The 60,948-nt window shown below is 42.2% G+C and overlaps 3 protein-coding genes across 4 annotated transcripts in view; all 3 read left to right on the top strand.

The window, feature by feature from the left end:
• LOC112255518 overlaps positions 1-2,750 on the top strand; it is a 6,713-nt gene extending 3,963 nt beyond the window's left edge. Inside the window, exons 3-6 of one of the 2 annotated variants that reach the window (XM_024428501.2) lie at positions 1,473-1,577; positions 1,806-1,892; positions 2,019-2,052; positions 2,363-2,506. In XM_024428501.2, the coding sequence (XP_024284269.1) occupies positions 1,473-1,577; positions 1,806-1,892; positions 2,019-2,052; positions 2,363-2,381 (245 nt within the window). In that variant the 3' untranslated portion in view covers positions 2,382-2,506. Of the gene's footprint in view, positions 1-1,472; positions 1,578-1,805; positions 1,893-2,018; positions 2,053-2,362 lie in introns of both variants that reach the window. The other variant, XM_024428500.2, reaches the window with a different exon arrangement.
• A 7,146-nt stretch (positions 2,751-9,896) lies between these two features.
• cd8a (CD8a molecule) lies at positions 9,897-13,203 on the top strand. The gene is made up of 7 exons (XM_024428502.2): positions 9,897-10,184; positions 10,522-10,851; positions 11,004-11,090; positions 11,270-11,380; positions 12,182-12,221; positions 12,395-12,462; positions 12,860-13,203. Exons 1-6 carry the CDS (start codon positions 10,130-10,132, stop codon positions 12,450-12,452), a joined length of 681 nt encoding a protein of 226 aa, XP_024284270.1. The 5' UTR covers positions 9,897-10,129; the 3' UTR covers positions 12,453-12,462; positions 12,860-13,203.
• Positions 13,204-47,051: 33,848 nt separating this feature from the next.
• On the top strand, positions 47,052-58,535 carry zgc:64106 (retinol dehydrogenase 12). The gene is made up of 6 exons (XM_024427903.1): positions 47,052-47,330; positions 48,721-48,960; positions 53,827-53,916; positions 55,525-55,713; positions 56,313-56,422; positions 58,084-58,535. The coding sequence occupies exons 1-6, from the start codon at positions 47,168-47,170 to the stop codon at positions 58,261-58,263; spliced, it is 972 nt and encodes a 323-aa protein (XP_024283671.1). The 5' UTR covers positions 47,052-47,167; the 3' UTR covers positions 58,264-58,535.
• The last annotated feature ends 2,413 nt before the right edge of the window (positions 58,536-60,948 follow it).

Genomic DNA, 60,948 nt, shown 5'->3' on the forward strand with positions numbered 1-60,948 from the left:
TAAATTATCTGGCAACAGCTCTGGTGGACATTCGTAACGCAAGTTGTCCGCCGTAACATTTGTTGAAAATCTTACTAAGAAGCTAAGATCCAAGATTGTTTTTTTTTATATCAAAATAAATCATGCTTTAGTATTAAAAATAGGAGAAAGATTGTTCAAACAATGCTTCTCTGTGTATTGGATTTTAGTGATACTGTTAACATACATGCAGAAACCTCTAAATGAAAAGCCTTGGGCACAGTCTACCATTCCGCAATACATTTATACAGACATTGTGGTCTGTAAAAAGAGAGCTGCATTCTCTTTTATTTATTTACAAAGCAATCTGACAGAAACTCCTTCTATATGTAACATCATTCATTAAGATAAGAGTCATAAATGACCAATCCTGTTCACAGGAATGGATAACACCAGAGATCCCTTCAGTCTCCACAGTTTTGGGAAAATCTGCATTTAGTTTTTTTGCCCCTAATTTCTGGAACAAAATGCAGAGTTCACTGCAGCTACATGTACTGGTGCCACTCAGGCAGTTTAAATTATTGATTGAGGACCTTTATGTAGTTAAATGTAATTGCTTTTATTAAATATGTTTATATTTGTTTGTTGTGTGCTGAATTATATTGTTTTATACACATATATCCGTATGTTGTTTTAATTTTCTGTTTTTATTGTAATGTGTACAGGGCTCTCTTGATAGATTTTTAATCTCAATGTGACTCCCTGTTTAAATGAAGATTAAATACAATTCCTGCAGTCAGTATGCCAATTGCATGCTCCCTCAAAACTTGAGACATCTGTGGCATTGAGTTGTGTGACAAAACGGCACATTTTAGAGTGGCCTTTATTGTTCCCAGCACAAGGTGCACCCGGGCAATGATCATGCTGTTTAATCAGCTTCTTTATATGCCACACTTGTCAGGTGCATGGATTATCTTGGCAAAGAAGAAATGCTCACTCACAACTGTCTGCACAAAATTGGAGAGAAATTATTTTTTGTGCGTATGGAACATTTCTGGGATCTTTTATTTCAGCTCATGAAAAATGGGACCAACACTTTACATGTTGAGTTTATATTTTTGTTCAGTATAGTTACACAACAGTAACTATAACTCTCTTACACTATACTCCTGTATTATCTTTTGAATGGCCTGAGAACAGACCAATTTCCTGATTTTCCATGGTCTACACTCTTAGAATAAAGGGTTCTTCGGCTGTCCCATAAGCGAACCCTTATCCCTTCATAGCGCTAGGTTGGGATTAATTTAATTTCTAGTGAAGTCAGGACGATAATGGGGAATTCAGCCTTGTTATAGAAGAGAAAGGCAATAAGTTCATATTATTTTGCGCCGGTTGCAGATCCATTTCCAAGCTTCTTCATCTGTCCAAATCTCTCTCCATTATCTTTTGTGCATTTTGTCTCTCTCACAGTGTTTCTTATATCCATCACATTGTGTATTTTTGTGACCCACCAGAAACTCGGCCAACATTACTCCCCGTCACAAAGCCTCAGCCCCAAGGCATCCCAAACAGCATCCCAAACGGCCGCTGCACCAAAAGCAACTATCAGACCCCAAAAGGTAAGATTCACAAGTTTAACAAGTCTGTCCAATAAGTTGTCTATTGTAACAGGTTGAATGTTTTAAGCTAAATCCACAAATATTATCCCATTAATTAGTGGTCTCACTCTCTCTTTTGGAGAACCAGGGCTATGTCTGTAACCCCAATGTTATGTAACTAGTTACGTTGACACGATATACGTCCCAGCAGTTGAAACATTATTTAACAGGTTTTCTGTTGTGTTTCAGGCTGTGGCTCCAAGGTTCTCTGGCCGTTGGTTGGAGTGCTGCTGGCCCTGGCTGTGGCTTTGATCTCCACACTGTACTACTTCAGCCGTGAGTGTCTTCTCTCCTTCCTTACCTGCCGATAAGTCATGTAGTAATGTAGAAATGTAGTAATGTATTCTTGTTTATTACAGTTACTCTGCTGTTGTTCTGAATTTGTTTTTGTATGTGCTACAGGACTACCCAAAAAGTGTCGACATCAGTTTGCCAAGTAAGTTCTTGTGTAAACTTCACAAATCTGTGACATCTTTCACTTCTCCTCTCCTCCTCTCACCTTTTCTCACGACAGATAGATTTTATGTTCCTGCTGCTGTATCAATCTCGGGGACTTACTCTTTTTCTCAGAAGTAGATCTGAGCCTGTATTCATAAAGTGTCTCAGAATAGGATCCGTTTGGCCTTTTAGATCACAATGAATATGATTACATGTGATTGATCACTTTCTCTATTTGACAGTGTCTTTGTCCCTGTATTCATCTCTGTGTATTTGACTTTCTTTGACTGTTTGTATCTGCCTCACAGGAAAGGACCAATGGAGTAATTCAGAGCACCCAGACTGCAGACTCAGAGACAGTGCTATATTTACTGTATGTGTCCTTACAGGGATCTCCTTCCACTTTATGAATCTGAAGACTGTTTTATTAGCATCTTACTTTTCTATTCTTTGTTCATTACAACGAAGAAACAGACTGAAGTTCCAACTGTCTAAAAGAAAACATTTAGGATTCTGTTCACAATGTTAATGTCTCTGGCTATGGATTTGTAATTAAGTAGATGTTTCAAATATAACAACCTTTATATTGAGCAGGTATTACTCTCGTATGTGCTAGTATTGCACCAATGCTATGCATTCTGCTGCGGTAGCCTAATGTTATGATTATTGGATACGTAGACATGTATTGATGATAAATAAAAGCTGTAAAAAACAAAAAATAGAATTACTTCATGTCTACGTACTGTCATCTTATCACAGGGACCAGAGAAAAGTGTGTGTGTGTGTGTACAGCATAGTGTATGTGTGTGAATGTGTGTCTATAGCATAGTGTGCGTGTGTGTGTGCGTGTGTGTTATCTCCTTGTTTAGCTGTTGAGTAGAAGACTTTTAATCTCACTGTGTGTGTTTAAACACAAACATAATCAAGCCTGCTCTCCACTATTTCACTTCACATTGCGGAGAGCAGGGACATTCTGTAACACTGTGTATAAAAAGCATTTATTGATGTCAACCACAATATTAGTCTACAAGATAAACACACATAGATAACGCTTGTATAAAACAGCATGCACACCTTTATCATTTGAATGGGGTGATAAAAACATCTGTCTTCGCTTCTTCGGGTCTCAAAGAGTGAACAAGACCCTTTCCTGTGTGACAGAGAGAGAGGAGAGAGAGCGCGCTGCGCACATTGAGATGCTATCGCTCTCTCTATCTCATTGTTCTTTTAACTTTGAGTCCCTCATCTTGACGCTGAAACAAAACAACCGCAGCGCAACCACAGACCACGCCACAGGCAGAGAGAGAAAGAGAAAAAGGAGAGAGAGAAAGGAAAATAGAGTGAAAAGGCATGTGTACATTGTCATCAGACATTACAAAACCCTAAACTTTATTTAAACTCCTGACATTGCGTTGAATGTCTGTCACATTGTTTATTTTTTATGTGTCCTAATAAAAGAAGGGAAAAGTTGACTACAGTGGTTGATGGCAGAAGTGAGCATCAGAAAAGTGCACATGGAATTGTAGTTCATAGTTACACTTTATTTTACAGTGTTTATACCTAATCACTTTGTAATAATTACACCTTGGTTTCTTTGGAATTCATTGAAAAAATCATCACTATGTATAGTAGCTGATGAACCATGTTTCTTTGGTATTGCTATCATATAATTTCCTATTAAATAAATAGGAAACACTTTAATTTACACTCTTGGGTAACACTTTATTTTACAGTCCTGGTACAAGTTCACAACAGTCCTAAGACATTGCATCTATCTGGAATGGTAAGTGGTTATCCTGAAGAGAGATGTGCTGAACATTTCATAGAATCTGAGGATACTCTAAGAATACTAATAAATTTACAAGAAATATGAATGCTTGTTGCCGGAGCATAATAAAACTTGACATTGAAAACTATAACTGAAAAGTAATCCTGTCATTTAATCCATGATTTCTGTTTGAGCATAGTACAAATAATGTATATAACTCATAAATATACACTTGAACAAACAATGTAATATCTATCAATGTAATATTAGGATCACATGAAACACAACAGCGCTCCTAAAATTCTTCTTCTCTTTTATTTGATTTGAAAGATATTTGAAAAAATAAGAAAAAAAACAATGATATTGTGATCAGAACAATAGTAGTATATTTAGTTAAACACATATATAATATATAGTTAATCCCGTGTACAAAATGTAATGTAACTATGGTTGAAGATATTATTTTTTATATTTCTGCTATTCTCATAATTTGTAGCATTTGTAATCTCATAACTGTATTTTTTATATTTCCTTCTGTCAATATAATTGTTAACTTGGGCTCATCCATTTCTGTTACTATTGTTACACCAAAAGGCAATCAACAGCAGTGGCAAGAACCACTTTTATTTACATTTGTCATTGTTTCATTTTCCACACACCTAAAATCCATACAAATAGCTTTTTGAAGATAAAAAATGATTAAAAGCCAATCATATACACTACAGTCCCCTGTATCACACATTTGGTAAAATACTATACCAAACATGTTTCATCAACAAATGGTTATGTACTATAAGAAACACTGAAATATAGTTCACCTTACACAAGTAATTAATTAAAAAATGCTAGATGAATCCTTAGGCAAACATTTTTTATGAAGTGCTGCATACAGTTTAGTCCTAAACTGTCTTTGACTCTGTCTTTGTCTGTGTCTGTGTCTGTCTGGTGGTGTTTTGTGTCAGTCTGTGTCTGTCTGTCTGTCCATTATCTCGCTCTAACGATGACAGACATGGCAAGCTTTGTCACAGCTAGTCAGCCATTGCTACTTACTGTATACTGAGATCATCCAACTGTAGCTTCTCTGTCTCTTCCCTTCCCACAATGCATAGAGCCCCTATAAGGGCAGGGGAAATTATCCTAATACTGCTGCTGTTCCATCTTAAATGAGAGGAGACTACTTCTGACTGCATTTGAATGGCGAGTTACTCAAACTCTCTGTGTGTCTAATGTGGTCCTAAATATTCAGGGAACTCTCTCTCTCTCATAGGCATCCCCTGGTCATCCCTCTAGACACAAACACACACACACTGTTTGGGGTCGGGGAGCCCTCATTGTGAGTAAGACAGGGAAGCCCAGGTAGGGGTAGAGAGAAAGCACCATGGAGGGTTAGGTGAGTCAACACAGATACAAAGGGATGGAAAGTGGCTAACTGTCAGAGCCCCTATATCTCTGTCTGACTGGCTCTTCCTGGACACCCACCTTCTAACTACAGAACACACCAACACAATGCACAATCCCCCTGTGGTTATGAGTTATTGCGTCACTTACAGACCTACAGTTTCAGGCACTGACATTCAACATGACATTCAGATTTTAGTTACTTTAGGCTACTATAAAGTAAGTAAAAGGCATATTTCCTTTTCCAAAGTAAAGAAAGGGCATGAGGTGATGCAAGACATGATTGCAACATGAACAAGGTGAGAGGAGCACTTAATTGCATTTCTCAAATGGAAACTTAAATGGAACAGTTGTTATGCCTACAGCTGCCCCAGCTAGCACATTTGGTTCCTTGGAAGTTGTGGGAACATGTGTTTTTGGTTACACATTGGTTGAGGGATCAAAGCCATAGGTTTCCTGAACAGTAATATGTAACTTTTTTTAAGCATCTGTTCTCGGAACGTTTGTTTTTAGGTTGTAGGGAGATTCTAAGAACGTTTTACTCTGGTTTCTTTAAAGTTTTCCTGGGAAGTTTTATTAATGCTCTGAGAACAGAAATTATATTATTTGGAGGTTTTTCAATAACTTCGTTAATACTTTCACTGAATGTTTCAGACTTTTAATAACACTGCTGTCTTATTTTGGGTAAAACTTTTTTTTTACACCAACGCACAGATAGGACACATGGAAATTAATTTCCTTAGGCATTAATCATACAAACAAATGTATTTTTTTATTGTGACACAGCATCAATGAGATACAAATCAGTTCATTTTAGCCTATTTAAACAGAGCCCAGTTCAAAGGAAACAAGCACTCGTTAAGATCAGGTGTGGCCAATTAGTGGGCCAAGAAGGATGAACACACTTAACATAATATAGAGGATAGAGAGAGTTTTGTTGATGCTGAGAAGGGAATAGAGTACCACAGTATGAGTCATAATACCCATAACACCTAGCGGTCAAACAGAGAAATGGTTCCAATAGTTTTCCACCATTCATTTTTTCCATAGGGGATTTTAAAAACACTTAAAAAAGGGATGTGTTTCATGTAGGCTTACACTGGCATGATGTTTTGATAACTGATGATCTGGACTAGACTGCCTAATCGAGGCAAAGGTAGGAATCTCTGGATTAACTATCTAATGTTAGCTAAATGTACTAATGAATACATTAGCAAAATTTCTTTATGGCCAATTCTGTGAACTGTCTTGTGCAAGTTTTAAATTGACACAATACCTTTTAGCAAAGGTGTCATTGAAAGATGACATTTAAGTGTTTCTAAAATCCCCTATGGGAAAAATGAATAGTGGAAAAACAGTGGTATAAAGTACTACACAAGTAGTTTTGAGGTACCTGTGCTTACTCTATTTATATTTTTGACTACTTTTAGTTTTACTTCACTACATTCCTAAAGACTTTTCACTCCATCCATTTTCCCTGACATCCAAAAGTACTCATTACATTTTAATGCTTAGCAGGACAGAAAAATTGTCCAATTCATGCTCTTATCAAGAGCATATCCCTGGTCATCCCTACTGCCTCTGATCTGGCAGACTCACTAAATACATATGCTTCGTTTGTAAATTATGTCTGAGTGTTGGAGTGTGCCACTGGCTTTCCCTAAATAACAAAATATTAATAAAATGGCATCTGGTTTGCTCAATATAATACATTTGAAATTATTTGTACTTTTACTTTTGCTTTTGATACTTAAGTATACTTTAGCAATTAAATTTACTTTCGATACTTGAGTATATTTAAATCCATTTATACTTTTTGTAGTATTTTACTAGGTGATTTTTCACTTTTACTTGACTCATTTTCTATTACGGTATATTTACTTTTACTCAAGTATGACAATTTTCCACCACTGTGAAAAACTATTGGGCCTCCAAGTGGTGCAGTGGTCTAAGGCACTGCATCACAGTGCTAGCTGTGCCACTGGAGATCCTGGTTTGAGTCCAGGCTCTGTCGCAGCCGGCCGTGACCGGGCGGCGCTCAATTAGCCCAGCGTCGTTCGGGTTAGGGGAGGGTTTGGCCGGCAGGGACGTTCTTGTCCCATCGCACTCTAGCAACTCCTGTGGCGAGCTGGGTGCAATGCACGCTGACACAGTTGCCATGTGTATAGTGTTTCCTCTGAAACATTGATGCGGCTGGCTTCTGGGTTAAGCGGGCATTGTGTTTCATAGTACGCATAGGACTCATCTCAACCTTCACCTCTCCTGAGTCCATACGGGAGTTGCAGTGATGAGACAAGACTGTAACTACCAATTGGATACCACGAAATTGTGGAGAATAAGAGGTAAAAAAAATGTCAAAGAAAAAAAGGGAAAAAATGATTGAAACCATTTCCAATGTGGGGCTCTATTTATATATTTAAGCAATAAGGCCCGAGGAGGTGTGGTATGTGGCTAAGGGCTGTTCTTAGGCATGGAGTAACTCAGATTGGCTGTCAGCGCCCGAACCACACAGTTTATAATTTCAAATAACATTCTTAGAATGTTCTCTGAACATTACTAAAGTTTTCTTGTGGATTTATGGAAAGTTTTCTTAACGTTCCTTGAACAATTTGAGAACATGACTTTAAATAGAACCATGAGGAAACCTGTAGGAAACGTTATGCTGAAGTACTGAAATTCCCACAGAAGAACGTTGTTTGTTAACGTTCTTGGAACAATTTGAGAACATTACTTTAAATAAAACCATGAAGAAACCTGTAGGAAACATTATCCTGAAGTACTGAAATTTGCACTGAAAACATTGTTTCTTGATGTTGTCAATGTCAAACCAGTTGGAGAATGTTCCTAGAACAATACCAACATTTTAATTAAATGTAACCTTATTTGAACTTTTAGGAAATGTTCTGTTAAAGTACTTTTTTGTCAAGTTCCTTAAATGTGCTCAGAATGTTCCAAAGTCAAGCAATTATCCTGCACCACTCCCGGAAAGTTGTGGGTATGCAAAATAACTCCAGCACAACCACGCTCTAACCAAGCTGTAAGAAACATGGTTTTCAGAACGTTATTTGCTAGCTGGGGCGGGTCTTGCGAAGAGAGTGTTGCTTAATATTGCTATATATATATGTTGAAGTTAAACTCATGTTGCTACATTGTTACAGGGTGTAGGCCTATACAGCGTTGCCCCACATGTGATGTCTCCAGGCTGATCGTATGAGTTGGTTTCTGCAGCCTACACTCTTCCGTCAGTCTTCTGTATATCCTTTCCATTGAATGTACAGAAGCTTCTTTGTTCATATCTTAGCTGTGTTTCAAACTATTTCTAACTGAAAAGAAACGAACAAGCACTAACCTTTTTATGGGAAAGGATAGCAGCTTTGCTGAAGCAGACGAGTAGGGCATTGTCATGGCTCTGTCCAGCGTGCTGAAACTGTTATGTCCTTTCCTGCGTTTGGAGAGATTGGCCAAACTGCAAATATAATGTGGGAGACACATTCACCTACGCAAACAAATAGGCAAGAGATAGGTGATTATAACTATGGCCTGTATGTCCGCCAGCCTGTAGCGTAATATCCATGTTGATAGGCCTATAGTCACATGCGTGAAAGGGCATTGAAGTGGATACATGAGTCTACATCGAGTCTAGGCTACAGAGTTGCTTTTTGAAAAATGTTAATGTCTCAAAACATTGGGTTCTGCAGGCCTCAAAACCTAGGTCCCCGCTGATTCACCGACAACAGGTGCCGTCATTTTCATTTTCTGGACTGTTGGCTATTTTTGTAAAACGAGATGTTACTTTTGGCGTGAACTATTTCTTGCATTTAGGGGGCGATATACCCGAACATTCATTCGCATCACTCAATATCTTTCACGAATAAGCCTTGTTATTTATGGACATTTATAGTTATAGATGTAAATGTTATCAAAATGAATCCAAAAGTTATCTAAATGTATTTTAATTATATTTTATTTGCCCAAGGGAAGAACCCTAAAGTGTTGTATGAGCAGAGCCTCACTCTTCAAAAGAATCAAAACAATTATTTATTTGAATGTTGTCTCAAATCATGTCATAATATTCAACATTTTATTTATTGACAAGCTGCTTACACATTTATTGAGAATCCTAGACTAATGCAATGCCTACTCACAATTTGTTATGTCTTTAGCAATATTGTATCCTTCCTGGACACTTGCCTCTGTTTTTTCTACTGTGAATTGAAAAAATAAATAGCATAGCTGTGTTTCAAACCAGCCTATCCTAACGTATTTTCAGTCACCCAGGTACCAGTTTATTTCTAATTATATTTCTAAATCTAATCTGCTATAGCCTATCTATGAAACTTTGACATAACACCATAATAGATTAGTAAATCATAATAGATTAGTAAATCAAAGCCTAATGTTGACACGATATAGGCGTAGGCTACTACATTATTAATACATTACGCAACAAAGGTAATAGTAATAACACAAATACAATAAAATAAACACTTATATGACTTTATAGACCTATTGATGATATTATTCTGCTATTCTTGCAATATGATGTTTATCAAAGTGGCAGCACAGAGGCACGTCCTCAAAAGTCTATGTCATGACCTGCTGCTCTTGACTTAAATTCCTCCTTTGAAATGTTGACACATTGTGCTGTGTGTGTGCGCTTCAGAGCGCGTGCGGTTTTTTGCGTAAAGCCAGCATGTAGCGAAGCGCAGCGCGGATTGGTGGGCTCTGCTCGAGCAGGCTTGCAGACCACCTTGGGATACACGAGCTCTGTGCAAGACTCCTGCAATGACCTCTTTTACCAGTGATGAAAGAAGACTTTGGGCGGGTTTAGGGTCGCGTTGAGCTCCTCATCACACCTGTTTCTACATCCCATGAAGAAGAGCTTGAACGTGTTGCTGTGCAAAAAGACATGAAAATGGTCCAAAAGTGGATGCAGACACTTGTTTTACTGTTCTTTTGTCAAGGTAAGTCAGACTTTTTCATAATACTATCCTGTAGTACGTTCATTCCCTTCAGAGTAGGATAGTTTTAAAGTCGTCGATGGATTTCAACGATATTGCCAGAATACTTGCTCTCTCACAGACCTAGTTCATAAAAAGTGTTGCTATATAGGCCAGGCCTGCTCTACATCATTTTATATTGTATTTTAATTTCATTTTGAATGCTATAGCCTAAACATCATATGTGTCACGTTTCAGTAATTGCATTTTGAATTAGCCTAATAAGACATCTTCAGTAATAAATTATTAATGTATTCATTAGTTGAATCTCTAATTTATTTTTAATCACAAACGTTATCAGAAACTCTCCAACTAAGTTCTCTGACAGAGAAAACGGATGGAGAGAGGGTGGAGATCACTTGTGCACCAGTCTCTAAGACTAAGAGCAACATGGTGATTTGGTTTAGAGTGCAAGACAACGCTGGAATGGAGTTTATTGCATCGTTTAGTACCAAGGACGGTATGAAGAAAACATACTTTAACAATGAGGTCTTCAGCGAGGAGCAGATAAAGAAAAACATCTTGATACTGAAGGCTTTCAAAAAGGCTCGAGATAGTGGCGTCTACAGCTGTGCATCAATCAATGGTAACGCGCTTGTGTTTGGTGAAGTAACTCGACTTGCTGGGCCAGGTGAGTAGGCTAGCTAGGCTACATTACATAAATAAATTCTATCCGAAAAATACAATTATAGAAATCAATGTTGTTTTTTAATCAGATGTTCTTTAAAGCCTATTAACAGTCTGAAAGTTATCCATGCTAACACACCTCACTTTACTTTTTAGCCCCTATGACAACAACAACCACGACGACTACACCAATGACCACAACCATAGAGCTAACCAGCTCTACAACTGCCAAGTCGTGCAAAGGTAGAATATTTATTGACATCATCATCATCACATGTATTCTTATCATAATATAAATGTCCTCATATTTTTTATTGAGTTGATTTGGATAATCATAGTAGAATATTTCATTATCCAATGGTGTTTATCGTTGTAACACATTTATCCCAAATGTTTTCTGTGTTTGACTTGTGTTTTTGCAGTGGGAAAGGTGGACCCTACTGCATCCTGTGATTTGATTGTTTGGGCCCCATTGACTGCTGGCTGTGGCTTCCTCTTCCTCCTCCTCATCATCACTGTATGCCACTGCAACCGTGAGTCCTGCATTCACTCACCAATATAGCCCCATGTACCCATTCACTCACTAATATAGCCCCATGTACCCATTCACTCACCAATATAGCCCCATGTACCCATTCACTCACCAATATACCCCATTTACCCATTCACTAACCAATATATCCCATGTACCCATTCACTCACCAATATACCCCATGTACCCATTCACTCACCAATATACCCCATTTACCCATTCACTCACCAATATATCCCATGTACCCATTCACTCACCAATATACCCCATGTACCCATTCACTCACCAATATACCCCATGTACCCATTCACTCACCAATATACCCCATGTACCCATTCACTCACCAATATACCCCATGTACCCATTCACTCACCAATATAGCCCCATGTACCCATTCACTCACCAATATACTCCATTTACCCATTCACTCACCAATATATCCCATGTACCCATTCACTCACCAATATAGCCCCATGTACCCATTCACTCACCAATATACCCCATGTACCCATTCACTCACCAATATACCCCATGTACCCATTCACTCACCAATATAGCCCCATGTACCCATTCACTCACCAATATAGCCCCATGTACCCATTCACTCACCAATATAGCCCCATGTACCCATGAAACACCCACCCACCAAACAAAACAAGAGTATTGAACCAACTGAAATAAATATGCTGCCATCATTTTCCAGTTAGAATGTATGAACATTTTCATATAATTTCCATATAATTTTTTTTATTAATAATTAATAATATTATATATTATTTATTTGTTGTTTCTTTTGTTTCAGGGATAAGAACAAAAAGATGCCCACATCATTATAAAAGACAGTATGTTTTCCTTCTTTAATATGTCAAACATGAGTCCTGTTATGATGTATGCAGCCTAGAAAATTAGAAGTTGAAAAAAGAGAAGGTCCACACTTTTGAGTTTTCTCCCCTAAAAGTCCAACTGAGTTTGTAGTTAGAAAGACGAGCTTCTCTTATTTTTCTCTTGTATTCAGGCCGAGAATGGCAACACCGGGGCAACAACATCCTATAGCCAACAACAGACTTTTCTAACCCTCAACAGGTATATCATGAATAAACTCTCCTCAACCTAAATATTCCTTTTACATTCTAAATTGAGAGGTGTGTTTTAGTATAGGATAAAGCAGCACGCACAAGCTATGTATGAACACAAAAATAATATATTGGTTATTTAAAACATTATTTCACATAATAATCTTTTGTGAATATTATTGTTCAGTGATTATAGTAAGGTAATTCAACTTCTCGCTGTAAAAAAACAAGAGAACCCAAAGCACACCCTATTGTTTGAGTGACTACATTTAAAAAAATAACAATTGAACATATTAAAACTACCTGACATTCGCAATGTAGTTACTAATGCTTATAACACAGATAATTTATATAACACAGGTGATTTATGTAGCTTACTCCATGTTTATTGTCTATTCTTCTCACAGACACTGAGAGAGACGCAAGATGGTGCGACGTCTCTACTATCAACCATTCAGTTTGTTAAATTATACATTTTTACTGAGACATTTTCTCCGCAACACCATTGAAATAGTAGAAATATAAGAATTCTCACTCTCTTCATTTAATCAACATAATAGCTTTATGGCAGGTTTGTGTAGATGATTCATGTCGTTACTCAGTCTAATGACGAGATATGTATTGCTTATAGCTTAGTTTAAAATGATGTTATGAGATACTTTTCTCCTTATGACTTTCATGGTCTGTAAATGAAACCAAAGACAAAAGCTCTGCTGTGAAACTTCAATAAAACCAAGGTAACATTTTCTAACTCAAATGTTGTATTCAGTTTCTTCCTAGACTTCTATGAATGTTTGGTAGAAATGTACCATATAAAGCGATATTTTTGCAATACTTGAATGATTGAACCATAGTGTACGTAATTGTGTGTGTTCTTGTTACTGTAGGACCATGTTAGAGTGAACCTCTATCTCCGTTACTCTCTATTAGTAACCTCTTACAAATCTGAATGAAAAGACAGAAATGGTTCAACTACATAGATTTGTATTCAAATGTTTTGAAATCTATTCAAATTCTCCTCAAGTGCCCAAAGGCCATTGCACAAAAAAAAGAATAGCCTACTTAAATTGGAGTTGAACACGTACCAAAGCTCCGAGAAGGAAGCAGCTTTGTAAAGCTTAGCAAAATTGAAAAACTACTGAGTTGCTTCGTACAAGAAGTGAAAGATTTTCAGAATATTACATGTGAATTTAAAAAATATACAGTATATTATAAAGTTCTTCCCCCTAACTGCAACACAAATATACAGTAAGTTCCCTATACCACAGGATGCTTTTACACAAATGTATTCTACTACTGTCATATCTTGTTTTTGGCATTTACTTATTGGAATTAATTCATTTATTGGCTAAATACATTTAGGTTACCTAGCTACAGGTTACCCCATGTTAGCTTCTGTTTTCAGTTGTTGAGGGTGGCACAAGGAGTTACTTCAGACCCATGAATGTTGAATACACACAACACAATTATTATTCTCATTTAAAAAAGAATAATAATAAATTAATTCCCCTTTCCAAAATATCTCTCAAGTTTTAGGTTTGAGACCTGCACCTAAATATGTAGAATTATGCAAAGTAGACTATGCTGTACACTAGTGTATTATGGTGGCTGTCCACTTAAGAGAGAACTCGCTTTTCTGTGTACATCAAGATTAGACAGACATCCCGATCCTACATACACACTATATACTGTTCCTAAACCCAGATGACATTCACAATTACCCCCCCAATGCTGTAGCAATGTTGCAGCAACATCACTGGTACATTGGGGCAATGCAGACTGTTAGCTGGGATGGACAGTCAGTCAAGACACATGAGGCAAGCCCAATATTACATTTTCCTCACAGGATTCAAAAAATTCTCTGTCAATCCTAGGAAATAAGTTAGGACAAACTCTTACTCTCTCTCTCTCTCTCTCTCGTTCTCTCATTCTCTCTTTCTCTTGTTCTCTCTCTCTCGTTCTCTCTCCTCATCTCAACGGAAAGAAACCAAATCTAGTACAATCTTCTGTCATGTGCAAAACCAAGCAGGAAAGGCGTTGCACACTGTGTGTGTTTGTTTTCTATCAAGTATACGTTCTCCGCCATTTAGAAAAATATAATAATTGTTCACAGCAGCTCCCTCAAGTGGCGCCTCCGTGTGGCAAGGGACTTGTAGTGTGCTATAAGCCTGCAATGCATCAGAAATGTACATCAGTCAATGTCACAGGCCATACACTACCAGTCAGAAGTTTGGTCACACCTACTCATTCAAAGGTTTTTCTTTATTTTTTTAACAATTTTCTACATTGTAGAATAATAGTGAAGGTATCAAAACTATGAAATAACACATAAGGAAATCTAAATAGTGTTCAACAAATTATATTTGAGATTCTTCAATGTAGCCGCCCTTTGCCTTGATGACACCTTTTTGCGCACTCTTGGCATTCTCTCAACCAGCTTTATTTATTTGATTTAACTTTAATTTAACTAGGCAAGTCAGTTAAGAACAAATTCTTATTTACAATGACGGCCTACCCCGGCCAAACCCTAACCCGGACGACGCTGGACCAATTGTGTGCCACCCTATGCGACTCCCAATCACGGCCGGTTGTGATACAGCTTGGAACCGAACCAGGGTCTATAGTAACGCCTCTAGCACTGAGCTGCAGTGCCTTAGGAGCTTCATGAGGTAGTCACCTGGAATTAATTTCAATTAACAGGTGTGCCTTGTTAAAAGTTAATTTGTGGAATTTCTTTCCTTCTTATTGCGTTTGAGCCAATCAGTTGTGTTGTGACAAGGTAGGGGTTGTATACAGAAGATAGCCCTATTTGGTAAACGGCCAAGTCCATATTATGGCAAAAACAACTCAAATAAGCAAAGAGAAACGACAGTCCATTATTACTTTAACACATGAAAGTCAGTCAATCCGTAAAATTTCAAGGACTTTGAAGGTTTGTTCAAGTGCAGTTGCAAAAACCATCAAACCCTATGATAAAACTGGCTCTCAGGAGGACCACCACAGGAAAGGGTTACCTCTGCTGCAGAGGATAAATTCATTACCAGCCTCAGAAATTGCAGCCCAAATAAATGCTTCACAGAGTTCAAGTAACAGACACATCTCAACGTCAACTTTTGGTTGAATTTCTGCAAAGAAACCACTACTAAAGGACACAAATAAGAAGAAGAGACTTGCCTGGGCCAAAAAACACGAACAATGGACATTAGACCGGTGGAAATCTGTCCTTCGGTCTGATGAATCCAAATTTGAGATTTTTGGTTCCAACCGCCATGTCTTTGTGAGACGCAGAGTAGATGAATGGATGATCTCCGAATGTGTGGTTCCCACCGTGAAGCATGGAGGAGGATGTGGATGATGTGGGTGTGCTTTGCTGGTGACACTCTCTGTGATTTATTATTATTATCTAGTGGAAGCCATAGGAACTGCAATCTGGTCCTAATAAGGGGGAAATACAAGTTTATGGCCCGTATCACTAGTGTCCTGCCAAGCAGGAAAGAACAATGTTTGTACAGATGGGTAGGAGGAGACTCAGCCTATGAGGAACAGTCAAATATCAGTGCTTGTGTGAAGCACAAGCACATTGTCTAATGCAGCTGTAATGATCCTCTGGGAATAATTCAACTCGGTTAAGCTTTCATAGTGTCCGTTGAGTTATTTGCTCTGAGAATTAGAACCTTACACCGCCAACCAACAGAACATCTCAGGGCCTGTATTCAAAAAGCGTCTCAGCGTAGGAGTGCTGATTTAGGATTAGGTCTCACATCTGTCTATATAATCTTGTTCATTATGATCTAAAAGGCTAAACTGATCCTAAATCAACCCTCCTACTCTGAGACTCACTTTAGCGGTCTGTTAGTTTGTTAGTCTGCAGTAGGTAAGTACCTCCAGTCTGGGCTGTCTCTGCTCTGTTGTCACGGCTACTGAGGCTGCAGCTGGACCAGTGGATGAAGACAAGTCTCTAGACAAGAGGTACATCCGGTTTACATGAATTAAACATGACCTTTATGAGTTGCAACACAGTATGACATTGAATATGACGGATCTGTGCGATTATAGATACAATTGGGCAGAAACCTCACCTGCTTGGGTCTAACATCAGCCTGGACTTCGGCCTCTTCCATTGCCTTTGAGAATAAAAGAAACATAACCTTATACAGCCTTGCTTACACCCTATATCCACCTCACATAACTTATGGGCACAGGGAATGAATTGTGTTTTATTATTTAGTCCAAAAGTGATCAGAATGGTACAGTATTATTTATGGTGTATTGTGAAATGTTTCGGGTATGTAGTGGAACATAAATACACATAAAGGTTGTTTGCCGTTTTATTTACACACCTATTAGCACATTAGATTTGCATTAGCGTCTTCAGGATTCCCCGTTTTGTTTCGTACTACAACCCTGGATATGTTACCTTTTGGTCTTCCTCTGTGTGCCGGAACTCAGCTGGAAGGCTGTCATCTCTCTCCCCCACCTTGGTAAGCTTCTCTTCCATAATCTTTTTCTCCTAGGATGAGCAGAGAGCAGACTGAGATCAAATAGCAGATAGCGCACACACATATGCTGGCAAGTTACAATGGGAATCTGACTGACCCGATATTTTGGATGTGAATGAAGCATAACACAACAATGATGTCACATGAAGTGTGTCTCAGTACCTGGCGGTCAACAGCAGATTTGACTGCAGGAGCAACAAATCAAATCAAATCAAATTTTATTTGTCACATACACATGGTTAGCAGATGTTAATGCGAGTGTAGCGAAATGCTTGTGCTTCTAGTTCCGACAATGCAGTAATAACCAACAAGTAATCTAACTAACAATTCCAAAACTACTGTCTTATACACAGTGTAAGGGGATAAAGAATATGTACATAAGGATATATGAATGAGTGATGGTACAGAGCAGCATAGGCAAGATACAGTAGATGGTATCGAGTACAGTATATACATATGAGATGAGTATGTAAACAAAGTGGCATAGTTAAAGTGGCTAGTGATACATGTATTACATAAGGATACAGTCGATGATATAGAGTACAGTATATACGTATGCATATGAGATGAATAATGTAGGGTAAGTCACATTATATAAGGTAGCATTGTTTAAAGTGGCTAGTGATATATTTACATAATTTCCCATCAATTCCCATTATTAAAGTGGCTGGAGTTGAGTCTGTGTCAGTGTGTTGGCAGCAGCCACTCAATGTTAGTGGTGGCTGTTTAACAGTCTGATGGCCTTGAGATAGAAGCTGTTTTTCAGTCTCTCGGTCCCAGCTTTGATGCACCTGTACTGACCTCGCCTTCTGGATGATAGCGGGGTGAACAGGCAGTGGCTCGGGTGGTTGATGTCCTTGATGATCTTTATGGCCTTCCTGTAACATCGGGTGGTGTAGGTGTCCTGGAGGGCAGGTAGTTTGCCCCCGGTGATGCGTTGTGCAGACCTCACTACCCTCTGGAGAGCCTTACGGTTGAGGGCGGAGCAGTTGCCGTACCAGGCGGTGATACAGCCCGCCAGGATGCTCTCGATTGTGCATCTGTAGAAGTTTGTGAGTGCTTTTGGTGACAAGCCGAATTTCTTCAGCATCCTGAGGTTGAAGAGGCGCTGCTGCGCCTTCTTCACGATGCTGTCTGTGTGAGTGGACCAATTCAGTTTGTCTGTGATGTGTATGCCGAGGAACTTAAAACTTGCTACCCTCTCCACTACTGTTCCATCGATGTGGATAGGGGGGTGTTCCCTCTGCTGTTTCCTGAAGTCCACAATCATCTCCTTAGTTTTGTTGACGTTGAGTGTGAGGTTATTTTCCTGACACCACACTCCGAGGGCCCTCACCTCCTCCCTGTAGGCCGTCTCGTCGTTGTTGGTAATCAAGCCTACCACTGTTGTGTCGTCCGCAAACTTGATGATTGAGTTGGAGGCGTGCGTGGCCACGCAGTCGTGGGTGAACAGGGAGTACAGGAGAGGGCTCAGAACGCACCCTTGTGGGGCCCCAGTGTTGAGGATCAGCGGGGAGGAGATGTTGTTGCCTACCCTCACCACCTGGGGGCGGCCCGTCAGGAAGTCCAGTACCCAGTTGCACAGGGCGGGGTCGAGACCCAGGGTCTCAAGCTTGATGACGAGCTTGGAGGGTACTATGGTGTTGAATGCCGAGCTGTAGTCAATGAACAGCATTCTCACATAGGTATTCCTCTTGTCCAGATGGGTTAGGGCAGTGTGCAGTGTGGTTGAGATTGCATCGTCTGTGGACCTATTTGGGCGGTAAGCAAATTGGAGTGGGTCTAGGGTGTCAGGTAGGGTGGAGGTGATATGGTCCTTGACTAGTCTCTCAAAGCACTTCATGATGACGGAAGTGAGTGCTACGGGGTGGTAGTCGTTTAGCTCAGTTACCTTAGCTTTCTTGGGAACAGGAACAATGGTGGCCCTCTTGAAGCATGTGGGAACAGCAGACTGGTGTAGGGATTGATTGAATATGTCCGTAAACACACCGGCCAGCTGGTCTGCGCATGCTCTGAGGGCGCGGTTGGGGATGCCGTCTGGGCCTGCAGCCTTGCGACGGTTAACACGTTTAAATGTCTTACTCACCTCGGCTGCAGTGAAGGAGAGACCGCATGTTTTCGTTGCAGGCCGTGTCAGTGGCACTGTATTGTCCTCAAAGCGGGCAAAAAAGTTAGTTAGTCTGCCTGGGAGCAAGACATCCTGGTCCGTGACTGGGCTGGATTTATTCCTGTAGTCCATGATTGACTGTAGACCCTGCCACATGCCTCTTGTGTCTGAGCCATTGAATTGAGATTCTACTTTGTCTCTGTACTGACGCTTAGCTTGTTTGATAGCCTTGCGGAGGGAATAGCTGCACTGTTTGTATTCGGTCATGTTACCAGACACCTTGCCCTGATTAAAAGCAGTGGTTCGCGCTTTCAGTTTCACGCGAATGCTGCCATCAATCCACGGTTTCTGGTTAGGGAATGTTTTAATCGTTGCTATGGGAACGACATCTTCAACGCACGTTCTAATGAACTCGCACACCGAATCAGCGTATTTGTCAATATTGTTATCTGACGCAATACGAAACATCTCCCAGTCCACGTGATGGAAGCAGTCTTGGAGTGTGGAGTCAGCTTGGTCGGACCAGCGTTGGACAGACCTCAGCGTGGGAGCCTCTTGTTTTAGTTTCTGTCTGTAGGCAGGGATCAACAAAATGGAGTCGTGGTCAGCTTTTCCGAAAGGGGGGCGGGGCAGGGCCTTATATGCGTCGCGGAAGTTAGAGTAACAATGATCCAAGGTCTTTCCACCCCTGGTTGCGCAATCGATATGCTGATAAAATTTAGGTCTTGTTTTCAGATTAGCCTTGTTAAAATCCCCAGCTACAATGAATGCAGCCTCCGGATAAATGGTTTCCAGTTTGCAAAGAGTTAAATAAAGTTCGTTCAGAGCCATCGATGTGTCTGCTTGGGGGGGGGTATATACGGCTGTGATTATAATCGAAGAGAATTCTCTTGGTAGATAATGCGGTCTACATTTGATTGTGAGGAATTCTAAATCAGGTGAACAGAAGGATTTGAGTTCCTGTATGTTTCTTTCATCACACCATGTCACGTTAGCCATAAGGCATCCGCCCCCGCCCCTCTTCTTACCAGAAAGATGTTTGTTTCTGTCGGCGCGATGCGTGGAGAAACCTGTTGGCTGCACCGCCTCGGATAGCGTCTCTCCAGTGAGCCATGTTTCCGTGAAGCAAAGAACGTTACAGTCTCTGATGTCCCTCTGGAATGCTACCCTTGCTCGGATTTCATCAACCTTGTTGTCAAGAGACAGCTGGGGCTACAAAGTCCCCTGCCAGGGCATCCAAGGCAAAGTCATCTGAGGCCTGGAGACAGAAGAGAGAGAAATTTAAAAGCAAGCACAAGGCATGTACATGTTAATTAAGCTGTTATACTATTGATAATGAATAAACGAAGAGATTTAAGCAGCTAGACATAAAAACACATATTGGATGATCATAGATTCATACAGAGCAGACCAATCAGTGGATGGGTTGATTAGTGAGTGACCCATGGTAGAGAGTGTTGTTCACCTGTGTGGGAGGAGCATTGGGGCAGAGGACAGCTGGAGCCACAGAGGGAGACATGAAGTTACCTGACAGGATGTCCGGAGCTTCACCATAGTCAATAGAGGGCTGAAAAGAGAGATACTTGCGCTTTGCCTCTTTGAGACTCACCTCTGGCTTGGGAGGAGGCAGGTCTTTGCCTATTTAAGTCACCTCTTTCTTGCACTATAAACCCCATGGCATTTTTTGTTGTTATTTTTACCCCCTTTTTACCCCCTTTTTCTATCTCTGCAGTAAACTGCAACTCCTCCCCCTTTGGCAGTTCTATCTTGACGGAAAATGTTATAATTGGGTATGGAAATCTCAGAATTTTTGGTGGCCTTCCTGAGCCAGGATTCAGACACGGCAAGGACATCAGGGTTAGCAGAGTGTGCTAAAGCAGTGAGTAAAACAAACTTAGGGAGGAGGCTTCTGATGTTGACATGCATGAAACCAAGGCTTTTTCGATCACAGAAGTCAACAAATGAGGGTGCCTGGGGACATGCAGGGCCTGGGTTTACCTCCACATCACCCGCGGAACAGAGGAGGAGTAGAATGAGGGTGCGGCTAAAGGCTATCAAAACTGGTCGCCTAGAGCGTTGGGGACAGAGAATAAAAGGAGCAGATTTCTGGGCATGGTAGAATATATTCAGGGCATAATGCGCAGACAGGGGTATGGTGGAGTGCGGGTGCAGCGGAGGTAAGCCCAGGCACTGGGTGATGATGAGAGAGGTTGTATCTCTGGACATGCTGGTTGTAATGGGTGAGGTCACCGCATGTGTGGGAGGTGGGACAAAGGAGGTATCAGGGGTATGAAGAGTGGAACTAGGGGCTCCATTGTAAACTAAAACAATTATAACTAACCTGAACAACAGTATACAAGGCATATTGACATTTGAGAGAGACATACAGCGAGGCATACAGTAATCACAGGTGTTGAATTGGGAGAGCTAGCTAAAACAGTAGCTAAAACAGCTAATCAGCTAGCACAACAACAGCAGGTAAAATGACATTCACTTACCTTGCCGAGTTCTGCTAGGAGCAAACCAAACCTAGTATGCAGATGTCTTAAGACACACGTGTGTTGACTAAGGTAGGTTGAACGTTGACCCCAAGCTCTGGCCCCATGGAGGGTCATTAAATGCATTTGTTCCATTGCCCTGCCGCCCTTCCATACCTTGACTAGATCTCACTTCAAATGTTGTTTGTATTTTAGTAATTTAACAGATAAGTGTATCCTAAAATGACTTATAGTAAGTAACTTAGAGGAAGTTCATAGAAATGTCTGTCTACTATTTGATTTAACAACTTACAATAAGGTTTAGTTATGTCAGTCTGAAACAAGTCTGTCTCATGAAAGAGATTTCTATCGGCACACAAACCTGGGTAAGAACAGTTTAACACCACACATTTGTTTGGTTGTTTTTTTATTTGGCTAGTTGGTTGTTTAGTTAGTTGGTTGGTAAGTTGGTTGGTTAATTGGTTGGTTGGTTAGTTAGTTTATTTGGTTTGTTAGTTGGTTGGTTGTTTATTTGGTTGGTTAGTTAGTTTAGCCGTTGTGCTTGTATTGTTCCTCCTCTCTCCCCAACAGCAGTGGGCGTCTCTCTACAAACCTCTGACATTCCACTGTGAGCCCACTATGTCTGACCTGGCCGGAGAGCAGACCGTCAACAAGCTGGACCCCAACAAAGACTTACAGGGCAAAGCCAAGCTGCCCGCCCACAAGAAGAAACAGTCGGCCCAGTGAAGCATGGGGGCACTGCCAAGGGGCAGAGGGGCTCAGGGAGACATAGTAGGGGCAGGGGTATGCCAGTGTTTCCCCTACATTTGTGTCTTGGGTGGGGTGAAAAGGGCCCAGAAGCAACATCTAAGGCCGCTAGTGTCAGGAGTTCACCTAGGGGTCATTATTGGGGATGTACCAAATGATTGATGTATTAGAATAATTGATTATGTTTATGTTGTATTAATAGAAGGGGAGGGGTTATAAGACCCCTCCTTAGATTTATAAATCAAATCAAAAATCAAATCAAATTTTATTTGTCACATACACATGGTTAGCAGATGTTAATGCGAGTGTAGCGAAATGCTTGTGCTTCTAGTTCCGACAATGCAGTAATAACCAACAAGTAATCTAGCTAACAATTCCAAAACTACTACCTTATAGACACAAGTGTAAGGGGATAAAGAATATGTACATAAAGATATATGAATGAGTGATGGTACAGAGCGGCATAGGCAAGATACAGTAGATGGTATCGAGTACAGTATATACATATGAGATGAGTATGTAAACAAAGTGGCATAGTTAAAGTGGCTAGTGATACATGTATTACATAAAGATGCAGTAGATGATATTGAGTACATTATATACGTATACATATGAGATGAATAATGTAGGGTATGTAAACATTATATTAGGTAGCATTGTTTAAAGTGGCTAGTGATATATTTTACATCATTTCCCATCAATTCCCATTATTAAAGTGGCTGGAGTTGAGTCAGTGTGTTGGCAGCAGCCACTCAATGTTAGTGGTGGCTGTTTAACAGTCTGATGGCCTTGAGATAGAAGCTGTTTTTCAGTCTCTCGGTCCCAGCTTTGATGCACCTGTACTGACCTCGCCTTCTGGATGATAGCGGGGTGAACAGGCAGTGGCTCGGGTGGTTGTTGTCCTTGATGATCTTTATGGCCTTCCTGTGACATCGGGTGGTGTAGGTGTCCTGGAGGGCAGGTAGTTTGCCCCCGGTGATGCGTTGTGTAGACCTCACTACCCTCTGGAGAGCCTTACAGTTGTGGGCGGGGCAGTTGCCGTACCAGGCGGTGATACAGCCCGCCAGGATGCTCTTGATTGTGCATCTGTAGAAGTTTGTGAGTGCTTTTGGTGACAAGCCGAATTTCTTCAGCCTCCTGAGGTTGAAGAGGCGCTGCTGCGCCTTCTTCACGATGCTGTCTGTGTGGGTGGACCAATTCAGTTTGTCTGTGATCTGTATGCCGAGGAACTTAAAACTTACTACCCTCTCCACTACTGTTCCATCGATATGGATAGGGGGGGTGTTCCCTCTGCTGTTTCCTGAAGTCCACAATCATCTCCTTAGTTTTGTTGACGTTGAGTATGAGGTTATTTTCCTGACCCCACACTCCGAGGGCCCTCACCTCCTCCTTGTAGGCCGTCTCGTCGTTGTTGGTAATCAAGCCTACCACTGTTGTGTCGTCCGCAAACTTGATGATTGAGTTGGAGGCGTGCGTGGCCACGCAGTTGTGGGTGAACAGGGAGTACAGGAGAGGGCTCAGAACGCACCCTTGTGGGGCCCCAGTGTTGAGGATCAGCGGGGTGGAGATGTTGTTGCCTACCCTCACCACCTGGGGGCAGCCCGTCAGGAAGTCCAGTACCCAGTTGCACAGGGCGGGGTCGAGACCCAGGGTCTCGTGCTTGATGACGAGCTTGGAGGGTACTATGGTGTTAAATGCCGAGCTATAGTCGATGAACAGCATTCTCACATAGGTATTCCTCTTGTCCAGATGGGTTAGGGCAGTGTGCAGTGTGGTTGAGATTGCATCGTCTGTGGACCTATTTGGGCGGTAAGCAAATTGGAGTGGGTCTAGGGTGTCAGGTAGGGTGGAGGTGATATGGTCCTTGACTAGTCTCTCAAAGCACTTCATGATGACGGAAGTGAGTGCTACGGGGCGGTAGTCGTTTAGCTCAGTTACTTTAGCTTTCTTGGGAACAGGAACAATGGTGGCCCTCTTGAAGCATGTGGGAACAACAGACTGGGATAGGGATTGATAGAATATGTCCGTAAACACACCAGCCAGCTGGTCTGCGCAAGCTCTGAGGGCGCGGCTGGGGATGCCGTCTGGGCCTGCAGCCTTGCGAGGGTTAACACGTTTAAATGTTTTCCTCATTGTATTGTCCTCAAAGCGGGCAAAAAAGTGATTTAGTCTGCCTGGGAGCAAGACATCCTGGTCCGTGACGGGGCTGGTTTTCTTTTTGTAATCCGTGATTGACTGTAGACCCTGCCACATACCTCTTGTGTCTGAGCCGTTGAATTGCGATTTTACTTTGTCTCTATACTGACGCCTAGCTTGTTTGATTGCCTTGCGGAGGGAATAGCTACACTGTTTGTATTCGGTCATGTTATAGGGTTCTAGACTACAGATTAACAATATATATTCATTATGAGGTTTAATATTGTTTAATATTGTTCCACAGTACTTTGCTAGGCTTTCTGCCTCTTATGAAGAAACTGTCTGAGAAATGTGTGACTGTGAAGACAGAACTCTGCAGGGGAGTATAAGAGACAGGAGTCTAGTCAGACATTCCACTATAAATCAACTTGGACATTTACTGCTAAGCTTTTAGATAACACATTAAAAGCCTTGTTTATATAGCTGTGTAGGCATGGTTTTGGTCTCATGAGTAAAAGATAATGACGTAGGCAGTGACATCACGAGGGCTGGACTTCGGGTTTCATAAAATAACATGTGACCTTTTCTTTGATGCAGAACTTACTCGGAAACATCCGTGCTATGTTCCTGATTGTCAACTTCTGTCTGCAATTGCATTAATAATGTTTTTGAATTATTTAATTAAATATATTGTCATAATACTAATTTCACCAAGGAGCCAATGATTGACAAGGAACAAGGAGGAACGAACCCCAACATTTGGCAAGCTTGCCAGGAGTGAGTGTCCCCCCGGTTGGCGGAGATTCCACACCAAGTTGCCAGAGCTCAAAATTAAATAAGGTAAGCAGACACACGTTTAATCTAAGTCTGTAATTAAATGGCATTCACTGATGTGGTTCCCCTCTAAAAAGTAAGTGGCACCTCACTCAATCTAAATTATAGACATACACTTTGAATATGACATCGTCGGATCTTCATTTGGTGACGTTACGTAACGGACTACTGGTGAAATGCATGATGTCAATATATGATGAATGAATTTAATGTTTGAAGAGGTGATTCAGTGATAATCCTCCATTATATATTGGGAGGTAATGCAGTGATCATTACTTTTGGTTTTGAATAGGTGATTCAGTGAGGATCGTCCATTATATATTGGGAGGTAATGCAGTGATCATTACTTTTGGTTTTGAAGAGGTGATTCCATGATAATCATTCATTATATATTGGGAGGTAATGCAGTGATCATTACTTTTGGTTTTGAAGAGGTGATTCAGTGATAGTCATCCATTATATATTGGGAGGTAATGCAGTGATCATTACTTTTGGTTTTGAAGAGGTGATTCAGTGAGGATCATCCATTATATATTGGGAGGTAATGCAGTGATCAATACTTTTGGTTTTGAAGAGGTGATTCCGTGATAATCATTCATTATATATTGGGAGGTAATGCAGTGATCATTACTTTTGGTTTTGAAGAGGTGATTCAGGGATAGTCATCCATTATATATTGGGAGGTAATGCAGTAATCATTACTTTTGCTTTTGAAGAGGTGATTCAGTGAGGATCATCCATTATATATTGGGAGGTAATGCAGTGATCATTACTTTTGGTTTTGAAGAGGTGATTCAGTGAGGATCATCCATTATATATTGGGAGGTAATGCAGTGATCATTACTTTTGGTTTTGAAGAGGTGATTCCGTGATAATCATTCATTATATATTGGGAGGTAATGCAGTGATCATTACTTTTGGTTTTGAAGAGGTGATTCCGTGTTAATCATCTATTTTATTTTGGGTAGTATAAACTAGTTCTTTTTTTTTCTTTTTGTAGAGGTACCCAGCGAATGAGTTGAGTTGGTTATGAATAGTGGTAATTTTGTGTGAAATTTACCAAGTGAATGAATTGAGTTGTTTATGTATAGTGCGTTGTATGTTTCATTGTTTGTTTGTCTGTGGATTATGGCGGGGTTTATTGGGTAATGGCCCAATGGTGGAATAAAAAGTTAGGAGTAGGACAGAAATTATTTGAATAAAAGTTGAATGTATTTGTTAGTGACACTTTCCTACCATAGGACAGTAATTGTGATTCTATCACCACCAGGGGGCACTGGAGTATAACATATTACTGTTGCTCCATACCCTTCAGATATAATATTAGGAATTGTGGTCTAGCATGCGGTTGTCTCTGTGAGGCCTGTGTGTAAAATATATTTGAGTTTAGTAGAACCGTTTACTATAGCCTAGAGTAAGTGAGAGTAGAATTAGGATGTCAGTATCAACCACTGTTATTTAACACACACTGAAAGAAGATAGAGGAGAATGTACTGTATATAGGCATATTCCTACATATTACACCCACTTTAGGATAACCTTATAGAAATTGGAAAACACATTACACGCAGACTATCTAAATAATAAGCCGGAGCACCATGGCACAGTCAAACCAGAATGAGGAGATAGGAGCAATGAAGCCTGTCATGCCTGTTGAATATATGCAAGAGAAGTTTCCTGCTATGGAATTTACATTCACTTTTGAGAAATGGCATGTCTGGATAGAGATGGCAGGAGAAAATAGATAGCCAATGACTGGATCATTCAACAAGACTAGGTTGGATTTAGTAAAGGAGATAATTCAGACAAGAAAAATTGACAAAAAAGAAGGGGATGACAAGTGCCCTTGTATCAGAAACTGATACCCTTATTACAATTCACTCTCCTCTGATCATCCTGGGGTCGCTCAGACAGTGTGCTGTTTGAGCGGGAGGTACTGGTGGCCTACCTTGGCTAAGGACGTGAGGGTTTATGTTTCCTCCTGCTCGGTGTGCGCCCAGTGTAAGGCTCCTAGGCACCTACCCAGAGGTTTTATTTTTTTATTTTTTTTATTTCACCTTTATTTAACCAGGTAGGCTAGTTGAGAACAAGTTCTCATTTGCAACTGCGACCTGGCCAAGATAAAGCATAGCAGTGTGAACAGACAACACAGAGTTACACATAGAGTAAACAATTAAGTCAATAACACAGTAGGAAAAAAAAGGGGAGTCTATATACATTGTGTGCAAAAGGCATGAAGAGGTAGGCGAATAATTACAATTTTGCAGATTAATAACACTGGAGTGATAAATGATCAGATGGTCATGTACAGGTAGAGATATTGGTGTGCAAAAGAGCAGAAAAGTAAATAAATAAAAACAGTATGGGGATGAGGTAGGTAAAAATGGGTGGGCTATTTACCGATAGACTATGTACAGCTGCAGCGATCGGTTAACTTCTCAGACAGCAGATGTTTGAAGTTGGTGAGGGAGATAAAAGTCTCCAACTTCAGCGATTTTCGCAATTCGTTCCAGTCACAGGCAGCAGAGAACTGGAACGAAAGGCGGCCAAATGAGGTGTTGGCTTTAGGGATGATCAGTGAGATACACCTGCTGGAGCGCGTGCTACGGATGGGTGTTGCCATCGTGACCAGTGAACTGAGATAAGGCGGAGCTTTACCTAGCATGGACTTGTAGATGACCTGGAGCCAGTGGGTCTGGCGATGAATATGTAGCGAGGGCCAGCCGACTAGAGCATACAAGTCGCAGTGGTGGGTGGTTTAAGGTGCTTTAGTGACAAAACGGATGGCACTGTGATAAACTGCATCCAGTTTGCTGAGTAGAGTGTTGGAAGCAATTTTGTAGATGACATCGCCGAAGTCGAGGATCGGTAGGATAGTCAGTTTTACTAGGGTAAGTTTGGCGGCGTGAGTGAAGGAGGCTTTGTTGCGGAATAGAAAGCCGATTCTTGATTTGATTTTCGATTGGAGATGTTTGATATGAGTCTGGAAGGAGAGTTTACAGTCTAGCCAGACACCTAGGTACTTATAGATGTCCACATATTCAAGGTCGGAACCATCCAGGGTGGTGATGCTGGTCAGGCGTGCGTGCGGCTGCAGGCAGCGAACGGTTGAAAAGCATGCATTTGGTTTTACTAGCGTTTAAGAGCAGTTGGAGTGTTGTATGGCATTGAAGCTCGTTTGGAGGTTAGATAGCACAGTGTCCAAGGACGGGCCGGAAGTATATAGAATGGTGTCGTCTGCGTAGAGGTGGATCAGGGAATCGCCCGTAGCAAGAGCAACATCATTGATATATACAGAGAAAAGAGTCGGCCCGAGGATTGAACCCTGTGGCACCCCCATAGAGACTGCCAGAGGACCGGACAGCATGCCCTCCAATTTGACACACTGAACTCTGTCTGCAAAGTAATTGGTGAACCAGGCAAGGCAGTCATCCGAAAAACCGAGGCTACTGAGTCTGCCGATAGGAATATGGTGATTGACAGAGTCGAAAGCCTTGGCAAGGTCGATGAAGACGGCTGCACAGTACTGTCTTTTATCGATGGCGGTTATGATATCGTTTAGTACCTTGAGCGTGGCTGAGGTGCACCCGTGACCGGCTCGGAAACCCGATTGCACAGCGGAGAAGGTACGGTGGGATTCGAGATGGTCAGTGACCTGTTTGTTGACTTGGCTTTCGAAGACCTTAGATAGGCAGGGCAGGATGGATATAGGTCTGTAACAGTTTGGGTCCAGGGTGTCTCCCCCTTTGAAGAGGGGGATGACTGCGGCAGCTTTCCAATCCTTGGGGATCTCAGACGATATGAAAGAGAGGTTGAACAGGCTGGTAATAGGGGTTGCGACAATGGCGGTGGATAGTTTCAGAAATAGAGGGTCCAGATTGTCAAGCCCAGCTGATTTGTACGGGTCCAGGTTTTGCAGCTCTTTCATAACATCTGCTATCTGTATTTGGGTAAAGGAGAACCTGGAGAGGCTTGGGCGAGTAGCTGCGGGGGGGGCGGAGCTGTTGGCCGAGGTTGGAGTAGCCAGGCGGAAGGCATGGCCAGCTGTTGATAAATGCTTGTTGAAGTTTTCGATAATCATGGATTTATCGGTGGTGACCGTGTTACCTAGCCTCAGTGCAGTGGGCAGCTGGGAGGAGGTGCTCTTGTTCTCCATGGACTTCACAGTGTCCCAGAACTTTTTGGAGTTGGAGCTACAGGATGCAAACTTCTGCCTGAAGAAGCTGGCCTTAGCTTTCCTGACTGACTGCGTGTATTGGTTCCTGACATCCCTGAACAGTTGCATATCGCGGGGACTATTCGATGCTATTGCAGTCCGCCACAGGATATTTTTGTGCTGGTCGAGGGCAGTCAGGTCTGGAGTGAACCAAGGGCTGTATCTGTTCTTAGTTCTGCATTTTTTGAACGGAGCATGCTTATCTAAAATGGTGAGGAAGTTACTTTTAAAGAATGACCAGGCATCCTCAACTGACGGGATGAGGTCAATGTCCTTCCAGGATACCCGGGCCAGGTCGATTAGAAAGGCCTGCTCACAGAAGTGTTTTAGGGAGCGTTTGACAGTGATGAGTGGTGGTCGTTTGACTGCGGCTCTGTAGCGGATACAGGCAATGAGGCAGTGATCTCTGAGATCCTGGTTGAAGACAGCAGAGGTGTATTTGGAGGGCCAGTTGGTCAGGATGACGTCTATGAGGGTGCCCTTGTTTACAGATTTAAGGTTGTACCTGGTGGGTTCCTTGATGATTTGTGTGAGATTGAGGGCATCTAGCTTAGATTGTAGGACTGCCGAGGTGTTAAGCATATCCCAGCTGAGCTACACCCCTTACCCGTTCCTCAGCGGCCTTGGTCGCACCTGTCGGTGGATTGTCTGACTGATCTTCCACTCTCACAGGGTAACACCGCGATCCTGGTCATTGTGGATCGTTTCTCTAAGTCCTGTCGTCTCCTCCCTCCTCCCTCGGTCTCCCTACGGCCCTACAGACTGTGGAGGCCTTGTTTACAGGTCTTCCGGCACTACTGGGTGCCTGAGGATATAGTGTCTGATCAGGGTCCCCAGTTCATGTCTAGGGTCTGGAAGGCGTTCATGGAACGTCTGGGGGTCTCGATCAGTCTTACTTCAGGGTTTCACCCCGAGAGTAATGGGCAGGTGGAGAGAGTGAACCAGGATGTGGGTAGGTTTCTACGGTCTTATTGCCAGGACCGGCCGGGGGAGTGGTCGGCGTTCGTGCCCTGGGCCGAGATGGCACAGAACTCGCTCCGCCACTCCTCCACTAACCTCTCTCCCTTCCAGTGCGTACTGGGGTATCAGCCGGTTCTGGCGCCTTGGCATCAGGGTCAGACCGAGGTTCCTGCGGTGGACGACTGGTTCAGGCGCGCGGAGGAGACATGGGAAGCTGTCCGTGTCCACCTTCAGCAGGCCGTGACGCGCCAAAAGAGAATGCAGATCGCCACCGCAGTGAGACCCCGGTGTTTGCACCGGGGGACCGGGTCTTTCTCTCGACCCAAAACCTGCCCCTCCGCCTGCCCTGCCGGAAGCTGGATCCACGGTTTATGGGGCCATTTAAGAATGAACAAGGTTGTTATAGGTTACAGCTTCCACCAGATTACCGTATTAACCCCTCGTTCCATGTGTCTCTCCTCAGGCCGGTGGTGGCTGGCCCGCTCCAGGAGTCTGAGGTGCGAGAGGTTCCTCGGCCCCCTCTGGACATTGGGGGCGTACTCCTTTCTCTCCATACTGGATTCGAGGCGAGGGGCCTTCAGTATCTCATGGATTGGGAGGGGTACGGCCCGGAGGAGATGTGCTGGGACCGGTTGGACCCATCTATGCTGCAGGAGTTCCACCTCTTCGTCCGGATCTCCCTGCGCCTCGCCCTCCGGGTCGTCCCCGAGGCCGGTGTCAACGCGCTGCTTGAGCCGTGTGTCGGGGGTACAGTCATGACTTCCGCCGAAGTTGGGCCCTCTTCTTTTTCGGGCGGCGTTCGGTGGTCAAAGTCACCGACCTTCTAGCCATCGTTGATCCTCTTTTCATTTCCCTTTGGTTTTGTCTTGTCTTCCATCACACCTGGTTCCAATCCCATCAATTACATGTTGTGTATTTAACTCTCTGTTCCCCCTCATGTCCTTGTCGGTGATTGTTTGTTGTAAGAGCTTGTACCCATTATTTGATTGTTCTGTTTTTTTGTTATTAAACTGCACCATTTGGAAACACAGTTTTTGCTTTCCTGCGTCTGACTTCTTTGACGCTAATACGCACCCCTTATAGACAGGTTCACCAGTTGGGTGGAAACATTTTCCACCACCAACTGCATTGCGCGAACAGTTGCAAAATTGCTAGTTAGGGAAATTATACTCAGGTTTGTCTGCAGACAATGGGACCCATCTCATAGGAGATGTGGTTACCCAAATAGCCAAAATGATGGGTGTTGACCAGAAGTTTGTGTCCGTCATTCTCATTTACCGTAACAACCTGGGGAAAAAACTATTGTCAGAGCTGATGGAGGAATTTAGTAAAGTATTGGAGGATGAAAAGACAGACAACACGACTGTCAAAAAGAAGGAAGACACCTGGGACATTTTATGCGTCAAATGTAATGGATCGACATGGATTAAAGTGAATAGGGACCCAAATCGGATGAAAACGTGCTGGAAAAAGATTAAAAGCGAAAGCCAGAAAAGATGCGGCTAAGGAGAGTTGGGGGCTATTTCAGACACGAGCCAGAGAGGGGCCTCCATCCAAGAGAATTGATCCTATCACCCAGAAGATGTGCGAGATGATTCCCCAGCAGTTTGCCCCTCTCCATAAACCCTATGATGACAAAGGACAGCTTGACCCATCCATATTTAGTAAGTATAAATAGCTGGGTAATATCAATTCCTATAATGCACGTTAAAACTAACGTTAATTCTACTTAACTACAACGTTACCATTATCAGGCCCGTTACAGCATGTTGCATAACATCATAATTTGTACCAAGGCTGGGCATATCATAATCCCCAATTCAATTGTTGTACAAAATGGGCACGTACAGTAAATAGCCTACTAATAATGAGTTAATTATGATAAAACTCAACAGGATTAAACCTGTCTCTAATTATTCTCTGAGGAACTCGTTTTGGTCTCTCCACAGTAGATATGGGGTGGGTTGCGCCAGCATGGGTGAACTCTTAAACTGGGTTTATCTTTTTAATCTTGTTGCACCAAATTTTAAACATAGTTTTAAATGAACCTAGTTAAATTAAATCCCCTTACTCTAATCTAAGTTTGGTTTTCACTTTAAACCTACATTAATTTTAAGCCTGTTACTCAATTTAAAAAAAATCATATGTCATATGAACTTAGATTGGAGGCTAATTATAAACTGCCACTTGAGGTGGTTTAACTGATAAAATGTCAGCATATCTACCATGGAGAGACCAAAACGACAGAGTTCCTCAGAAAATAATTAGAGACAGGTTGAATCCTGTTTAATGATAATGATGAGTTTTCAAGGAGATACTGCTTCTCCAAGGACTCTGTAATGCAACTGGAAAGAAAGGTTGCACCAACCATTAAGCATGGGAGTGATAGGAATGCAGCTGTACCCCTACTACTTCAGCTCCTGGTGGCCCTACGGTTCTATGCAACTGGATGTTTACAGATGGTGGATGGGGAACCGTCTGCAGGAATGTAGTCAGAGTGTCCAGTGCTATTGCCGGTCCGAAGAAGGAGGGGCTCCGCACAAAGATGGACACTACACTGATGAGCATTATTGCAGTGGCGGTTCTGTATAACTTTGACAAGAGACAAGAAGACGAGTTATCTGAAGAGGCTGAGGTGGACCTACCTGAGGAGAATGAAGAAGATGGCCAGGTGCAACATGCTGCCAATGCAAATGGGAATGTTGTGAGGAGAACCTTGATTGAGAACCATTTTGCAGCCTAAGGTGTGTATAATGTAACATTGGTAACATGTAAAAAGCAATATTATATTTTGATCGACACGTATAATCTGTATTCAAATCTATTATTAAGACTTTGATATTCTCAATACCATACAGGGTGGAACTGGAAGCACCAGAACACAAGAATGGGAACAAGACTGGAGGACACCAAATTGCTTGTTTTCAATGTTTTCATAAATAATTGCTTGAATAAATAAACAGATCAGCATTCTTTACACAGTGGGCATTTGATTCCCTGAAGGAGTTTGTTTCTGAATTTGCTGTAGCTCTTTTCGTAAATTCAGGCCCTCAATCTGCAGTAGATTTTTCTCCCTCTCCTTCTCCAAAACATCAATATGGGGTGTTTGATTGGCCTGTCTGTTGTTTTTGCTGCTGGCGCAAGATCCAGGCACTGCTGTTTCTCCATGGCACAGGATGTCAGCTCAACTAAAGGAAAGAAAATAAAGAAAATTTACTCATTATTAGTAGGCTATTTACGTGCCCATTTTGTACATGCTGTAGCGGGCCTGATAACGGTAACATTGTAGTGAAGTAGCAATACCGTTAGTTTTAATGTGCGTTATAGCCATTGATATTTACTAGTTATTTGTTCTCACAAAATATTGGTGGTGGAGTTGGCCATCGTCATCATAGGGGTTAAGGAGCGAGGAAAACTGATGGGGAATCATCTCGCATTACTTCTGGGAGAGAGGATCATTTCCTTTGGATGAAGTCCCCCCTCCGGTCTGAAATAGCCCCCGCTTCTCCTCTGCTGCATTCTTTTTGGATTTTGCTTTTACGTTTTTCCAGCGCACCTTCATCTGATTTGGGTCCCTCTCGTCTTTAATCCGTGTCGATCCATTAAATCTGTTGCAAAAAAAATGGCCCGGGTGTCTTCCTTCTTTTTGACAGTCGTGTTGTCTGTCTTTTATCCTCCAGTCCGTTACTAAATTCCTACATCAGCTTGGACAATAGTTGTTTTTCATAAGTGGAGAAATATGAACTTCTTTGACGTGCCATGATCAGGTGGCTAGCTGACAAATAATAAATGCCTAAATAAGTAATAACAATAATACATTATATTTTATGCTAGCTAGCTTTGTTTATAAACTAGCTAGGTACAGTAGCTACCGTTAACTAACGAATGAGATATCTGTCTAGTACTGGTAAATAAAGGATTTTATTTTAAATCAGCCAACCCACGAGAACCTTTCACGATGGAGTTGCAGTAGTTGGCCTCATTTGTCAAGTAGGCTAGCTACTTTCAACCCACAAAATACCTCATATATTGGTGTAGTAGAGTTAAAATGGTTATTCCATCAAACTGCAAATTATTAGAATAGTACACAACGCAGAACAGAACAACCAGGTTGAGGGTCAGTGGCCAAGGCCCGCGAACAGGAATATTCCAAATTCAGACAGAAGGGGAAGTCAGATCGCTATGATCACCAGGAACTTTACTTTTGGTGTCTATTTTTAATTGTTGCGCTACTGGTGCTGCCTGTTGGTGTTAGATAGGCAGCTACAGTAGCTGAATGATGTTAACATCTTCGGGTTTTGTTTCATTAAATATATTTTATTTCATCTGGGTGCTTGTGTCACCTACTAACACCCTGGTACTACCGTAGCTCCCGTTATCCTCAGTCCGAGAAAACACTGAGAGAGAAAGGTATGTGTTGCAGATTACTCCTTTGTAGAAGTCCATAACGTGAAATAAATTAAACATCTCAAGGTTAATGCTGTAGATATTGTTATAAGGAGTGTGAGACTATTGAAACATGTAACTTTCAGAGTTTTATTCTTGTTATTAATATAGTTTACAGAGTGCTAAAAGTGCTGCTGTTGCCAGCTTGCATGCCTTTCTGTGATGTAGACGGTTAGCTGAGCTGCTGACCGGTGCTGGCATTGCATTATGGGAGATGTAATTTGGTCCTCTACGGTCTGAATGGAATAGAAGTGATTTCACGTTGTAACTTGTTTATGTTGCAGTGTTTTTGTACATAAATTATGGTATTTTGATACTGTCAACACTGAAAGCACCTAGCAATGTATTGGGGATGTGAGACAGGATATGTGTTTTACCTTTCTTCATGCTTCTGTGTAGAACAACATGTCAGATGGTGCATTGGAGACTGATGTGTTCCTGTCCTGTCTTTTCACAATACTATTGCAGATCAACATAAAAGCCTAAAAGACAGCCGTGGTGTCGCTCTTCATTTCTTGGTTCTCCTGTGGTACATAAGAAACCCGCTACAGATTGGTGCCGTGACCCGGATCAACAGATCAGCTGCAGCAGATCGCCGGGGGACCCCTACACAGAACTGGATCGACATCACACGTTTAGAACATTTGAGGGCAAGGTGAACTTTGGACAATATGTTGCGTACACCTCAGTTGTGTGAGATTACAGAACAGGAGAGAGAAGACATATCAGGTGTTGGTGATAACAATGTACAGTACTTGTTACTCTGGTTGGCGTTACTGTGAGAGGTCCACAAGGTATTGCCACTGGGGTGGGGCGGGGGGCTCAGTTGGCCAGTATGATGGAACATAGTGCTAGAGCCAGTCCTCTTAGATACCCAGCAGCCGATACTAGAGTGCCTAATGTTAGCAGTAGCCAACCAGGCAACAATAACAGTGAAGAGTCCCAGAAAGACATAAAGGGTGAAAATGAAAACCGAACCCAATTGCAAGCCCTAGCAGAGTTAGTCAAACAACTGGGCAGTGAAATAGGAAATCAAGTTGCCGCTAGTCTAGCAGGGGCTGGTGCAAGCACTTCCCCTCCCCAGAGAGCTGCTTGGATTGTTGGGTTAGACTGAACAAAGCAATTGACCTTGCCAATGAGTGCTTGCAAAGACAGGGAAAAAGAGTGGATGATCCAGGTCATGAGGTGACCATGATGTTTGTTAAGCACTGCCCTGATCCAGCACTATATGCCGCTCTTAGGTGCAGGCCTATTGAAAATTGGACCGTTGGAGATTTGCAGGCAATGATTGACAGCCATCACAGAGACAAACAGTCAGCCAGACACAGGGCGCAAAGTACTGCCAAGGAAGAAATTGTGATGACACCCGACGCTTGGTGTATGACTCAACAACAAGCAGTCGCTCATGATAAGTCAGCCACACCCACTAACAGTGATCAGGCTCCATTGAACAAAGTGATTTCTCTCCTGGAAAAGCTCCTGTCAACCCAGGAACAGAATCAAAGGAGAACTTCGGCCAGAACGTCACAAACTAATACAGCTGCTGGTCCCTGTAGAATTTGTAAGGCCTCAGACCATTCAACTCAATTGCACTGCTTTAAGGAGGGTTTATGCTTCAAGTGTCACAGGACAGGCCACAGAGGCTTTGAATGTCCAGCAAGAAAACAAGTTGGAGAGGCAACTGACCAGGCTCCCCCTGGGCCCGCTTTAAACTAACATGCTCACGCCAAGAGGGGGGCAGTGTGGGAAAACATGTTACACCCCCACAGAACACCACGGATATAAGGACTGGAAACACAATGAAAACCGAGGCGATTTATCCGAAAATAGAGAGTAATGACAGTCTTTTCTATGTTCCAGTAATGGTGCAAGAAATTGTAGAACTTCAAGCTCTAATAGATAGTGGGTCTATGACCTGCACGTTACGTGAGTCAGCTGAAGACACACTTCTGAGATGTAATGTGATTAAACCAGAGTCTAGAAAGCCAACTCAAGTAGTTCTTGTAGGCTGTGGGGCAGCCAGGCACAGCCTAAGTATGAATATGACTTGAACATTGATCTTTTAGATTGCAAGATGGCAGTGTCTGTTTTAGTTGTACCTGGACAGACAGACGATATGATAGTTGGATCGAATGCCATAAAACACATAATGCAACAGGTTAAGAAAACAGAGTGGTATTGGGACAGCCTCTCCAAACCTGCCAAAGGAGATTCACATGAACTTTTACTCAGCATGCTAGCCAACGTGAACCGCTGGCATGGTGACAAAATAACAGACAAAGTGGGAACTGTAATGCTCAAGCAGAGTGTGACTCTCATGCCTCAACATGAACATTTGGTCTGGGGAAAACTGAAAGAAAAGGTGGCGCTATCAGTTGGTAGTACTGTAGTTATAGAGGCCACTACAGCACGATCTGCACCAAGAAATGTCCTAGTAGGACGCACTGTATGTCCTTTGAGGGGTGACAAGTGGGTCCCCATGAAAGTGATCAAAATGTTGGACCACCCTATTGTTCTCCGCGTAACACCAAGTTGGCTGATGTTCACCCATGCCTAGCCCTAGAAGACCTAGAGCTCTATTCCAGCCTTGTTGAGAACCCCAGTAATGTCCAGTCTCCACTTCAGAATGTCACCCAAACTGGGGAAGAATGTTCAGTTAGTGGAAAAAGGACAAAGGAGTATCTACAAAAGTTGGAAGAGTTGGGCTTAACAGAAGTTGACATAGAGTCCTGTGAAGTGTCTGATATGTGGAAAGGAAAACTAGTGGGCCTTATTGCTCAGTATGAAGGCATCTTCTCCAGGGACCGACTTGACTGTGGAGAAGTGAAGAATGTCATCCACCGTATCCGACTCAAAGATGAAAAGCCTTTCAGGCTGCCGTACAGGAGGGTCTCTCCATCCGACTACCAGAAACTGAGGCAGACGTTGGAGGAAATGGAGGAGCGGGACATCATCCAAAAGTCCAGTAGTGAGTGGGCCTCCCCCTTCTCCTGGTTTGGAAGCCGTCAGGAGAGTTGAGAATTTGCACTGATTTCAGATGGTTGAACCAGAGGAAAGAGAAAGATGCATACCCATTGCCCCATCAATCCGATGCTCTCGCTGATTTGGGAGGGAACTGCTTCTTCAGTACTATGGATTTGACTTCGGGATTCTACAACATCCCCATACATGAAGATGACCGCAAGTACACAGCGTGCACAACACCCACAGTTTTATTTGAGTACAACAGAATGGCTCAGGGGTTATGTAACAGCCCAGCAACATTCGCCAGAATGATGACCTCGATCTTCGGCGACCAGAACTACTTGTCCCTCCTGTGCTACTTGGATGATCTCCTGGTTTTCGGGAAGAGTGAGCAGGAAGCCCTGGACCGTCTTGAAGTGGTGTTCTCCCGCCTTAAGGAACACAACCTGAAGCTAGCTCAATTTTTTTTTTACCTCCTCAGAAAATCTGTCAAGTTTTTAGGCCATATCGTCATGGCAGAAGGCATGGCAACCGACCCAGGAAAAGTGTCTGCAATCAACGACATCACAGCAGCTGATCTGATGGAAAATGATGGGAAAACACCTTCACCCACCAAGGTCAGATCATTTCTTGGTATGGCAAATTATTATTCCCACTTCATTGTGAATTTCTCAGGTTTAGCCAAACCACTGTTTCGTCTGATTGCAGGACAGAAAAGAAAGGGGAAAGGAGAAAAAGGAAAACCTCATGGCGGGGCCCTAAAACGTCTGAAACCTGAAGACTGGACTACTGAATGTGAAGAGGCGCTGGAGAACCTCAGATTTGTCTCCCAGACAGCTGTGCTGGCTCACCTAGACTTTAGCAGACCGTTTGTCCTATCAACAGATGCATCAATGGATGGCTTAGGTGCAGTACTTAGCCAGACATTTGAGGGTGAGAGTAGGTCCAGACCAGTAGCCTTTGCAAGCAAGACTCTGTCAAGGTCCCAGTCCCGTTACCCAGCACACAGATTAGAGTTCTTCGCTCTTAAGTGGGCTGTGGGTGATAAGTTCACCCATTGGCTGAAGGGGAATAGATTCACAGTCCAAACAGATAACAACCCCCTGACATATATAATGACAAAACCAAAGCTAGACGCTTGTGAGCAACGGTGGGTCTCTAAACTGGCCCCCTTTGACTTTGACTTGAAGTACATCCCCGCGCCCCAGAATGTCCCAGCAGACCTGCTTAGTCGACAGCCGTTTGTTGGAGCTAGAAAGGCAAGTTAGTTCCCAGAGTATGTGACTTCAGAGTCCATCCAGGACGCATTCAAACTGTCAGTCAATATCCAGGGTGGTGAGATCCTGGCTCAAGTCTCTTCTGAAGGAGTGAAAGCAGTTTTGGAATCTTGTCTGGAGTGGGATGCGAGTGTGCCAGTGCGCAAATTCCAATTAGCCCAGTATTCTGCCAGCGTCCTTCAGCATGAAGGGGGAGCGGCTACTCTTCCTGTCCTTTCTTCTGATGTGATACGGAGAAAACAGAAGGCGGATCAGGTGCTGGCCCGAGTGGCGTACTTTGTTGAGAGGAAGAGGAGACCTTCGCGGAGAGAGAGGGATCATGAGACTGCCCAAGTGTTGAGAATGCTGAAGCATTGGGATAAACTTGAAATCAAGGATGAGATCCTCTACCGAAGATCTAAGGACAGAGTTGTCAAGAAGAGGTACCAGCTGGTGGTGCCAGACTCCCTTAAAGCCATCGTTTTGAGGGGAACCCATGATGAAGCCGGCCACCAAGGCCAGACTAGAACACTCCATTTGGTACGTCAAAGGTTCTTCTGGACTGGAATGGAAGGGGAAGTGAAGAAGTATGTCTCCTACTGTAAGCGCTGTGTGGTTGGCAAGACAATGTAGCCAGAGGCTAGGGCACCGTTGGAATCTATACAGACCAGCATAGCATTGAAACTGGTGTGCATAGACTTCTGGTCAGCAGAAGGAAGAGATGGAGAGAGCGTTGATGTACTCGTCGTCACAGATCATTTTACAAAGCTGGCACATGCGTTTCCTTGCCCGAACCAGACAGCAAAGGTGGTTGCCCAGAAGTTATGGAACCAGTTCTTCTGTGTCTATGGGTTTCCCCAGCGGATACACTCTGACAAAGGAGCAAACTTTGAGAGTCACTTAATCGCAGAATTGCTACAAGTGTCAGGAGTCAGAAAGTCCCATACAACTCCATATCATCCTATGGGCAACGGTCAGACGGAAAGATTCAACCGCACGCTCGGTAACATAGTCCGATCATTGTCAGCGAGAGCAAAAGAAAGATGGCCCCAGATGATACATACGCTCACCTTCTCGTACAACTGTACCACACACGAAACGACATCATGTTTGGAAGTACCTTGAAAAACGAAGACGTGTTGACTCATGACGAGTATGTTGACTTGTTCCAAAAGGACCTGCGAGAGGCTGTCAGGATCGCTCAGGCCAACACCACTGAAGCTCAGAAAAAGCAAGCAAGGCAGTATAACGAGAGAGAAAGGTACTGCCCTGGAGATTGGAGACCGGGTTCTCTTGGCAAACCGAAAGGAAAGAGGAAAAGGTAAACTTGCCGACTTGTGGGATTCAACGGTCTATGTGATCACATGGAAAGACCCGTCTGTGCACATCTACAGAGTCGAAGATCCTACTACCAAGAAGAGTAAGGTAGTTCATTGAAACTTCATACTGCCAGTGAACTTCCTGCCGGCGGGACAGACTGATGAGATGTCCACAGTAGCCTCTACTGCTTCAGAGAAGGACATAATCGCAGACAGCGGTGACGAAAGGCCGGTATTCGATGTGGATGAGGATTCAGAGGATCGAAGGACTGAAGCTCAAAAATCTTCGGGACTGGAAGATAGAGTAAACATGAGAGAAGCTGATCCTCAAAGCCCAGAGAAGGACATGATCTCCGAACAAGCAGCTAACTCAAGCACAGGAAGCTCCTCAAGGATGCCTGGTGATGATTCAAGTAATCCTTCTGAAGATGACACAAGTAGAAAAGCAATGTCAGTGAGCAGTCAAGATGGCATCAGCAGTAGAAGTTCATCAGTCAGTGGCTCTGTGTGCATAAGATCTACTAAGAAGAGAATGAGTAACCAGAGAGAGGTAGAGTGCAGAAACAGCCAGACGTCTGAGTTCACTGATACAGTCCTGAGACCCAGTGAAGGCACTTTGAGAACTCGAACTGGAAGAGTTGTGAAGCCTGTCAGAAGACTTTTAGAGTCAATTAGTCAAGTGATTGCTGAGCCTGACAAAAGAGAGCATCTAGCGACCCTGATTCAGGCCCTATCAACTTTTGTTGAAGTGACAGTACCCCAATGAAACAGAGGCCAGAGGATAGATTAAGGAAATTAGAAATACTTTATTAGGGGGTCTTAGGTTGTATGTATATGGGCATATTTCTACCTGGCAAAGTCTCTTTGCTGTCCTTCTGGACAACTCTTGGTCAAGGTTACCCCTGTGGAGGAAGAACTCTTACCTTATGTCTTAAAGTTTGCTGAAATGAAGAAGGGGTGAGTGTAGTAGAGTTAAAATGGTTATTCCATCAAACTTCAAATGATTAGAATAGTACACAACGCAGAACAGAACAACCAGGTTGAGGGTCAAGGCCCGCAAACAGGAATATTCCAAGTTCAGACAGAAGGGGGAAGTCAGATCGCTATGATCGCCAGGAACTTTACTTTTGGTGTCTATTTTTAATTATTGCGCTACTGGTGCTGCCTGTTGATGTTAGGTAGGCAGCTACAGTAGCTGAATGATGTTAAAATTTTCGGGTTTTGTTTCATTAAATATATTTTATTTATGTAGACGGTTAGCTGAGCTGCCGACCGGTGCTGGCGTTGCATTATGGGAGATGTAGTTTGGTCCTCTACGATCTGAATGGAATAGAGGCGATTTCACGTTGTAACTTGTTTATGTTGCAGTGTTTTTGTACATGAGTAGTTGTATTTTGGTACTGTCAACTGTGAGGTTCTGTGTTACACACTATAGCCCTTACCATATCATATGTGATGGAATATTATTTGCTGTTGGCTTGTGTGGGTATATGTGTTATGCAACATAGCTGACTTGAGACATTGTTAACAGTTTCAGGGCCATGGGCCTTTCTCGTGATGGAAAAATACAGAATAACATGAAGACAGGGACTGTGCAATGAGTTGTGAGGGCACATTCAGAACGTAATGTTGCGGGAACAAACGGTCTTTTGTTAGATAACAGGAGCCAGGTGTGAGATAACTGTATTGAGTGTGTGAGCGCATAGATATTCTACACAACTACAACGACTGACCGCTGAAGCCCCTAGGAGGCTGAGACTAGCCTGTGCGCCAACAATCAACGATAGGCTGGGTGAGTTTAAACTACGCCCAGTCTCTACTCTGACAGGCCGGCTCAGAAGCAGGAACTACTTCTGTCATCAGAGTATATTATAATATCTTTGTCAGGAACAAGTCAGTTCTCTGTTCTACCCTGCGTGGTGTTACAGTGAACCCGTATATACAAAAATTGCATTTGCCATTTATTGCTTGAATTTAATTAAAGATAATTAACGACAGATTCTGACTTTTATTCTTCCTTCCTTTTATTTCTTCCTTTTATTCTAAAGACACAGCCTCTTACACAACACAGAAAGCACCTAGCTATGTATTGGAGATGTGAGACAGGATATGTGTTTTACTTTTCTTCATGCTCCTGTGTAGAACAACTTGTCAGATGGTGCATTGGAGACTGATGTGTTCCTGTCCTGTCTTTTCACAATACTATTGCAGGTATGGTTCTATTGTCTAAGAATTAAGATTATACATTCTTTGTATTAAGGACTGGTTATTATTTTATAGTATACATTATGGCTTTATGTATGAGTGTGATTGTGTGTGTCTGAGAAAACACTGAGAGAGAAAGAACAACTTGTCAGATGGTGCATTGGAGACTGATGTGTTTCTGTCCTGACTTTTCACAATACTATTGCAGATCAACATAAAAGCCTAAAAGACTCTTCATTTCTTGGTTCTCCTGTGGTACATAAGAAACCCGCTACATTGGTGTAGCAGGTGGAAATTATAGGCGATTAGCAAGACACCCCCAATAAAGGAGTGGTTCTGCAGGTGGTGACCACAGACCACATCTCAGTTCCTATGCTTCCTGGCTGATGTTTTGGTCACTTTTGAATGCTGGCGGTGCTTTCACTCTAGTGGTAGCATGAGACAGAGTCTACAACCCACACAAGTGGCTCAGGTAGTGCAGCTCATCCAGGATGGCACATCAATGCGAGCTGTGGCAAGAAGGTTTGCTGTGTCTGTCAGCGTAGTGTCCAGAGCATGGAGGCGCTACCAGGAGACAGGCCAGTACATCAGGAGACGTGGAGGAGGCCGTAGGAGGGCAACAACCCAGCAGATGGTGGGCGCCTTTGTGCAAGGAGGAGCAGGAGGAGCACTGCCAGAGCCCTGCAAAATGACCTCCAGCAGGCCACAAATGTGCATATGTCTGCTCAAACGGTCAGAAACAGACTCCATGAGGGTGGTATGAGGGCCCGACGTCCACAGGTGGGGGTTGTGCTTACAGCCCAACACCGTGCAGGACGTTTGGCATTTGCCAGAGAACACCAAGATTGGCAAATTCACCACTGGCACCCTGTGCTCTTCACAGATGAAAGCAGGTTCACACTGAGCACATGTGACAGACGTGACAGAGTCTGGAGACGCCGTGGAGAACGTTCTGCTGCCTGCAACATCCTCCAGCATGACCGGTTTGGCGGTGGGTCAGTCATGGTGTGGTGTGGCATTTCTTTGGGGGGCCGCACAGCCCTCCATGTGCTCGCCAGAGGTAGCCTGACTGCCATTAGGTACCGAGATGAGATCCTCAGACCCCTTGTGAGACCATATGCTGGTGCGGTTGGCCCTGGGTTTCTCCTAATGCAAGACAATGCTAGACCTCATGTGGCTGGAGTGTGTCAGCAGTTCCTGCAAGAGGAAGGCATTGATGCTATGGACTGGCTCGCCCGTTCCCCAGACCTGAATCCAATTGAGCACATCTGGGACATCATGTCTCGCTCCATCCACCAATGCCACGTTGCACCAGACTGTCCAGGAGTTGGCGGATGCTTTAGCCCAGGTCTGGGAGGAGATCCCTCAGGAGACCATCCGCCACCTCATCAGGAGCATGCCCAGGCGTTGTAGGGAGGTCATACAGGCACGTGGAGGCCACACACACTACTGAGCCTCATTTTGACTTGTTTTAAGGACATTACATCAAAGTTGGATCAGCCTGTAGTGTGGTTTTCCACTTTAATTTTGAGTGTGACTCCAAATCCAGACCTCCATGGGTTGATAAATTTGATTTCCATTGATAATTTTTGTGTGATTTTGTTGTCAGCACATTCAACTATGTAAAGAAAAAAGTATTTAATAAGAATATTTCATTCATTCAGATCTAGGATGTGTTATTTTAGTGTTCCCTTTATTTTTTTGAGCAGTGTATATAATTTTTAATTCATTGAGCAACAGGCTTAAAATTGATTTAGGTTTAAAGTGAAATCTAAATTTAGATTAAAGGAAGGATTTAATTTAACTAGGATTAATTTAGAACTAGTTTTAAAATTTGGTGCAACAAGATGAACTGCCACTGTGGGAGTAGGAGCTGTAGAAAACTATGATGATGTATACAAGCTTTTAGAGATGACCCACTGGGCACACACTGGTTGAATCAACTTGCTTTCATGTAATTTCAATGATATTACATTGAATTGACATCTGTGCCCAGTGGGGATCATGTCAATCTCATGGAATGTCCCTCCTCCTTGCATCCATAGTACTGTCTATGAATTTGAGTGTGTGTAGTTACCAGGCCCCATCCCTCATCTTACCTGACAAAGTGGCAGGATCAGGCTGTTGAAAACATAGATTGTGCCTTTAAAAATGTATGGATCCTAATTTTGCCTCATTCAGAAATGGCATCCATGGCATTAGTATGTTAATCCAGAGAAATGTGAAAGGTGTATTTGATGACATTATGCACTTACATTTCCTTAAAATAAATGTTGTCAATGTGACAGATGACTAAAGGATCAACATAATCCTTGATGGTGGAAATGATATTGTATTCCAAATAATAGGTGAGTTATTATGACAAATTAATATTTGAAATCTCCTGAAATTTTTCCATGCCAGGTAAGAGACCAATTCAGGCATAGAGCTCTCTCATCCCCACAATGATTCCATCAATAGGAAAACAGGTTGAAAAAGCTTGGAAAAGAAAACAAATAACAAAACACTTGGGAATAATATGTTGTGTGTACTCTATCCCTAGCACAGATATCCCGAGAATGCAGATCAATAGCCATGACAAATCGATGCACATGATGATGGGCTGAATAATAAAATAGAATAGGTTGTTATCAATAAACGTCACAGCAAGGTTCAATTTGCCTTCTTGGGGGCAAGGAGACCCCCAGCTCCGCTAAAACCATTAACAACTGCATGCGGTTTTCAAGGGATTTCCAACGAAATGTTAACAATTATTGTCACCTCCATCAGTGGCTGTCAACTCCATCCATGATTGATAACCTATTTTGTCAATATTATGAAAAATTATATTAGTCCATGTTCTGCAATAATTGTGTAAACTATTTAAGTATTTGCTGTGCTAGACCTAAGAGAGAATGTGTACTTTATAAATGTTTTTTTTTGTTCTGAATCTAGAAAAACATGTCAAAATGCTAACGAAATGAGCCCTGGAGAATTATAGTCCTAGTAGTAGAAAACAAAGCAATTTTGGGGGGACATTTGTATTAATGTTAGCTATTTGAATAATCTAATGTTAGAATTAATTAAAAACTCAAGGTCTTTAAAAACGTGTTGGACAATAAAGTATGATCTTAATTTCAGCCAGTTTGCTACAGCAGGAAAATGATCCTACAGTAACAGGAAATGTGAATTATTATGTGGATAATAATCAATGGATTTTTTTGGTTGGGGTTAATACATTTTTCGTTAGGGCAAATCAAGTCTGAAATTTGAAATGGAAATTACAAACTTTAGAAGCCTTTTTAAACCTTGAATAAACTACACGTTTGCATTTCCTGCAGTGCAGGAAAATTCTAAAATGTAGATCAAACATCTGTAAAAATGAAATGCCTTTATGTTGTCTGATGGAGAAAGACATAAATGCATTTTATGGAGAGAAAAAAATGAAAACATTTGGAGGTTATTCTTTTACATCATAGAAGATACACTGCATGACCAAAGTTGGAAGCACAGAATCGTCCATGAAAAACAACCCCAGACCATTATTCCTCCTCCACCAAACTTCAGAGTTGGCACTATACATTGAGGCAGGTACCGTTCTCCTGGCATCCACCAAACCCAGATTCGTCCATTGGACTGCCAGATGGTGAAGCGTGATTCATCATCCCAGGGAACGCGGTTCCCCTGCTCCAGAAACCAATGGCGGCGAGATTTACACCACTCCAGCCGACGCTTGATATTGCGTATGGTGATCTTAGGGTTGTGTGCGGCTGCTCAGCCATGGAAACCCATTTCACGAATCTCCCAACGAACAGTTATTGTGCTGATATTGCTTCCAGAGGCAGTTTGGAGCATGCCCAGGTGTTGTAGGGAGGTCATACAGGCACGTGGAGGCCACACACACTACTGAGCCTCATTTTGACTTGTTTTAAGGACATTACATCAAAGTTGGATCAGCCTGTAGTGTGGTTTTCCACTTTGTAGTGTGGTTTTCCACTCTCGGCGGTCCCGTTCTGTGAGTGGCTGAAATAGACAAACCAACTCATTTGAAGGGGTGTCCACATACTTTTGTATATATAGTGTACTTTGATCTATAAACATAAATATTTAAGATTGTGTTAATATAGCCTAACATTGGCTGTGGGGGAAAACATCTAATGGGATTTAACGTAAATCGTTCCATACGGCTACAGTATGTTCCTCTTACACATGGCGCAGTGTAGCCTAACTGTACGCACCACAACCATTTATGCCTATGAGCAGCAATAACTAGAAACATAACATTTGCAGATGGATAAAAGAACTTTAAACAACTGAAACATTTTGAAACTATACTCCTCAGACATTAAGACCTGGCGGTGTAGGGAGATTTAAATTATGTAACATGTAGCCTTGAAATTTGATCAAGTGCTGGACTTAGCCCAGCAAATAACCCTCAGAACGGAGCTTTGGGTCATAAATATAATTCAAGTCGGTGAAGGTGTCTGACAAAAGCAAAGTTGTAGCCAGAAATATTTTAGTTCTTCATTGGGGCTCAGTGGACTTTTAAATGTCTTGGGTTTGGACTGATGTCTTCTCTCACCCGTTATGGGCAGTATCGACTGTGATTTTGGGACTCCTCTTGCGGTCACAGCAGAGAGGGTCCTGGGACACCCGAGCCTGTCTTGTGCAACTGAAGGGCAAGACCGCCATAGTTACTGGAGCTAACACAGGTAACGGTTTTGCATGGGCTAAATTCTTGCTTGACTTGTTTCGCTTGGAATGGTTTATCCAAGTAGATTCAATAAGAATATCGCTCCAGCAGTTGCATGCTGCACAAAACAAGCATGTTAACCAACTGGAAATATTTTTTCAAAATGTATAAGTCAGAATTGGCAATTACTCTTGACAATTTCTAATTCTCAAAATGAAACAGTTTTTCCACACAGCAGTCAAAGGGAAATCTTTTTTTAAATTTATACATACTGTAATACCAACAAAACAAATCCAATGATGACTTCCAGTAAGCATTCCCTTTAAGTGTCAAATTAAGTAATGCAACATTTCCATTCCAATCACGGTGCATTTCTCTCACTTGAACCTCTCACCATCAAAGTGTCTCAAATAGACTTCAGAATGTAGTTAATGATGTGCTTTTGGAATCCCTCTTTAAAGAAGTGAAGAAAGAAAACAAATTCTAGAGAGAGAGAGAGAGCGTGTGTAAATGGAGGGTTCTCTCTCTATCTGAGAAATCCTCATCCGCTTGACTTTTCTCTGGGAAAACTAAAGTTATTTCATGTAAAAGGGTTCCTACTCATGCTAATTACATAAACAATTGGACCAATATGACTTCCAGCAGTGCATGTCAGTTAGCCAGAGCTAAGACCTGCACACTCTCATGTGAAGGAAACTCCTGTTTTTTACAGCTTTAGCTTATAGCCTGATCAATGCTAAACCTCAAACAAATACACCTTGACCCTGTGGAACTTGGGGACACACTCTTTTCACTCCACTTCTATACAGCTATGACCGGAGGTAGCAGGTTTGGAGAGAGAGCATTTCTGCTAACCCTAACCCTTTTCATAACCTTAACCTAATTCTCCTAACCTGCTATGAATAAGTAACTTCTGGTCATAGCGCAATCAAAGTGGCATGAAAAGAGTATTTCTCGTGGATCTTCAGTCTTTTGAACTGGATATAGGGGTTACTAGATGTAGACCATTCTTCTGGACTGCCATGTCCATGAACTTTGCACACAGACGTGCACACATAGGCACACTCACACAAATTACAGGCAGACAGAGTGACATACATGCAGACAGACAGACAGACAGACAGACAGACAGACAGACAGACAGACAGACAGACAGGCAGACTCACGCATACTGTACAAGCAGCTCTGTTAGATTGCGCTGCAAGCAACTGCTCTTAAATTGTGTTTTGTCCTCTGAGTGTCTTTTTCACTAATCATCGTTCTCTCTACTTTACCTTTCCCCTGTCTTTCTCTCTCGCTTTCTCTCTCAACCACTTTCACTCTCTCTTTCTCTTATTCTCCCTCTTGTTCTTTCTCTCTATATATCTCTCTCATCCTCTTCTCTCTTCTCCTCTCTCCCACTCCCTCAGGCATAGGGAAGTTCATTGCCCTAGACTTTGCCCGGCGTGGAGCTCGTGTTATCATGGCGTGCCGGAGCGAGGCGCGCGGTAGTGCCGCCATGCAGGAAATCCGGAAGAGGAGCGGAAACACCAACGTGCACCTGCGCCTGGTGGACACCTCGTCCCTGGCGTCTGTGAGGGCGTTTGTAGAGGGCATCCTGCGAGAGGAGAAGGAGCTCCACATCCTGGTCAACAACGCTGGGGCTTCAGGTGGGTAGCTTCAGGTCAAGATTCAAAGACAGTTAGGCTGGAATCCACACTGAATACCACTGTGTTCACTACTGTTTCACTTTAGACAATAGTGAAACAGCTCCACATCCTGGTCAACAAACCGAGCCCTTCAGCTGGGCACCACGTCAGCCTGGAATCCACACTGAATATCGCAATATCTTCACTATTCACCTGAAGTGGAACAATAATGAAACAGAGCGATATCCAAATTGGATTCCAGGTTATGTGGATTCCAGGCTATGAGACAGTCAACCAGGGGTGGACATCAACAGCCATAATACTAGTGTGACCCGGGGCTTCTCGTCGCCATCAGGCTGTGGTAGCTCATAGAGCTAAAGCCCGGGCATGACGGGAGTTAATGTAAGTCTTCAGGGCCCAGTTTTTCAAACGTTATCTTGTCGGATTTCGGCAATTGGACAGGAGTAAATGCATAGAAATATCCCCATTCATTGACTTGAATGGGACACGCGTTCTATTAATTCTAACTCTGTGCATTTAATCCTATACAATAGGCAAAATCCACATAGATAACTTTTGAAAAACTGGGCCCAGGTCTTAGGCAAGGTTACTTGTCACGCAAGCGTGGTTCAATGAACCAAAGCACGGGTCTGGTTTCGCATCTGTATCCAATGACAATGTCCACAAGAGAAACAGCATTGCTTGTTTGATAAAAACCTTACTAACATGCCATGCCACCCAATTACAATATTTGGCTGACAAATGGCTATATTTTGGGGGGAAAATTTTGTTTTCTATTGTTTTTTCACAGCACCCCACAAACACAAAAACAAAACACATTCCCCAAGGTGATCAACATATGGTTTCCAAATTTTGTCAAACACTTCTGGTTCTTGTTTAATTTTATAATATACAAAATATAATATACAAAAAAATATACAATATACAAAATAATATACAAAATATACAAAATATACATATGTAGCTAGATAGTTCAGCCCTCCAGTTTGTTATTTAGCGTGGGTATGAGGCTTTTCAATTGATCGTCAATATTTACATTTCCCAACAGATACAGTGCCTTGCAAAAATATTCACCCACTTGGCATTTTTCCTATTTTGTTTCATTACAACCTGTAATTTAAATGTATTTTTATTTGGATTTCATGTAATGGACATACACAAAATAGTCCAAATTGGTGAAGAGAAATGTAAAAAATTACTTGTTTCAAAAAATTCTAAAAAATAAAAAAACAGAAAAGTGGTGTGTGCATGTGTATTCACCCCCTTTGTTATGAAGCCCCTAATTAAAATCTAGTGCAACCATTTACCTTCAGAAGTAAAATAATTAGTTCAATAAAGTCCACCTGTGTGCAATCTAAGTGTCACATGATCTCACATTCTGAAAGGCTTCAGAGTCTGCAACACCACCAAGCAAGTGGCACCATAAAGACCAAGGAACTCTCCAAACAGGTCAGGGACAAAGTTGTGGAGAAGTACAGATCAGGGTTGGGTTATAAAAAAATATCAGAGTCTTTGAACATCTCATGGAGCACCATTAAATCCCTTATTAAAGAATTGAAAGACAATGGCAAGATAGGGCCGCCCACCAAAACTCACGGACCAGGCAAGGAGGGCATTAATCAGAGAGGCAACAAAAGACCAAAGATAACCCTGAAGGAGCTGCAAAGCTCCACAGTAGAGATTGGAGTTTCTGTCCATAGGACCACTTTAAGGTGTACACTCCACAGAGTTGGGCTTTACAGAAGAGTGGCCAGAAAAAGCCGTTGCTTAAGAAAAAAATAAGCAAACATATTTGGTGTTCGCCAAAGGCATGTGGGAGACTCCCCAAACATATGGAAGGAGGTACTCTGGTTAGATGAGACTAAAATGACTAGCTTTTTGGCCATCAAGGAAAATTCTGTCTGGCACAAACACAACACCCCGAGAACACCATCTCCACAGTGAAGCATGGTGGTGGCAGAATCATGCTGTGGGGATGTTTTCATCGGCAGGGACTGGGAAACTGGTCAGAATTTAAGGAATGATGGATGGCGCTAAATACAGGGAAATTCTTGAGGCTGGGATGGAGGTTCACCTTCCAGCAGGACAATGACCCTAAGCATACTGCTAAAGCAACACTCGAGTGGTTTAAAGGGAAACATTGGCCTAGTCAAAGCCCAGACCTCAATCCAATTGAGAATCTGTGGTATAACTTAAAGATTGCTGTACACCAGCGGAACCCATCCAACTTGAAGGAGCTGGAGCAGTTTTGCCTTGAAGAATGGGCAAAAATCCCAGTGGCTAGATGTACCAGGGTTATAGAGACATACCCCAAGAGACTTGCAGTGGTAATTGCTGCAAAGTGTGTCTCTACAAAGTATTGACTTTGGGGGGTTGAATAGTTATGCACTCTCAAGTTTTCCGAGTTTTTTTTTGGTCTTATTTCTTGGAAAAATGCAAAGCGGGGTGAATACTTTCGCAAGCCACTCTATAATCGTGGAGATGGATGGATTTAAATTCCTAGACCTAATGAAATGATAGCACATACGTTATCCCAAAATGGTGTCAGTTTGTCACAGGACCACAGCATATGGTGCTTTTTGCATCTCCAACAGAGATGTGACATTTCTGGGTGCATTTACCTGCATTCTGGCAGGAGTGTAGTAACTCATATGAATTATCTTAAAATTGCAGTAATTATTGTCTTAGGTCATAGGAGCAGGTATTAACATTTTCACATATCTGTGACCAATGGTTCTCCTCAATTTCTTTCTTTAGATCTGTTTCCCATTTTTTCCTTATAGGTTCTGAACCATCAGGTAGAGTTTCAATCAACCCTTGATTTAACTTGATTGAATGAGAGTATAGATTCATCATAATACACATGTTCAAAATTCATGGTGCCACTTTGGAACCAGGACTTAAAGGTGTATAGGGTATAGCTTTATAGGGTAAATATAAAACAGTCAATTTTATTATTTTCATTCCAAATTAATTTGGAGAACAGGCCATTTATTTAACTTAAAAAGTTGGATGGAATTGAAACTGGCAGGGCCTAGAATAAATACATCAACCTTAATAATATATACATTTTTATTATGTTAACCATACCTAACAGAAATAGGGAGATATCTCCATCTCTGAACATCAGATTCAATCTAATCTATGAAAGGAAAATAATTGATTGTACTGTATATGCTTCTTCCAGATGGCATGGTACCAGTACACCCCAGTATTTCATGTCTTTGTCCATTTCCACTTGAATGTACTTTCTAAGCTTGAGAAGTCATAATTAGAAATGGGCTTTATTTCAGTTTTCTCCCAATTCACTTTGAATCCCGATATGGCACCATATGTGTCCAACAGTAGTAAAACAAATGACAGAGAATGTTGGAGAGGAACATTCAATGTGCCTGTGGATGAGAGGACACATGAGACATGGCTTCAGTTAGTCATGTTAGGAGAGAGTTGGCAATGGTAGTGGTCATCACCTCTTAATCAGGAAACAGGAGGGGACTTAGCTGGAAATACAAATAGCAGATACATTCCATTACAGCTGTGTCATCGTAGGTTCAAACAACAAGTTTCTCCATGACGTTAAACACAGACTGCGCAAAAGATACATTAATTTAAATGAATGGAAACAGATGCAGGCCTATAACCACTGGAGTAGTCTACAGTTCCATCGAACTGCATGCAACCACATGTGGTGCGCACTCCTTTTAAACCACCTGGGGACTGAGCGGGCGGATTACTGGAACAGGTTAGTATAGTGACTTTATTAACATGAATGCAACACCCGTTCTACTCTGGGCACCAGTAGAGCCAAAGCGAGTGCAATTTATTCACTTGATTTTTCAGTTTAACGGCTACATGTTCCATTTGGCCTTGCTACATTTCTTGTACATTCCCACCTTATGATTCAGTGAATTAATTAATTTCCATATGATTTTCCAACAAAGAGCTGGAAATAATTATTGAAAGGTGCGTAATTGTGGGCTTCGCACACATAGCGGGCTTGTTTGTCTCTCTCTTTTATAAACTCTGTAATTGCCCATGTTTCTTCAACATTCATTCAACCAATTAACATTATCAATTGTACTAAAAGTATAATCGACACGTAATAATATAATGTTTCCCAGGAGAGAGAGACCAATGGAAATAAAAGTACTAAGTGCTTACAATTTCAGCGTCTTAGTCGGTTCGACACTTGATCCCTCCCAGTCTTTTTATCCATATGGGCCATTTAAATGATTTCCACCCACTCAGGCATTTATAGCCTATTGGCTGGGAAGCATTAAAAAATAATTGTCCAGATCATAGCAATCATCATGTTGTCTTGTTCACATGTCAGTTTGTTACTTAAACAAATTCCTATTCATTACCTATTCAGTATTTAGTATTATATTAGGATCCCATTAGTTACTGCTAAGGTAGCAGCTATTCTTCCTGGGGTCCACACAAAACATGACATAATACAGACCATGAATAGACAAGTACATCCCAAGGACAGAACTACATACATTAAAACTAGGAATATACGGTTTCATACATTTATGCCTTCTGAATGCAAGTGCAACACATGAAAATGGAGACGCAATAACAAGGAAGTACGCTGCAAGTAGGCTGACACTTCCCCTGATGTGAATATAGCAACCTTGTTTGGCAAAATTCTCCTGAACTGAATTAAGCTACCTTGTTTCTATAGTTACTGTCCATAATGCGTATCCTGGGGTAAAGTATTAAACCTATTACTATTGTGAATGTTTGTCCTTGACGCGGTGTCTATTTGGGCTACGGTTTGCAACATGCACATCATTTGTGGTGTGTGGTGTGTGTCTCTGTATCTGTGTGTGTGTGTGTGTGTGTGTGTGCCTTATCATCTAGGTCTGCCTGGAGATATCACCTCCGATGGTCTAGAGGTGTCCTTCGCTACCAATCATGTGGGTCCTTTCCTCCTCACCAGCCTGCTTTTGGGTAAGACACCACATATCTTCTGGGTAAGACACCACATACCTTTTGGGTAAGACACCGCATATCTTCTGGGTAAGACACCACATATCTTCTGGGTAAGACACCACATATCTTCCGGGTAAGACACCACATATCTTCTGGGTAAGACACCACATATCTTCTGGGTAAGACACCACATATCTTCTGGGTAAGACACCACATATCTTCTGGGTAAGACACCACATATCTTCTGGGTAAGACACCACATATCTTCTGGGCAAGACACCACATATGTTCTGGGTAAGACACCACATATGTTCTGGGTAAGACACCACATATCTTCTGGGTAAGACACCACATATCTTCTGGGTAAGACACCACAACTCTTCTGGGTAAGACACCACATATGTTCTAGGTAAGACACCACATATCTTCTGGGTAAGACACCACATACCTTCTGGGTAAGACACCACATATTTTCTGGGTAAGACACCACATATCTTCTGGGTACGACACCACATATCTTCTGGGTACGACACCACATACCTTCTGGATAGGAATATCCCAATTGAAAGAGGTGATTCAGCCCAGCTTGAACAAAAGGCAATTCTTACACTTCAAAAACATTCTTTATGTACTGAACAAAAATATAAACGCGACATGCAACAATTTCAACGATTGTATTGAGTTAAAATTCATACAAGGAAATCATTCAATTGAAATAAACTCATTAGGCCCTAATCTATGGATTTCACATGAATGGGAGCCAGAACCACTTGGGAGCAAGGCTGATGCCAATCAGAATGAGTTTTTCCTGACAAAAGAGCTTTATTATAGACAGAAATACTACTCAGTTTCATCAGCTGTCCTGGTGGCTTGTCTCAGACGATCCCACTGGTGAAGAAGCCAGATGTGGAGGTCCTGGGCTGGCGTGGTTACAAGTGGTCTGTGGTTGTAAGGCCGGTTGAAAGTACTTCCAAATTCTCTAAAACAACATTGGTAGAGAAATTAACATAAAATGATCTGGCAACAGCTCTGGTGGACATTCCTGCAGTCAGCATGCCAATTGCACACTCCCTCAAAACTTGAGACATCTGTGGCATTGTGTTGTGTGACAATACTGCACATTTTAGAGTGGCTTTTTATTGTCCCCAGGACAACATGCACCTGCGTAATAATCATGCTGTTTAATCAGCTTCTTGATATGCCACACATGTCAGGTAGATGGATAATCTTGGAAAATGAGAAATGCTGACTAACAGGGATGTAAACAGATTTGTGCACAAAATTTTGTGGGTATGGAACATTTCTGGGATATTTCATTTCAGCTCATGAAACATGGGACCAACACCTTACATGTTGTGTTTATATTTTTTTCCTGGAGAGTCACCCATTAAAGTGTCGTGGTCCGGTAAGGAATGTTTTTTCATATTACATTCCACACCTTACATTGTATTACTGTTCCAATCCCACTTCTCTCCCCTGCTCTTTTCTTTCCCTTGCTCCCTCCCCACCTCTCATCCCTTCCTAACTTCCTCCTTCCCTCCCTCCCCTCCATCCCTACCTCTCTCTCTCTCTCTCTCTCCTCCATCCTCTCCCCCATCTCTCCCCTCTCTCCTTACCTCTGTCCAGACCTGCTAAAGCGATCGGCGCCGGCGCGCATCGTCAACGTGTCATCTATGAACCACTGGAGGGGCGTGGTCGACTTTTCACACTTCAAGGGCGAGAACCTGGCCTATACCATGGACAGCGTGTACAACCACACCAAGCTGCACAACATCATCTGCACTAACGAGCTGGCACGAAGGCTACAAGGCACAGGTGGGTAGGAATGCCTAGGCAAGTTTTCATAAAGCATCTCAGAGTAGGAGTGCTGATCTAGGATCAGTTTTGGCATTAGATCATAATGAATAAGATTACATGGACAGGGAGAACCTGATCCTATATCAACAAGCCTACTCTGAAATGGTTTTGGAATAATGGCCCTGGTTCCATTTAGCTTGTAGACAATTGCTCTATCCTGGCCCCTTACCCCACAGTTGAATCTCATTCATAGCACGTCTGATACTGATTTGGCTATATGACCGGCGTGTATATTGGTAATGTTTGGAAAAGTACCACAGTCCTTGTTTAGAACACATAGTATAGCCATAAGCTCTTTCACTGCTGCTAAAACAATGTATAAGTGCATAAGTAACATTATATAATGAGCATCATTCCTGAGGGGTCTAACGGGGAACGTGGTTATATAACGAAAGTTAGGCACCAAACATCTTCTGTGCAGCTGGAGATAGAGTTTCCCTGTGTGAGTCAAACTTCCCATGGAATCAGACTCAGGGATAGCAACGCAGTATAAGTGAGGGATAGGGGTAAGGGCTTTAGTGTGGTTTATAATGTGTGTGTGTGTCTCTCTCTCACAGGGGTGACAGCTAACTCCCTCCACCCTGGGGTGGTGATGACAGAAGTGATGAGACACTATAACTTCCTGGTTCGGTTCCTATTCAACCTGATTGGAATCTTTTTCTTCAAGGTGAATACTTTGTATCATAACACTCTGGTGAAAATTTGAAGGGAAAAAATGCTTTTAACACTATTTTACAGTCCTGTTTCATGTAGGAAGTTAACAGTGGAACATTTCTGGTGACCCTGTTCCCAGGTCTGTTTTTGTTGTCATGCCAACTTCTATGGTCATAATAAGACAGCACAAACATCTGTGACCAGGCTAACTTTCTGGTTCTTAGGGCTCTATTCAATCTGTATCACTGAAGCGTCACAGATTGTGCGGTAGACATTTAAAGGTAATTTCCTATTGAGCCAACATATGCAGCATTTACCGTGAATGCAGTCTCCGCTAACGCGGGATTTGGGGTCATTGCCTTTAAATTTCAATCACGTTGTAACATTGAATTTCTGCAATACGCATTGAATTAGAGCCCTTACTTTAAAGACTTCAACTCAAATTTCTACTGGCAAATGTGAGTGTTAGTAGTGTTTGAGTGTTAGCAAAATCATGCAACTCCGCAGAAGGTTACTGCCATTCCGCTGCAGGTCGTGGCACACCCGCGTTGTGCATTATTTCCATAAAACTCATAGCCCCTCGTTGTTAATCCCTTACATAATCCCTTACATAATAACCCAACCAAGGACACCACAACAATAGGCCACATTTAAGACAAGGGGTTAAAATGTGTCTTTAGCCCAGACTTCAAGGCAGTGATGTTCTGGGCTATGCAGAGATGGAGGCTTGTTGGTGACCAAAGGAGCAGAATGCTTGGTCCATCATTTTTAGGTGGGTCTTTGGGACAGAGAAGAGTCTCTGATCATTTGTCATGATCCGAAAGATGATGGTTTGCTTCAGTGGGCACACTACAGCATATAATGAGTTAAACAATTTCACTCAATAAACCTGAAAAAACAGCTAGCTGGAGCTCGTCTGCGCGGTTGGCTGGATATTTTTTATTTATTTATTTAACCTTTATTTTATTTAACCAGAGAAGTCAGTTAAGAACAAATTCTTATTTACAATGACGGCTTACCCCGGCCAAACCCTAACCCGACGATGCTGGGACAATCATGCGCAGCCCTATGGGACACTAAATCACAGCCGGTTGTGATACATCCTGGAATCAAACCAGGGTCTGTAGTGACACCTCTAGCACGAGATGCAGTGTGTTAGACCGCTACGCCACTCGGGATATGCCCTCACCTTCTATGTACTTAATGCTGATTGGTTTGGTTTTGTCCACTATAGTGCTGTACGGTTAGAACGTGATGTTGAGTGTGTCCAATCGGCTGATTGGTTAGAATGAATTAGTGATTTATAGGTCTGAAGGCCAGTCAGATTGAAAGAGCTGGCCTTTGTTATAAAGCCAGCAGAACAACTGTAACAGCTACAACATGTTTGCTATTGAAACCTGTGTGTGTGTGTGTGTGTGTGTGTGTGTGTACTTGTTTATTTATAGCAGTTTCACAAAATCTCTATAGCAGATGTCTCTGAGTAGACATGGCAATTGTGTAAACGTTCTGAGCTCCAGGTTAAGGGACACTCCCCTTCCTGGCATTACTCAAAGAAACAAAGTCCCGACAAAGATATTTACTTGCACTCAATGTGCTTACACATTGTTGTCTCTTTTATGCAGAGGTGGTTAATGTTTATGCTCTCACCCTCTTCTCCCATCTCTGTCCACAAAGTCTTCTGAAGAAGGGGCAGTGAGCACCATCTACTGTGCTGTCGCCGAGGAGATGGAGGGAATAACAGGAAAGTACATTGACAGCGACTGTTCCCTGGTTCTCCCCGCCCACCTGGCCAGAGACCCTGCCCTCGCAGTCAAGGACTTTGAGTTCTGCGAGAGATTGACATCCAAGCTCTGAATAATTACCAGAGGGTGAGAGAGAAAGATATGGAGAGAGAGAGAGAAAGAGAGAGGCTAGTTTGCAGTGGGGTCAAATTCCTTTTGAACTCCATTTACCCTTGTTATTATGAAGGATTAATAAAGAATGCAGGGTCAAATATGTCTATAAATTCTGTTTCTATCTTAAGTGTATTATTCAATAACAGACTTTATAAAAACACAGTTGAAGTTGGAAGTTTACATACACTTAGGTTGGAGTCATTAAAACTAATTTTTCAACCACTCCACAAATGTCTTGTTAACAAACTATAGATTTGGCAAGTCAGTTAGGATATCTACTTTGTGCCTGACACAAAGTCATTTTCCCAACAATTGTTTAGAGACAAATTTTTTCACTTATAATTCACTGTATCACAATTCCAGTGGGTCAGAAGTTCACATACACTAAGTTGACTGTGCCTTTAAACAGCTTGGAAAATTCCAGAAAATTATGTAAAGGCTTTAGAAGCTTCTGATAGGCTAATTGACATCATTTGAGTCAATTGGAGGTGTCCCTGTGGATGTATTTCAAGCCTATCTTCAAACTCAGTGCATCTTTGCTTGACATCATGGAAAAATCGAAAGAAATCAGCCAAGACCTCAGAAAAGAATTGTAGACCTCCACAAGTCTGGTTCATCCTTGGGAGCAATTTCCAAACGCCTGAAGGTACCACATTCATCTGTACAAACAATAGTACACAGCTGTCATACCGCTCAGGAAGGAGACGCGTTCTGTCTCCTAGAGATGAACGTACTTTGGTGTGAAAAGTGCAAATCAATCCCAGAACAACAGCAAAGACCAGCAAGACCTTGTGTAGAACAGCAAGACCTTGTGTAGATGCAGGAGGAAACGGGTACATAAGTATCTATATCCACAGTAAAACGAGTCCCATATCAACATAACCTGAAAGGCCGCTCAGCATGGAAGAATACACTGCTCCAAAACCGCCATAAAAAATCCAGACTACGGTTTGCAACTGCACATGGGGACAAAGATCGTACCTTTTGGAGAAATGTCCTCTGGTCTGATGAAACAAAAATAGATCTGTTTGGCCATAATGACCATTGTTATGTTTGGAGGAAAAAGGGGAATGCTTGCAAGCCGAAGAACATCATCCCAACCATGAAGCACGGGGGTGGCAGCATCATGTTGTGGGGGTGCTTTTGCTGCAGGAGGGAATGGGGCACTTCACAAAATAGATGACATCATGAGGATGGGAAATTATGTGGATATATTGAAGCAACATCAAGACATCAGTCAGGAAGTTAAAGCTTGGTCGCAAATGGGTCTTCCAAATGGACAAGCATACTTCCAAAGTTGTGGCAAAATGGCTAAGGACAACAAAGTCAAGGTATTGAAGTGGCCATCACAAAGCCCTGACCTCAATCCCATAGAAAATGTGTGGGCAGAACTGAAAAAGAACTGAAAAAGCATGTGCGAGCAAGGAGGCCTACAAACTTGACTCAGTTACACCAGTTCTGTCAGGAGGAATGGGCCAAAATTCAACTTATTGTGGGAAGCTTGTGGAAGGCTACCCGAAACGTTTGACCCATGTTAAACAATGGAAAGACAATGCTACTGTGTGTGTGATTTTTATGAATAATGACTAAATGATGTATACATTTAACATAAGAAAGGAATGTATGTGTGTGTCGAAAGAGAACAAAGAGGGGCATTAACCTATGTTTGAACCGACCCGGCTGTAACTCTGGGGAGATAAGATAGGACAGGGAGAGCCCCTCCAGAGCTCTCGTATCTGGGGGAGACTGGAACTATCAGCTGAGTGGTAATAAACTGTGGTGAGACTCATGAGAAAATCCCTATGTTGGTGTGTATGTATGTGTGTAGGGTAAGAGAAAGTTATATGTATATGTACAGCAGCGCTCTCGTAAATAAACCTTGCTGACTATGGTAGACTGGCCTCTGACTGTTTCATTTTAATAAGAACCTTACAAATTCTTAGTGACAGACAAGAGTATTTTAATTGAAGTTCAGTTTATGAACATTGAGAACAAAATTCTCATAACAGCTACCAAATACTAACCGAGTGTATGTAAACTTCTGACCCACTGGGAATGTGATGAAAGAAATTAAAGCTGAAATAAATCATTCTCTCTATTATTCTTCTGATATTTCACATTCTTAAAATAAAGTGGTGATCTTAACTGACCTAAGACAGGGAATTAATACTCGGATTAAATGTCAGGAATTGTGAAAAACTGAGTTTGAATGTATTTGGCTAAGGTGTATGTAAACTTCTGACTTCAACTGTATCTTAAAATAGATGTAGATTTAGCCTGTTCTGGATTAAACAAAGCCGATTGCAAGAGGGAGGATTAGAGCTACTCTAGAACTAAATTGAAGCTTAAATTAAAACTTCAGAAGCAGGTTTAACTTCTGCTTAGTACTGTTTGTGAGGGAGCATGGACTATTTGGAATATCTAAATGAAGACCAACATGCCTTAGAGGCCAGCCAGATGAGTACTTGTGGATAGGAGTAATCCATTAAATTACTTTACTGAAATACCTTTTTGAGACCGCTTTCGTACTTACAAAGAAAATGCATTGGAGATAGTATAATTTGCTTGAGCCTAGACTTTCCTCTCCGTCTCAAAGAGGAAGGCCTTTACCCAGTTCTGATTGAGGTTTTTGGCATCTGGAATT

The sequence above is a fragment of the Oncorhynchus tshawytscha genome, linkage group LG07, assembly GCF_018296145.1.
Source record: "Oncorhynchus tshawytscha isolate Ot180627B linkage group LG07, Otsh_v2.0, whole genome shotgun sequence".
Lineage (NCBI taxonomy): Eukaryota > Metazoa > Chordata > Actinopteri > Salmoniformes > Salmonidae > Oncorhynchus > Oncorhynchus tshawytscha.

Coding starts and splice junctions, on each gene's coding strand:
- cd8a (XM_024428502.2), top strand. CDS start 10,130: ATGAAAATGGTCCAAAAGTGGATGCAGACACTTGTTTTACTGTTCTTT. Junction 11,091..11,269: donor AACTGCCAAGTCGTGCAAAG/GTAGAATATTTA, acceptor GTGTTTTTGCAG/TGGGAAAGGTGGACCCTACT. Junction 11,381..12,181: donor CACTGTATGCCACTGCAACC/GTGAGTCCTGCA, acceptor CTTTTGTTTCAG/GGATAAGAACAAAAAGATGC.
- zgc:64106 (XM_024427903.1), top strand. CDS start 47,168: ATGTCTTGGGTTTGGACTGATGTCTTCTCTCACCCGTTATGGGCAGTA. Junction 55,714..56,312: donor ACGAAGGCTACAAGGCACAG/GTGGGTAGGAAT, acceptor TCTCTCTCACAG/GGGTGACAGCTAACTCCCTC. Junction 56,423..58,083: donor TTGGAATCTTTTTCTTCAAG/GTGAATACTTTG, acceptor CTGTCCACAAAG/TCTTCTGAAGAAGGGGCAGT.